Source organism: Oncorhynchus clarkii, chromosome 21 (genome assembly GCF_045791955.1).
Source record: "Oncorhynchus clarkii lewisi isolate Uvic-CL-2024 chromosome 21, UVic_Ocla_1.0, whole genome shotgun sequence".
NCBI lineage: Eukaryota > Metazoa > Chordata > Actinopteri > Salmoniformes > Salmonidae > Oncorhynchus > Oncorhynchus clarkii.
Window position 1 is genome coordinate 27,355,905 of NC_092167.1, and position 72,089 is coordinate 27,427,993.

The window sequence follows — 72,089 nt, forward strand, 5'->3', positions numbered from 1 at the left end:
TCTGCTGTGTGGATTTCAGTGAGACAACTGAACAAGGCGAAATCTATTAAAGCCAAGATAATGGAATTCATTGCCCTTGACAATCAACCGTTCTCTGTCGTGGGTGATGTTGGCTTCGTACACACTACCACATGCACTATTTTTCAGATGTTGCCCTACCGGAGTTACACAGTAATAGCGTCACTGCTATTAGCTTCACGACATACATACTGTGGAACGCCATTTGGGTCCTTGCGCGTCAAAAAAGATAAAGTAGCACCTTCAAAGCTGTACAAAAAATTCTGCACACAAGCAAACACCGGACACAAACGATGTGTTTACAATACCGCGTTGGTAATAAAGCATAATTTGTTCGACCGCAACTTCTAGGGTAGCTAGCTTTAGCTTGGTACCAAGCTAACACCAATACAACCAGCCTGAAAACAATGACCAGTAGAAACTGCAGTCATTTTCATTATACTTAGCAATGATATAGGAATCCTTGTGAGTAAGTATTAGCTTGGTAGCCACTTATTGTTCGCCTATTGAAATTGAACTTCAGTTCATGAAAATAAATAGCTAGCCAGCTACTTAACCCTGTTGCCCGAAGCTAACGTTATAAGCAGCCAGCTAGCTTCATCTGACTAGTGAGGTTCGATCAGACCGGGTTGTGAAGCTAGCAACAATAAGGATTAGGCCCAATAGTGTAATTTGTGGTTTGCCTTCAAAATAAAAGTATGTCATTGAGTGATGCAAATGAATACAAATAGTAGAATCATGCCATACTTTTATTTTGAAGGCTAACCGTAAAGTCCTCTATTGTGGATAATCCTTATTGTGGCTAGCTTCACATAGATGGGTCTGACCACCATTAATCAAATCACCATTAATCAAATAAGAACTGTCTTATAAATTAGGGTTATTTTAGATGATGACACCTAGCTATATTTTTAGCTAGCTAACTATGGCTACTGAAACAGAATGTCATTTTGCTATGTTTTTGGGGAAGAGCATTGTTTGCATCCATGAGCTAGCTAGCTTTTTTTTATGACCAGCACTGTAGGTGCACGAGACAACGTTACCAGCATCATAGCATACGTATCGATGAATCGTAGTGACATATGAAACACGAGTGATAGTGTAATCAATGTGTAAAAAAAAAAGTACAATTATTATATGACGTGCTGTCCTATTCAGGCCCTGATTGGTCAACAAACTTATTTGAAACGTCAGTGTTATTTGACACGCAAAGACCCAAACGGTGTTCCATAAAAATCCTGGTTCAGAATAAAACGACTTAACAAATGAACAACGAAACAGCACAGCAATAAGTGAAAGATAGGTTTTGATGATGTTTTACTGGTAATGGGGACACGAGTAAATGCCAACAATATAACTTTTCGGTCAGTGTGGTGTGTGTGTGTGTGCAACCTTTTATTTAACTAGGCAAGTCAGCCCTCTGCCATTTATATTAATTTGTTGGTCACTGATGACTCGGTTCTTCTACTTTACAAGTTTGAGGCCGTAATTCGGTCAAAGGTACGTTGTTGACAATGCGCCTTTGATTGAATCTCAGCCTAACCGAAACTGTATGTGTAGATTTGATTCAAAGTTAGTATGAAATGTATGGAAGCACTATTGCAAATTTGATAGAGCAAACCAGAAGAAAATAAAACTTACAAGATGTCCAGACACATACTGATGTTAACCTTTCTGGTTATAACCTTTTTCGGCAAGACAGATCTTCCAAAGGTAGGAGTGGCAATCTTTACCAAGGATCACCTTCAGTGCTCTGTTGTCTCCACCAAGTTTGTCCCCAAACAATTTGATGGTTTTAAGTTTTAAACTTTCAAATAGCTCTTTGTTGACTGTTGCTGGGTGCTTTCGACTTCCATCAGCACCAGCCTGTAATCTACCTGCCCTAACCTCTCTCCTGGCCCCGTACACTAAGTCTGAATTTGTTCTGCTAGGTGACCTAAACTGGGACATGCTTACACCACCTGACCAAGTTCTAACGCAATGGGACTCCATAAATCTTTCTCAGATTATTATTGGACATCAGTATGGGTATCGTTTTTGGGGGGGCAAGTACTTGGGAGTATGGCTAGATGGTACGCTGTCCTTCTCTCAGTACATATCAAAGCTGCAGGCTAAAGTGAAATCTAGACTTGGTTTCCTCTATTGTAATCGCTCCTCTTTCACCCCAGCTGCCAAACTAACCCTGATTCAGATGACCATCCTACCCATGCTAGATTACGGAGCGGCTAGATTATCTTTACCATTTTGCCATCAGATTTGCCACCGATGCTCCTTATAGGACACATCACTGCACTCGATACTCTTCTGTAAACTGGTCATCTCTGTATACCCGTCGCAAGACCCACTGGTTGATGCTTATTTATAAAACCCTGTTACCTCAGATAGGGGGGAGTGAGGCTATCTACTGCAGCCCTCATCCGCCACATACAACACCTGTTCTGCCTGTCACATTTTGTTAAAGGTCCCCAAACGCACACATCCCTTGGTCGCTCGTCTTTTCAGTTCGCTGCAGCTAGCGACTGGAATGAGCTGCAACAAACACTCAAACTGGAGTTTTATCTCAGCTGTATCTCTTCATTCAAAGTCTCAATCATGGATGCTCTTACTGACAGTTGTGGCTGCTTTGCGTCTCTATCTTCTTGCCTTTTGTGCTGTTGTCCTATATTTATATATTTTTTTTTATGATCCCAGCCCCTGTCCCTGCAGGAGGCCTTTTGGTAGGCTGTCATTGTAAATAAGAATTTGTTCTTAACTGACTTGCCTAGTTAAATAAAAATATGAAGTAGGGCAGGGACAACACCAGTATTGCGGTACTCGTTAGTATCATGGAAAGGAAACAAAACAAAAAGCGCATTTTATTCTTTAGTAAAACAGCCCCAATGTTGGAAACAAACATCATTGTGTTGTCATCCCGAGTCACATTTGATTTATTTTCCAAGCTATGGCAAACAATATAGAACAGGTTTTCAAAGGACAAAATAGTTAGATCTGCTTCGTGTTCATTTTTGCCATAGCACAAAATATTGCGATACTGGTATCGTCCAGGCCCTAATATGAAGCACGTACTATAGTTTCTTATAGCATTTTATATCAGCTGCCAATAATGCTCCCTACTGTATGTGTGGAATCCTACATATGTTGTTGGTACTGTACAGTCTTGGCCAAAAGTTCTGAGAATGACGCAATTTTTATTTTCACAAAGTCTGCTGCCTCTTTAGATATTGTCTTTAGATATTTTTCTCAGATGTTACTATGGAAAACTGAAGTATAATTACAAGCACTTCATAAGTGTCAAAGGCTTTTATTGACAATTACATGAAGTTGATGCAAAGAGTCAATATTTGCAGTGTTGACCCTTTTTCAAGACCTCCGCCCTGGCATGCTGTCAATTAACTTCTGGGCCACATCCTGACTGATGGCAGCCCATTCTTGCATAATCAATGTTTGGAGTTTGTCAGAATTTGTGGGGTTTTGTTTGTCCACCCGCCTCTTGAGGATTGACCACAAGTTCTCATTGGGATTAAGGTCTGGGGAGTTTCCTGGCCATGGACCCAAAAATTGGTGTTTTGTTCCCCGAGCCACTTAGTTATCACTTTGGGCTTTTGGCAAGGTGCTCCAGCAGGCTGGAAAAGGCATTGTTCGTCACCAAACTGTTCCTGGTAGGTTGGGAGTAGTTGCTCTCGGAGGATGTGTTGGAACCATTCTTTATTCATGGCTGTGTTCTTAGGCAAAATTGTGAGTGAGCCCACTCCCTTGGCTGAGAAGCAACCCCACACATGAATGGTCTCAGGATGCTTTACTGTTGGCATGACACAGGACTGATGGTAGCGCTCACCTTATGCCCCAAACAATCTGAAAGGGGATTCATCAGAGAAAATGACTTTACCCCAGTCCTCAGCAGTCCAATCCCTGTACCTTTTGCAAAATATCAGTCTGTCCCTGATGTTTTTCCTGGAGAGAAGTGGCTTCTTTGCTGCCCTTCTTGACACCGGGCCATCCTCAAAGTCTTTGCCTCACTGTGCGTGCAGATGCACTCACACCTGCCTGCTGCCATTGCTGAGTAAGCTCTGTACTACTTTAGGAGACGGTCGTGGCGCTTGCTGGACTTTCTTGGGCACCCTGAAGCCTTCTTCACAACAATTGAACCGCTCTCCTTGAAGTTCTTGATGATCCGATAAATGGTTGATTTAGGTGCAATCTTACTGGCAGCAATATCCTTGCCTGTGAAGCACTTTTTGTGAAATGCAGTGATGACGGCACGTGTTTCCTTGCAGGTAACCATGGTTGACAGAGGAAGAACAATGATTCAGCAATTGTCCAGGGGCGATTTTTATGAATTGTTCAGCAGTCTAATGGCTTGGGGGTATAAACTGTTGAGGAGCCTTTTGGTCCTAGACTTGGCGTTCTGGTACCGCTTGCCATGCGGTAGCAGAGAAAAGTCTATAACCTGGGTGACTGGAGTCTCTGACAATTTTATGGGCTTTCCTTTGACACCGCCTATTATATAGGTCCTGGATGGTAGGAAGCTTGGCCTCAGTGATGTACTGGGCCGTTCGCACTACCCTCTGTAGCGCCTTATGGTCAGATGCCGAGCAGTTGCCATAACAGGTGGTGATGCAACCGGTCAGGATGCTCTCGATGGTGCAGCTGTAGAACCTTTTGAGAATATGGGGGCCCATGACAAATATTTTCAGTCTCCTGAGGGGGAAAAGGTTTTGTCGTGCCCTCTTCATGACTGTCTTGGTATGTTTGGACCATGATAGTTTGTTGGTGATGTGGACACCAAGGAAAGTGAAACTCTCGAACTGCTCCACTACAGCCCGGTCGATGTTAATGGGGGCCTATTCGACCCGCCTTTTCCTGTAGTCCACGATCAGCTCCTTTTTCTTGCTGCCAATACCATGTCTCTTCAGCAGAGTTGATTCTCCCTGGTAGTTCGTTGATTAATTGTCATAGATTGACCATTGTGTCCACTCCCCTGGTTGGGGAAAGATGAAGACAGGGATGGAAATGAACCTACCCCACTAGCCCGAGGCTAGTAGAAAATTGTCTTTTTAAATATCGCAGGGCACAAATTTAGGACCCGGACTTGTAAAACTTGTGGTCTATTAGACCGACTGAGCAGTGCCCAAAATCCTTAACTTCTTATGGGCAGGTGGAACGGTAGCGTCCCACCTGGCCAACATCTGGTGAAATGGCAGGGGGCGAATTTCAAATTACAAAAATATAAATATTTCACATTCATGAAAATACAAGTATTATACATCAAAATAAAGGTTAACTTCTTGTTAATCCAGCCTCTGTGTCGGATTTCAAAAAGGCTTTAGCACACCATGCAATTATCTGAGGATAGCGCCACGCATGCAAAAACATGAAAAACATTTTTCAACCAGGCAGGTGCGACACGAATGTCAGAAATAGCGATATAATAAATACCTTTGAAGATCTTCTTCTTTGGGCATTCCAAAAGGTCCCAGTTACATCAACAATTGTCATTTTGTTCGATAAATTCCTTTATATCCATCAAAACTCATTTTAGCTGGTACGCTTCATTCAATAATCCACCGGTTTCCCTCCTTCAAAATTAATCCCAAACGTTACCAATAAACTAATCCAAACAAGTCAAACAATGTTTATAATCAAACCTCAGGTACCCTAATATGTAAATAAACAATACAATTTAAGACGGAGAATAGTGTGTTCATTACCGGAGATAAATAACAAAGAACACGCTTTCACCCACGCGCATAGAAACACTACAGCCAAAATGGGAGCCACTTAGAAAAACTACAACTTCTAGCTTATTTTTCAAAAAACCAGCCTGAAACTTGTTATAAAGACTGTTGACATCTAGTGGAAACCCTAGGAACTGCAATCTGGGAGGACTTCGCCTCATAATAAACATGAAAGCCATCGGAAACAGTGGAAGGCTGAAAATTATTTTTATTTTTTGGGATGGTTTGTCCTCAGGGTTTCCCCTGCCATATCAGTTCTGTTATACTCAGACATCATTTGAAAAGTTTTTAGAAACTTTAGAGTATTTTCTATCCAAATCTACCAATCTACATATCCAACTTCTGGGCCTGAGTAACAGGCAGTTTACTTTGGGCACGCTTTTCATCCGGACGTGAAAATAATACTGCCCCCTACCCAAGAGAGGTTAAGTTCCATCCCTGAATGAAAACCAGCAGCAGTGTTGCTGCCAGTCAGACCTCCAGGCTTAGATTTGAATACCCTTTAGTAGAGTCATGTATTTCTAGAGTTATTTAGAAGTTGTAGAATGTTGAATCTTGTTCTAATTCTAGACATTCAGTTGCATAGCATTATTGATTATTTCAGGTCCTTCTACAAAACGTTCCAAGATGATGGGGCAGCAAAGCTAAAAGCACTCTTATTAGACTCCATTCTTGTGGTGGGAACATTTATATAAAACTCTCTCATGTCTTTCAGGTCTGCCCAGGAGATCAACAAGGACTTCAAGCGGCTCCTCCAGAAGGCCGTGAAGAAGATCTCCACCATCACAACAGTGGCTCAGATCACTATGCTGGACGATGACAACGTCATGATGCACCACGACTGACCTTTGACCCTAGCCAGAAAGACGGGCATTGTGCAAGGGCTTATTTTGACTCCATTTTGAACCAATGGAACTTGGGTTTGACCAATGAGGGTCACCAATTGACTACTTAAAAAAACTGATTCTGTGTCAGTGAGGATCTGTGGCTCAAAACAATCTCTCCATGGTCAACTTTGAAAGAGAACAGCAGAGTCTGGTGACCAGCTTGTGTATGCAAGTTTTTGGTGACTCTTCAAAAAGGGCAAGTGTTTAGTCATGCATTGCACAAGCCCTGGAACTGTCTCGGGGGTGGGGCAAAGTTGTGTGCTGTGCAGAGGTTACTGCCGCTTGTTTTAAATAAGAAGCACCTTGCAGGATGATGAGTCACATTAGCCAGGGACTATTAATATGACTCAGTAGGACTGTATTACTCAGAAAACCACAGATTGGATCTTTCAGGAGATGAACACTTTATTCAAAGCCTCACCCTCCTGCTTTTTAAAAAAAGTCTTATCGTGTGTTAATAATGATGTTCTTTTATGTACACCTCAGTCTTCTGGGAAAACGCTCCTGGGTTTTGAACAGCAGAGGTTCCACTGTTGGGTAGCTACAGGTGTAAAGACCAAGTCCCCAAATAAGGGAAAAGCTACTGTAACATGTACAGTACATCGGTTGATTCAAAGTTTTTGTTCTCCTTTCTATTTATGGGAACTAAGAGGTTGCTGCTATGAACACGGAGGCACATTTATGTAATTTAACAGAAGGTCTTATTGTCAGAATCGTGTGTATAGGTGGCAGGGAAGTCAGGCGCAGGAGAGTCAAACGGAGTGTAAATGGAGTTTTTTAATATAAGTCCACTTAACATGCTCCAAATACATACGTACGTACGTACGTACGTACGTACGTACGTACGTACGTACATACATACATACATACATACATACATACATACATACATACATACATACATACATACATACATACATACATACATACATACATACATACATACATACATACATACATACATAGACCCGCCGCGCACCTATAAAACAACACTTGACATAAAACAATCTCTGACAAAGACATGAGGGGAAACAGAGGGTTAAATACACAACAGGTAATGAATGGGATTGAAAACAGGTGTGTGGGAAGACAAGACAAAACCAATGGAAAATGAAAAATGGATCAGTGATGGCTAGAAGGCCGGTGACGTCGACCGCCGAGCACCGCCCGAACAAGGAGAGGCAACAACTTCTTCGGCAGAAGTCGTGACACTTATCCAGAGCGACTAACAATTATTCATCATAGACATTTTTTTTTTTATGTGAGAGACAATCCATCAAAGCTCACTTTGTAAGAGTTATCTGATGCACAATCATACACTCTGAAGCACAAACATTCCCTGTACTCATTTTTTATCTGAGTTTTTTTTGTATTGATTGTATTCATCTATAATTGTGTACTGTAACTGTGTTAGCATGGCTTGCATTAGATACCATTTTCATGGCTTCATAATAGACTAGTCACTACTGGTCAATTTACTCACAATAATGCACTTTCATGATCCATATGTGGTGACTCAGACAAACAGTACATATGCCTACAGTATGGCCATATAGTTAAATGACTGTAACAGTGTGCCCGTCTTTCAATAAACATATTTCCCAATATCACAAATACTGTAGCTTTGGTATTCTGAATGACATTCAAATTAGATACACAGAGGAGCAAGTAAAACCTAATTGCTTACATCAATTATGAAAACTTGTATCTGTACTTAAGAGTGCACATTCGACCTACTCCCATGATCGAATGATATCTGACTGTTATAATAAACAAATATGTATCTTCGGTGTTCTGAATGGATCTCAAATTAGATAAAAGATGGGGCAAATAAAACCTAAATCTCAATGAAAGGGTTATGAAAGGCCTACTGTCTGTCCCTATGTACCAGTACATGTCTCAGGGTTTAATCAAACTACAGCACTCCCCCTGGTGGCAGAGGGAGCAAAAGCAGCAGATGGTAACCCAGAATGCAACTGGGACTGTGATTATCTCATAGAGATATGTATAGGACTCAAGTGCCCAAAAGCCTGTTTTAGCATGGACAGTAACATTGAGGACTTTCACCATTTTGAACTAGCCAACTGGGTGGGACTTCCCATGGGTTAAGGAAGGATCACATGAGTCCATCTTGATCATCATTAGGGATCAGCCAATGAATTACACTCGTGAGCAAACATTCCATAACTAGGTGGCAGTAAATCTCCAACCTTGGCTTTATACCTGTTCAAACAACACACTCTAGGTGGAAATTTGCACCCTTTCAGTGTGCTTGCCAACTCATAGAAGTAGTAGAAGAAGAAAATGTACTATTTCAAAATGAAGATGGCCTCAATGGCGCTGCCCATGCTCTCACGTGTGCCATAATGGGACAGATACAATGATGCTATGTCTATCTAAACTGAACAAAAATATAAACGCAACATGTAAAGTGTTAGGTCCATTTTTGATGAGCAGAAATGAAAGATCCCAGAAATGTTCCATATGCATAAAAATAGTATTTCTCTGTTAGTGAGCATTTCTCATTTGCCAAAATTGTCCATGGACCTGACAGGTGTGGCATATCAACAAGCTGATTAAACAACATGAACAGGTGCAACTTGTGCTAGGGACAATAAAAGCTCACTCTAAAATGTGCGGTTTTGTCACACAACACAATGCCACAGATGTCTGAAGTTTTGAGGGAGCATGGAATTGGCATGGTGACTGCAAGGATATCCACCAGAGCTGTTGCCAGAGAATTGAATGTTAATTTCTCTACCATAATCTTCTTCCAACGTAGTTATAAAAAAAACATTTGCAGTACGTCCACCCGCAGACCACATGTACAATGAACACAATTGCATTTTATTGATGGCAATTTGAATGCACACAGATACCGCGACGAGATCCTGAAGCCCATTGTGAGGCCCATATTTTTAAAGGTATCTGTGACCAACAGATTATTATCTGTATTCCCAGTCATGTGAAATCCATAGATTAGGTCCTAATGAATTTATTTCAATTGACTGATTTCCTTATATGAACTGTAACTCGGTAAAATCTTTGAAATTGTTGCATGTTGCGTTTATATTTTTATTCAGTATAAATCTATGAATTATCTACTGCTCTACTCCCTGCGGCAGGGGCTGTCTGCCTGCTCCTAGAAGGACATCATGTTTAGGAGGGCTGGGTCATCCTTTACCATATTATAATCACACTACAGCCCCAGTTATACACCTGCTCGTAGATAGAGCCACACATAGATTATATGCTGCCTGGGAATATGTATCAGACTACAATACATTAACATTTCAGTGTTATCAGATTCTACTACTGGACAGGAACAAAAAACAGCAAACCCAGATTATACCCAGTCCCTCTGCACCATTTATAAACCTAATCATAGAGCCACAGACAGATTGAGGTTATATTAGAACACACTGCTGCCTGAGAATATGTATCAGACTAAAGTATAATTTAGTTTACAGTATAATCTGGGTTAGCAGATATTTTTTCAACCCCACTACACAGAGTATATGATAACACTGCTAGTCTGCTGGGAATAAGTATCTGTCTAGTCACCATTTACTGTACATGGGGGCTACTGTCTGAGTTTGCAGAGATTTTTTCCAGACCAGCACTACAGACATATTATATTACAACACTTCACTGGTCTTCTGTGTTGGGAATATGTATCAACAGACTAAAATACCATTTACAGCACATCAGGATGAGCATAAATACTATGGTTTGCAGGGTTTCGTTCTTGTCCAGCACTAACCAGATCAGTTAAAAAATATTTATGGTGGACTTTAATCAACAGATCACTTCAGTCTGGACCCTAGTTAGTCATATTGAGTGTATTAGTGTCAGGCTAGAACAAAAGCCTGCACATAGCTCTCCAGAAATTATTATTATTAATGATAAAGTTCTGTAATACATACTGGTTAAACACAGTAATGCATGTATTGCACAGTATGTCTGTATATGGATATACAGTGCATTCGAAAAGTATTCAGTCCCTTTGACTTTTTCAGCATTTTGTTACGTTACAGCCTTATTCTAAAATTGATTAAATTGTTTTTTCCCCCCTCATCAAACTGCATACAATACCACATAATGACAAAGCAAAAACAGGTTTTTATAAATATTTGCAGATTTAAAAAACGGAGATATTACATTTACATAAGTATTCAGACACTTTATTCAGTACTTTGTTGAAGCACCTATGGCAGCGTTTACAGCCTTGAGTCTTCGTGGGTATGACTCTACAAGCTTGGCACACCTGTATTTGGGAAGTTCCTCCCATTCTTCTCTGCAGATCCTCTCAAGCTCTGTCAGGTTGGATGGGGAGAGTCGCTGCACAGCTATTTTCAGGTCTCTCCAGAGATGTTCAATCGGGTTCAAGTCTGGGCTCTGGCTGGGCCACTCAAGGACATTCAGAGACTTGTCCCGAAGCCACTCCTGCGTTGTCCTGGCTGTGTTCCGAGGGTTGTAAGTTCTATTGGAAGGTGAACCTTCGCCCCAGACTGAGGTCCTGAGCACTCTGGAGCAGGTTTTCATCAAGGATCTCTGTGTACTTTGCTCCACTCATCTTTCCCTCGATCCTGACTAGTCTCCCAGTCCCTGCAGCTGAAATACATCCCCACAGCATGATGCTGCCACCACCTTGCTTCACCGCAGGGATGGTGCCAGGTTTCCTCCAGACATGACGCTTGGCATTCAGGCCAAAGAGTTCAATCTTGGTTTCATCAGACCAGACAATCTTGTTTCTCATGGTCTGAGAGTCTTTTAGGTGCCTTTTGGCAAACTCCAAGCGGGCTGTCATGCGTCTTTTACTGAGGAGTGGCTTCCGTCTGGCAACTCTACCATAAAGACCTGATTGGTGGAGTGCTGCAAATATGGTTGTCCTTCTGTAATATTCTCCCATCTCCACAGAGGAACTCTGGAGCTCTGTCAGAGTGACCATCGTGTTCTTGGTCACCTCCCTGACCAAGGCCCTTCTCCCCCAATTGCTCAGTTTGTCCAGGTGGCCAGCTCAAGGAAGGCTCTTGGTGGTTCCAAACTTCTTTCATTTAAGACTAATGGAGGCCACTGTGTTTCTTGGGGACCTACAATGCTGCAGACATCTGTTACCCAGAATTCTGCCTAGACACAATCTTGTCTCAAAGCTCTACGGACAATACCTTCGACCTCATGGCTTGCTCTGACATGCACTTTCAACTGTGGGACCTTTTATAGACAGGTGTATGCCTTTCCGATTCATGTTCAATCAATTGAAATGACCACAGGTTGACTCCAATCAAGTTGTAGAAACCTTTCAAGGATGATGAAGATGCAAGATGCACCTGAGCTAAATTTCGAGTCTCATAGCAAACGTGTCTGAATACTTATGTAAATAAGGTATTTTTGTTTTTTATTTATAATACATTTGCAAAAAAAATCTAAATAAACTGTTTTCGCCTTGTCAAAATAAACTGTTTTCGCCTTGTCAATTTGGGGTATTGCGTGTAGATTATTTAGGGGAAAACATAATTTAATCCATTTTAGAATAAGGTTGTAATTGTGAATGTGAAAAAAGTCAAGGGGTCTGAATACTTTCCGAATGCACTGTATGGCATGCAGAATAGGAAGGAGACGAGAGAACAGTCATTTTGGGATTAATTATGTAATCTGGAGTTGAATGGTGGTTGAGTGGGAGGGGTAGAGGGGAAGGATGGAGGGAATTGAAGGGGGATTGGTGGGGGGGGGGGGGGGAGGCAATAGCCTATAATAGTGTGTATGTGTAAACATGCAAAGTAGGTAAGCACTTTTACTATTCACTATTCCATTTTAGTTCTATGTCCATGCATCTTTACTAAAATAACCAAACAACTACAATACATCACTATAGATGTAACTACAGCACACCCAACTGCGTTTTTCTCTGGCACATTGCTTAATCAGGCCTATTACAACATATTATGGTGGTCCCATTATTATCAGATGGCATAACATTTACAGCACAATGGGCAGACCTTCTGTAATGTACTAAGGAAACCAGTAGAGGATGCTCAAACTGTCTGTTATAATGCCAATGCAATACTGTTGAACATTCGTCTAACAAAAGTACTGACAAACACATAACAATGACTATTAAAAGTTGTGGTATAATATCTTACAGATATGCTAGCAAAGGAGTTTCCACTCCTTCAATGGCCAGTATTGTTTGATAAATTCACGTTGGGTAGGCCGTCATTGTAAATAAGAATGTGTTCTTATCTGACTTGCCTAGTTAAATAAAAAATAATAATAATAAAGATGGGGGGGGGGGGGGGGGGGGGGGGGCTAGTCCAATCCAGGGATGTCCCATGTTAAATAATGAATGTGAAAAGTGATTAAAATAATGTTTGGAAAGAATGAATAACTCATTATTATACTTTACACCCATCTCTGTCTCTCTGGAGCTTGACCAGACAGCAGGTCACAGGTAAATTATTGCACAAGCGCCAAGCGGCAACAACAAAACAAAAACATAGGCATGCTGAGTCATGATTCAAACCACTAATCATTGTACAGCAAGCTAACTAATAAGATGATTGCAAAAAGAAAACACAAATTGTCAACTGATTCTACAAACAACACCCTAAATAATTACTGTGGCCCCTGACTGTGACACCTGGCCCTTCCAATTTTGCAGATCTGAAATAATCAGATAGGTGCTATCAGTTTGGTAATATCTGCAACCATTCCAATGGTTTTACTAGAGCCCACTTCTTTGGAATCTGTAAAGTACACCAAATGGGAAGGAGGCAAGGGGTTGTTTTGGGGCACATTTTGCCCAAGGCTTTGCAAAATTTTGGGGAGGCAAGTAGCCTAGTGGTTAGAGTGTTGAGCCAGTAACCAAAAGGTTGCTGGATTGAATCCCAGCGCTGACAAGGTAAAAGTCACTCGTTCTGCCCCTGATCAAGGCAGTTAACCCAGTGTTCCTAGGCAGACATTGTAAATAAAAAAAATGTTCTTAGCTGACTTGCCAAGTTAAATAAAAATTACACCTTCGTGCCAAATCAAAACAGTGGTCAATCAACAATATTGTCCAATGAAAGGGGTAGCATCATCGAACGCCTATCACTGTACCTGTAAGCATGGGCCAGTCAGCTGTCAATCATCTCGAACACCTCTCTTTAACTAAAGAAAATATGTGCGATGCCTCATTGGTCCACCGTATTGACGTAAAACACAAATGACACAAAACAATTGTCTTGTTTGCCTGTCAGTTCCTGTCAATCTCGCTGAACTTCCAATGAGAAGCCCCGTCTGGCTCATTATTCCTCCTACTTATGGATGACCCACCAGTCACGTGTTGTTTGTGCTCCGCTCTGTAGAGATATGTAGAGAGGGAGAAGGGGACAGATTGCTAGTCTGCTAGCTTGGATTCTAACGATTATAGAAACGTGGATATGTTGCACAGGGGCGGCTTTATTTCATAAAACCCCATATTGGATACCTGTTTTTCGCGAAGAGGCCTGGACCGGTCGTTTTTAACTTAACAATCTGACATTTTTGTTTTGATTGTAGCTAACCATCGCGCGGTGTAGCCACCACATTACAGCAGCGCCAGCCGGAGTCCGTCTCCTAAACAAGAATGGGGTCTAGGTCCACAGCACTGCTTAGGTAAAGTGACCTTTGGTTGTGTTCTATAAATGGCCAATTTGATGAATTACCAAGAAAACAAAGCCGCTATGTTGTTGGTGGAGACGCAACAGAGGGGCATCGGGACGACACCAGCGGCTACGGCAGCCAACGGCTACACCTCAATTGGGGAACCCCCTTCCCCGTTATTGAATATCTGCGGTGGCAGTGGAGCTCGTTTTCATCAGCACATGCCGCCCTCCAACCACCACAGCCACCATCACTACCCCCAGAACTCGCTGCCCAAAGAACAACGCCCGCTGTTGCACCACTATCCGGCGGCGACACAGCAACAGCAGCATACTCTCTCTGGTGAAAACATCCCAGGGTCCCCGGTAAGGAAAGCCTCGTTGTCGTCATTGAACCTGGTACATGAGGACCCCTCTGCTAGCCACCACGCACTCGCTGCATCGGTGAACGCGGCGTCGGCTGCAATTCAATTGGCTGCGAATGCTAACGTTAGCGTCGCTACCTCAGGGGTCATGGACGACATTCGGAAGTGTGGCTACCTACGGAAACAGAAGCATGGACACAAGAGGTTTTTCGTTCTGAGGGTGGCGAGCCACCTAGGCCTCAGCCGGCTGGAGTACTATGACAGCGATAAAAAATTCCGCAGTAGCCTCCGGTCTTCAGCAGCAGCCCCGAAACGGGTGATCTATCTGTATCAGTGCTTCACCGTCAACAAAAGAGCGGATTCCAAGAACAAACACCTCATAGCCCTCTACACTAAGGATGAGTACTTTGCCATTGTGGCTGAAAACGAGCAGGAGCAAGAGGACTGGTATGTAGCCCTGAGTGAACTAATGAGTGAGGGGAAAAAGGGGCATCTAGACTCTGACGAGTTGGATGATGGCTATGGTACAGTCACACCAGGTACGGTTTTCAAAGAGGTGTGGCAGGTGAATGTGAAACCCAAAGGTCTGGGTCAGACCAAGAACCTCACAGGTGTGTATCGATTATGCCTCTCTTCTAAAACTATCCATCTGGTCAAACTAAACTCTGAGACACCGTATGTCAACCTCCAGCTAATGAACATCAGACGATGTGGACACTCAGAAAGCTTCTTCTTCATCGAGGTGGGTCGGTCATCCTCCATAGGACCAGGGGAGATATGGATGCAGGTAGATGACTCTGTTGTGGCTCAGAACATGCACGAGACCATCTTAGAGACCATGAAGGCTCTGAAGGCCTTCGCAGAGATCCGCCCTAGGAGTAAAAGCCAATCATCGGGCTCCAACCCCATGGCGTTCATCACCACCCGCCGTCACCTAGGCAACCTGCCGCCGAGCCAGACGGGTCTCCAGCGCCGCTCCCGGACCGAGTCGGCGGTCGGTACGCCACCATCGAGTAAGAGCTCCGGTGCCAGTGGCTACCGCTTCAGGACGTCAAGTGAAGGTGAAGGGACGATGAACCGGCCATTCCGGTCTGTTACCGGCAGCCTGATCCACCTGAACACCGCCCGGATACACCTAGGGCGCCAGGAGGGTGGGGGAGGGGCAGGGAACACCGGGGGAGGAGGGCGCTACGCCAGGGCGCTACCGGGCTCCAACAGCCACACCCGCTCCGCCTCGCTCCCCGTCTCCCACTTCTCCTCCACCACCTCCCCTGTTAGTGTGTCCAGCAGCAGCGGTCACGGCTCAGTTTCTGACACCCTCACCCGGCCCTCCAGCTCGTCCATATGCGGCTCCCCCTCTGACGGAGGCTTCAACTCCTCAGACGAGTACGGCTCAAGCCCCGGAGACTTTCGCTACTTCCGAGTCCGTAGCAACACACCCGATTCGCTGGGCAACACCCCACCAATCAGAGAAGAGAACTGCCTGAGTGACTACATGGCCATGGGCTGGCACCGCGAGGTGTTTGGAGCGGGCGGCGTGAGTAGCTCTGGCGGTGCCGAGGCCCCCCACCGGGACGAGAGCACGTCGACGGACGAAGACCGGTCTCTGAGGCGGCGGACACACTCATTCACGCGGCCCGGGAGTCAGGGTGGTGTTGCCGGCGGTAGCAGCTGCGTGGCTGTGTACCAGAAGATGACCCAGACCACCTTCTCACAGGACGAGTTGGTGTCTGTGGAAGAGGCTCTCTCTCTGGGACGCACCGGCAGCAGCAACCAACCTTCCTCCACCTCGTCCTCCCTCCGCTCCGACTACAGCTCCTGCTCCGAGCACAGCCAGGGCAGACCCCCTCTTTCCTCCTACCCCTCCTCCTCGGCCAAGGAGGACAGTGGCTATATGCCCATGTTGTGTGGGGTGGCAGCCTCACCCCGTGACACCCCGGATTACATGCCTATGCAACCTAGCTCCCACTCTCATCCCCATCACCACTCTCTCTCACACCCTCCCCATCCCCAGCCCTCCCACTCCCCCCAGGCCTCTAGCCCAGCCTTGGCCCCACGCTCGGCCCACCAGCTCCAACAACACCAGCCTACGGACCCCCAGGGCTACATGATGATGCTACCAGGGGGACCGAGCTCCTCTTCTCCAGTCCAGGCCTCCCCAAGTCCCCACAGCAGTAGCAGTAACATGGGTCTGGGTGTCGGTAGTTCTGGTAGTATAGTGGAGCGGCCTGAGACTGGAGAGTACATGGACATGTCGTACAGCAGTGGAAGAGGAGGGAACGCGACAGGAGGACGGAAGCTCTCCAATGAAGGAGGATACTACACACTGAGCAACCCTGAAGGTACCCCTAAATCATACAGTCCCTACTTCTCCTTGCCTCGCTCCTACAAGGCCCCCGTCGCCAGAGATGGTGAACAGAGAAAATGGGAGCATGAGGAATACGTGCCTATGAGCTCCCCGGCTAAACCCATCTACTCCCAGGTCACTGGCGTTACGACAAAGGGTTTCAGTAGTGGGGGGTCAGACACCCCTCACGCCCACCACCCCCCGCCCTACGGTGCCCACCACCAAGCAGCTCGAGGTGACCGACGAACGACTGCGGTTCGGCCCAACCGCCTCCCCTTGGGCCGCCACAGCGTCCATGGGTCGCTGAGGGTTAGTGAGCCAGCTGCTGCCGAGGGACCCTCCAGCCCCGGCGAGTACATCAACATCGAGTTTGGGGATCCCTACGGACCCCTCACATCCTGCCCTCTCTCTGACCATTACGTCTCACCCTCGATGGGCTCTGCCGAGCAGCGTCACTCCCCTCCCCAGAACCAGGACTATATGAGTGTAGTGGTTGGAGGTGGGCGTGATGATGGTTGCCGCCTGACTAAGAACCAGTCTCCCAGACCCTCTCTGGTGGCCCCATGGAATCCACCCAGCTACATTCGACCGCTGACTGCCAATTCCTCCCTGAGCGGATCTCCTGGCTCTTCTGGCGCTCACTGGCGGACGGGAACAGATGACTACACAGATATGACCTTTAACCTTAGCAAAGATGAGGGGTCGCGGGGGTCACAGAGTAGCCCCACAGCTATGCTGCAGCACCTGTGTGTGATGGAGGGCCGGTACCCCCCTACCTTACTCCCCCACACCATCAGCCCGCCCTCATCCTTCATTCCCCAGCCTGAGCCCCCCAAAGTGGTACGTGCTGACCCCCAGGGGCGACGCAGACACAGCTCTGAAACCTTCTCCTCCACCCCCGGAGGAGGCAGACCCACAAGCTCCAGCACCGGCACCAATCCCCCATCGGGCTCAGCCAACCCCTCGGCCATCAACGGAGCTCTCCCGGCCGAGTGCTCCAAGTGGGCCAGCTCTGGCTCCTTTGATAGCGTGTGGATGTGTGTGGAGGGGATAGGGGTAGATTTGGCTGGTTTTCCTGCCCAGCCAGGGCCCTCTGATCTGGGCATGGAGTCAGCCTCCTCTGGGGGCCCTCCTGGAGAACATATGTGCAGAAATGGGTCTGTGGGATATCAGAACGGCCTCAACTACATTGCCCTGGAGCTGAGAGAGGACCAGGAATCTAACACACTCCCCATACCGCAGCAGCAGGGGGGAACCGGGCCGACACCCAATGCCCCCTCAGCTGGTAATGTGACTGTGCCGGTAGCGGAGAACAACGGCGCCTATGCCAGTATAGACTTCACCAAGTCAGACGGGATGACTGCCACGTTCACGGGTGAGTGACGGAGAGAGTGTTTTTGTGGGGGATGAGGTGGGGTTTGTGTATATTAGCCTAATGCTCATAAGTGTGTGTGGATCTGCATTTCTATGTTCAGTGTGCTTACATCTGCTCTGTGTTCAGTGTGCTTGTAGGAGTTCTGTGTTTCTGTGTGTGTGTGTGTGGCCCTCCAGTTGTGTATGTTAGCATGCAGGGAGGCATGCTTGCCCTGCAGTGTAAAAGGTGACAATGAGGAGAGGGATTCTCCCCTACTGTACTCTACTAGTGATTGGGGAGTAATCGATAGTTTCATATTGGGAAATCATTTGACGATATATCGTCTCGTTTTGACTATCGCAATATTTTTTCAGTAGTTGGCTGTATCTGCACCAACACTCCAGTATTTTTGCTTAATAGCTTGTTCTCCATCTTCCTTTTGAAATAGAGAGCCTATTTTGTTTTCAGCACTCTTGTTTATTTCCATGGCTGATCAAAACACATTTTCTCATGCTCTCTTTTCTAGCTGCAGCAGACATATATAATGAGCAATATGTTTGCAACATAGAATCACAGTATTGAACCGCAGTAGATATAGAATCGTGAGAATGGCAATACATATCGTGTCGGCACCAAAGCGTCGTGATGATATCGTATTGCGAGGTCCCTGGCAATTCCCAGCCCTATACTCTGCCCACACTTAAAAAAAAAAAACAAGTTTTTAATGAATCCGCAGCATTCCTGTATAATGATGTAGGTGCATCAGTCATGAGTTCAAATGTAACGCCTTGGATGATTTTAAGGTTTCTTCGCAAATTCACTCTAGAGTGTCAGAGGGTGCTCGGAGCATTTTATAAATTCAAAGGTTGTCAATTGTCCCTTCCTAAATTCAGTGTTTCACTCTGAGCGTTCAGAATGCACACTAGACGCTCTGCAGACCTGCAAACTTGCACACGTTTTCAAAGTACGCTGGTATGAAAAACGAATGTAAAATATGCAAAAATAGACTTCTAGTTGGCACATTGATTTTTGACTCAACCGTCTGAAGTTGGAGCTAGGAGAAAAAATGAAACACAATCAATTTTACAACTGGTATTAGCTTAACTGGCATACATAGGCGGTGTGTGAATTTGGAGAAGATAATTTTCACCATAAAAATGCACATAACGCATTACATGCATAATTGCATTTACGGTCACTTTTGAGAATGTTTTCCTGCTAATTGATTGCATTTTTAAAAAATATTTGTGCTTATAGCCTACTGCCATGTGTGAATTGCTGCACTTATGTGAATAAATACCCTAATAGTTTATCAAATGTTTTTATTTATTTTTGTGGTTGTATTAATTTGGGATCTATCGCATCCCACAACTGTCCCAGAATTCTATCCCCCATTGTACTTCTGTGTGAGAATTACAAGTTGACCAATAGAATAGGTTAATTTTTGTACTATGAAGGATAGTAGATTAACATGTTAATTTGTTAACCGCTCAACCAGAATAGTTATACGTGCGCACTCCCTGAAATTGTTTGGAGAAAATATTTTATTCAGCTATGTCCACTTGTATTCTTCATACTGTTCATGTTAAAACCTTGTTAAAAGTACATTGGTGGATTTTTTTTATTTATTATTTATTTTATTTAATGCCTTTGAGCCAATCAGTTGTGTTGTGACATGGTATGGGTGGTAATACAGAAGGTAGCCCTATTTGGTAAAACACCAAGTCTATATTATGGCAAGAACAGCTCAAACAAGCAAAGGGAAACAACAGTCCGTTATTTTAAGACATGACGGTCAGTCAATCTGGAAAATTTCAAGAACTTTAAAAGTTTCTTCAAGTGCAGTCGCAAAAACCACCAAGCATTATGATGAAACTGGCTATCATGAGGACTGCTACAGGAAAGGAAGACCCAGATTTACTTGTGCTGGAGAGAATAAGTTCATTAGAGTTACCAGCCTCAGAAGTTGCAGCCCTAATAAATGCTTCACATAGTTCAAGTGACAGACACATCTCAACATCACCTGTTCAGAGGAGATTGTGTGAATAATGGTTGAATTGCTGCAAAGATAACCCACTGTTCCTAGGCTGTAAATAAGAATTTGTTCTTAACTGACTTGCCTAGTTAAATAAAAGACTTGGAAAAGCATTCCAGGTGAAGCTTGTTGTAAGAATGCCAAGAGTATACAAGGCTGTTAAAAGAAGCATGAGGTGTCACTCTAGTAAAAATGTTCACACACACTGTGTGTGTGTGTGTGTGTGTGTTAAGTGAGACAAGCATCTCTCTTTTCAGCCTTTAACCTAATTGTTTCTACAACATATCCTATGAGCAATCTAATGAAACAAACAAATCCTAGACAATGAGCAATTTCATCCGGGGTGATTGGTGCTTGATAGTTTGACTCAATAGGTTCATGCAACCACAGGCTGACTCGTATGTTAACTGTTGAGCTGCTGCTGAAATGGACAAAGATATAAGTTCATTGACCCTGAGCCTGGCCAGTGTGCCAAAGTGGGTCAAACAGTACCAAGGTAATCTGGAGAAACCTTGACCTGCAGGTGTGTGTGTGTGTTCACGTGTGGTGTGTGTGTTGTATTGACCCCTTTCTGCACCCCTTAGCGATGTCATGCTCCCATAGGAGAATCAATACTGTTTGTGGGTAAGCGTGTTTCTGGTTTTCCATAGGGGAAAAAACACCTTTCTGACAAAGGGTGTGTTCACTGAAGTGTTTCCGCTGTTGTGTGTCTGAGTCATGCGGATGGTCTTTGATGTGCTCTAATTGGACCAGCGTGTCTCAGCAGAGGCAAGGGGCACAGGAAACGCATCATCACACAGGAATGCACTTCCTGTGGCCTGCCCTGAGCAGCCAGGCACACCTGAGTCTTTCAGTACCCTTTCCATTTCTTCCTCCATGAGAAAATGTTTGGAAATGGAGTGAGACAAGGAAGTTAGTGGGCTACTAGGTCCTGTTCATTAGGGCACGCCGAAGTGAAACCTTTTGAAATGGGAACATGGGCAGAATGTAGGCTACTATTCAAAGTTGTCTGATAACAGCGCAGACTTTCCTTCTCGTTTTGCTATGTGTGGCATACTGAACACGACCCTGGCTTCAGAGTGAGAGTATATGGAGGGTTGTGTGTGTGTGTGTGTGTGTGGAGCATGGTTGAAAGAGCGTACAGTGTTGTGCTTGCTGCTGCCCTTTCCTATCCCTGTGACATCCATAGGTAGGCTCCAGAGTGTGAAAGTGTGAGTGTAGCCTACTGGTTGTCTGGAGCATGGAGTTATTTGGATCTTGGTTATGGTCCTGTTGAGTACAGAGTAGCGAGAGTTTTAGCTAGCTAGCTACTGTTTTAGCTTAGAGTAGAGAGGTTAGAGGGCGTTAGCTAGCTGCTGCCCATTCCTATCCCACATCGATAGGTCCCCTTCAGAGTGTGACTGAGTATACTGGTTACTGGTAGTATGGGGCTGAGTTCAGTTTCGTACAGCGGTGTATCAGCTAGCTGCTGTTGAGTGTTCGCTTGCTGCCCTTTCCAATACCACCTCCATCTATATTTACTGCTTTATTTTCAGACTGACACTAGCAGTAAGCATGTGTAGTCTGCATCCCCAAATGGCACCCTATTCCCTATGTAGTGCACTACAGAATGTACACTGGCCCTAAAGCAGGACACTACCCAGGCACTGGCAACTGGATCCCTATGTATGTGTGTGTCGAAGAACCTAAACTTGCTCTCAAACACTCTAACGTAAATACATACAGATGTTAATGTAATCACAAGATGTTAGGTCAAATCAATGTTTTAGTAGGCTATATACCGGTCTCATTAATTGCAGGTTGATGTGTATTGGGATGAGCACATTAATTGCCTTATCGCTGTATAATAAGTTGCTCTGCAGTAAGTTGCTATGAATGACGATATACGTCTGGGTCGTTCCATCTCAAAAAGCACAAGATTTGATTTCAACACATTTTGTGTAATCACAGCATTCAAATGAGGCTGCAATGAAAACGAAAGGGAATGGTAGTGACTGTGTAGCATTAAAATGCGGGGTGTTAGCTATGTTTCTATTCAAGCGTTGAGTGACATGGTAATGGACTAATAGTGTTTGAGAAAAGATGAAAAACCGGACCCCTCTGACACTGTACGTTACATCGTGTGTGTGTACTTACGTTCAAACGTTTGGTCACTTAAATGTCCTTGTTTTTGAAAGAAAAGCACGATTTTTATTTTTTTAAATTAAAATAACATCAAATTTATCAGAAATACAGTGTAGACATTGTTAAAACTGCTGATTTATCTTATGGAATATCTACGTACGCGTACAGAGGCCCACTCAGTAACCATCGCTCCTGTGTTCCAATGGCACGTTGTGTTAGCTAATCCAAGCTTATAATTTTAAAAGGCAAAATAATCATTAGAAAACCCTTTTGCAATTATGTTAGCACCAGCTGAAAACTGTTTGAGAAACGGACACCTCACGTCCTCAACTGGCAGCTTTATTAAATAGTACCGCAAAACACCAGTCTCAACGTCAACAGTGAAGAGGCGACTCTGGGATGCTGGCCTTCTAGGCAGAGTTTCAAAGAAAAATACATATCTGACTGGCCAATAAAAATAAAAGATTAAGATGGGCAAAAGAGCAGAGACACTGGACAGAGGAACTCTGCCTAGAAGGCCAGCATCCCGTAGTCGCCTCTTCACTGTTGACGTTGTGACTGGTGTTTTGCGGGGACTATTTAATAAAGCTGCCAGTTGAGGACTTGTGAGGCGTCTGTTTCTCAAACTAGACACTAATGTACTTGTCCTCTTGCTCAGTGTGCACCGGGGCCTCCCACTCCTTTTTCAAGTCTGGTTAGAGCCAGTTTGCGCTGTTCTGTGAAGGGAGGCCCCGGTGCAATTTCTCACATGTAATAGCCTTCATTTCTCAGAACAAGAATAGACTGAGTTTCAGAAGAAAGGTCTTTGTTTCTGGCCATTTTGAGCCTCTAATCAAACTCACAAATGCTGATGCTCCAGATACTCAACTAGTCTAAAGAAGGCCAGTTGTATTGCTTCTTTAATCAGAATAACAGTTTTCAGCTGTGCTAACATAATTGCAAAAGGGTTTTCTAATGATCAATTAGCTTTTTTAAATGATAGCTAATCCAAGTTTAACACAACGTGCCATTGGAACACAGGAGTGATGGTTGCTGATAATGGGCCTCTGTACACCTATGTAGATATTCCATTAAAAATCAGCTGTTTCCAGGTACAATAGTCATTTACAACATTAACAATGTCTACACTGTATTTCGGATCAATTTTTATGTTATTTTAATGGACAACGTGTTTTTCTTTCAAAAACAAGGACATTTCTAAGTGACCCCAAACTATTGAAAGCTAGTGTATGTCCAGTGGAAACCTCACAAAATAAATGTATTTCCCTTGTGCAAAAACAGCTGCCTGTCCTGCACTCAGGGCCTGGGCAACTCTGGGCCCAGAATAGGCTAGTTGATACAATGTTGCAAGTTTGTTAGAGACAGGTACTGGATGGCTCTAGTTGATTGTATCAAATTAATGTTAAACTTCACTAGTGAACTCAAGACCTATAGAAAGGGAGGCGAACAGGCTCAGTAGAGAGAGATTAATTTGTTTCCAAGAACCAGAATTCATAAGTATATTTTCTGTGTGACGGTTTTATGTAGGCCATTTTTACTTAGTTGACAATGGAAGTTCTAGGCCAACGGCTGCATTGGCCATCTGAGTTCTGTGTGCTAACTGAGTTTTTTTTTAGCCGCCAATAATCACAGTAGGCTTGTCACGATACCAGAATGTTACAAATGATACCAGGCCAAGTATCACGTTACTGAGTAGTATCACGATACTATGGTGAAACCCCCCCCCCCAAAAAAGTGGCCTAGAATCCTGTTCGCCCCGTCCCCCAGACGCTTGGTCATGTTTGCTAAACGTTCTCCAAAAACCTTTCACTGAAATTCGCACTTCTACTTAATACAACACGTTTGATTTTAACTTCACACTGTTTAGTGTATATAATACCGCATGAAATGGCTCATATTGGCAAAGGCCTACCTGTGATTTGGCTGGAGGAATGGGAGGAAAGAATATAGTGCTTTCGGAAAGTATTCAGACCCCTTCCATTTTTCGTGACGTTACAGCCTTATTCTAAAATGGATTAAATAAAAAAATATCCTCAGCAATCTACACGCAATATCCCATAATGACAAAACATTTTTGCGAGTGTATTAAAAATAAAAAACTGAAATACCTTATTTACGTAAGTATTCAGACCCTTTGCTATGAGACTCGAAATTGAGCTCAGGTGTGCCGAGCTTGTGGCATAATACCCACGAAGTCTCAAGGCTATAATCGCTGCCAAAGGTGCTTCAACAAAGTACTGAGTAAAGGGTCTGAATAAATTAAACTCAAGACCAGGGTTTCCGTTAACTGCAAATTGCCAGCTTTTGCCCCCCCCCCCCCAAAAAAAGAAACTACGGTAGGCATGCAATCAGCACATCACCTACCACTTTACATTGTGAGCTGGAGGCCGTGTGCATTTTGAGAACATAATTAATTGTTTGAAACCTGAATATTTTACTGCATATGAGTCTTGCCTTGCTTGAAAATCCGACAATAGGAAGGTGGAGGCAATTATTTTATTAAGACTTCATCGGCAGCTTTTGAGTTTCAAGTTTGGGGAAGTATACAAATTATCATACAATTTCTACCGATCTGCGTGTCAATTGTAATGTTCATATGTGCATTTTCCTGGTAGTTTCATTTCAATAATAGTTTTTTGTTTCCAGCTCAATGCCAGAGTGAAAACTTGACATGCTTGCAGTTTAACAGCGAAGAAAACAACTGTTAAACGAAATATGGCCCATATTACCGGAAATGCCTTTTTTCTTTATCGGGTTTCGCACACATTTTATATATTTTCACGGGCCATTTTAAACTAATCCCGGGTCACTAGTTATTGGTTTCATAACAAATAATGTTGTTCAGTCATGTTACCTCGCTAGCTAACAACCTGGTAGCTTGACAGTAGGTTTAGGCAAATGTGATTGGCATAGGAAGAAGGGAATAGGGTCTGCTATTCATGAGATATGCTTCTGGAGGTAGGATTCAATGTAATCCTAAACTACACAATGACATGCAGCTCCTTATGTAGGTATATCACAAGAGGTTGGTGGCACCTTAATTGGGGAGGATGGGCTTGTGGTAATGGCTGGAGCAGAATGAGTGGATTGGTATGAAACACATGGCTTCTATGTGTTTGATGCCATTCACGCCGTTCCAGCCATTATTATGAGCCGTCCTACCTGCAGCAGCCTCTGCTGATGTACAGTGCATCCAGAAAGTATTCAGACCCCTTGATTTTGTCTACATTTTGTTAATTTACAGCTTTAATCTTAAATGGATTAAATGTTTTTTTTTTTTTTACCATCCTCAATCTACACACAAATACCATAATGACAAAGCAAAAGCAGTTTATTTTTGCAAACTGAAATATCACATTTACATTTAAGTATTCAGACCCTTAACTCAGTACTTTTTTGTTGAAGAACCTTTTGGCAGCGATTACAGCCTCGAGTCTTGGGTAGGACGCTACAAGTTTGGCACAGCTGTATTTGGGGAGTTTCTCCCCTTTGCAGATCCTCTAAAGCTCTGTTAGGTTAAATGAGGAGTGTCGCTGCACAGCTATTTTTCAGGTCACTCCAGAGATGTTTGATCGGGTTAAAGTCTGGGCACTGGCTGGGCCAATCAAGGACATTCAGAGACTTGTCCCGAAGCCACTCCTGCGTTGTCTTGGCTGTGTGGTAAGTGTTGTTGTCCTGTTGGAAGGTGAAAATAGCTGTGCAACCCACGCTGACCTCGAGGAAGGCATGCGGCCTGCTAATTATCTGTAGGCTATGTTTCAACTTGTCAATTTCAAATTACACTGACAAAAATATAAACGGAACATGTAAAGTTTTGGTCCCAAGTTTGTTGAGCTGAAATAAAAGATCCCAGAAATGTTATGCACAAAACGCTAATTTCTCTAAGATTTTGTACACAAATTTGTGTACATCCCTGTTAGTGAGCATTTTTGCTTTAAGATAATCCATCCACTTGACAGGTGTGGCATATCAAGACAACGATTAAACAGCATGCTAATTACACAGGTGCACCTTGTGCTGGGGACAATAAAAGGCCACTTTAAAATGTGCAGTTGTCGCACAACAATGCCACAGATGACTCAAGTTGAGGGAGTGTTCAATTGGCATGCTGACTGCAGGAATGTCCACGAGAGCTGTGGCCAGATAATTTGTCAATTTCTCTACCATAAGCTGCCTCCAACGTCGTTTTAGATCATTTGGAAGTGCATCCAACCGGGATCACGACCGCATACCACGTGTATGGAGTTGTGTGGGCAAGTGATTTGCTGATGTCAACGTTGTGAACAGAATGCCACGTGGTGGGGTTATGGTATGGGCAGGCATAAGCTATGGACAACGAACACAATTGCATTTTATCAATGGTAATTTTGAATGCCCAGAGATAGTGAGATCCTGAGGCCCATTGTCGTGCAGTTCATCCCCCCCGGCTCCATGTCGCAAGGATCTGTACACAATTCCAGGAAGCTAAAATTGTCCCAGTTCTTCCATGGCCTGCATACTCACCAGACATGCCATCCATTGAGCATGTTTGGGGTGTTCTGAATCGACGTGTACGACAGTACGTTCTAATTCCCGCCAATATCCAGCAACTTTGCGCAGCCGTTGACGAGTGGAACATCATTCTACAGGCCACAATCAACAGCCTGATTAACTCTGTGAAGATGTTTGAAGTTCTATTTTTGAACATCAGTTTTGAATTGGTGTGCCTAGTTAATTAATAGAAGTATCCCATTTTACTGTTGCTGACATTTGTTACGTTTGCGGCATTACTGAGCAGCCCAAGTTCAAACTTTTTTCTCCCTGGCACATTTCCCCAGGTGGCCCCCGCATTGCCTTCACTACTACTAATAATTTTAATTCCTATCACAGTGCCTTATTACGTTATCATTACAGTTTCTGCATAACATGTTTTTAATGTTTTTTTTTACTGATTTTATGATGAGTTAATGCTAAGCTAATTGCCAGTTTTGTGGTGCCATGTTTGACATCATACAATGCATTCTGGTTGTCACGTAAACGTCTGTCAGACCAAAGATATTATAACAAAACGAGGTGAAGGGATGGTTCACTCGTCTTTCGGGTAAACTTCCGGGAAGTGAATGATGGTAGATGACCCCCCCCCCACCCCCCCCACCCCCCCCCCTCCCCTTCAATAGACATACTACAAACAGACTCAACTCCTCTTGTAACTGTTAATCTTTGGTTAATGCGAAAAAACAAAACATGGCTGCTCGCACAAACTACCTATCGTCGGATTACTTTTGATTTTTAGAAAGTGTTTTACTCAATTCTGTCACTGGTGAAGTCACTCGTGTTGTGATGAATTGTAAATAGTAATTTCTAATTCATACTATGGTTTGTCAGCTGAGAGTTCGTTACGACCAATGTAGCCTACATCTTCCGGTGTGGATGAGAATTGGTATGCTGTCGCTACTTCTATGGATGTCTTAGCATTGCATCCCAAAAATAAACTGCACATTTGAGGACAGCTTTGTAAAGAATGTGTTTGTGCAAAAATGTGTCCAGGTCTAACGCGGACTGTTGCGTCAATCGTAACTGGACGTTCTAATCACACCGGTTTGCGCACATGTCGCAGGGATCACTGTAGAATGATCCCACCCGTGTGTTCGTACGTGTCAAAGGGTTAATCACCGTTACATTATTTCACTGCACGTATTATTTACGGTTCACAACCTGCTACACTTGTGCGGAAACAAAAATGTAGCGTTTTAAAAAATATTTTGTTTTGAGCAAGTGTCTGGTTTCTCTGTTCTGTTGATGTTAACGGAGCGTGCGCACATGCCTGAGCATGCATAGAAGTACCTGGCCTTCTGTGGGCAAATATAGGAAAGTGCTCATTTGGGGATTTCTGATTGTTGTCTTAACTCAACACATCCACAACTAATAAGCTGAGCTTCTCAGTCATTTTCTTTCTTCACCTCACATAGTCAGACAACAAAGTCTGTTTTATTTTTTTTATACATCCATTGCGAATTATAATAGTTCCTGGCAGTAGGCCTATTTTGAAAAATCTTTACAACAATCTCTCTCCTGATAATCACCAGGCCTCTGTGTGTAATAACTACTATTTTCCTTTGGGCACAAACAGTTGTCTGATAACCCAGAATAGTCTAGTTGATACAATATTGCAAGTTCGCTAGTGGAAAGCTTCAGGCCAGACCCAGTTTTTTGATTTGAAACATTGTTGCAATAGCTCAACCTCCCGTTCTATCTGTCTTGACAGGCTCAGTATAGAGATGAATGCGATTTGAAAGAACTGGATCTTAGAATGTTTGACTTTGTCGGCTTTATGTATTTTTACTCAGGCTATAACTTTTATTGTCAACTAGGGGCCAATGCAGCAGTAGGCCCATCTCTAGTTCCATGCACTCATTTCTTTAGCCGCCAATAGATCACGTGTATCATCAATGTGTTCATATGGCAGAGGCTGGTACTCTCGCATTAGTTAAATTTAAACTTTTAGATTTTTATCATTTGAATTCAGAATTTTGTAATAACCATGTGACTGATTTTGAAAATAAACTTTATTATTGAGATGAAACTGTTCCACGAAAATGAGCATATGGCAGTTGTAACTGGCACACAGATCGGTAGAAATTGCAGGAGAAATTGAATTGCCTCCGTTTCTATGGTCAGATTTTTGCCTGTAGGCTACTTTGAAGCAAGGTAAGACATGCCTCATAATATGAAGTAAAACGTTCAGGTTTCAAACGATGAAGTAGGTTTTAAAATAGCAAACTGGCTCACATTGTAAAGAGGCTGCGCTGGTAGCATACTGTTGCCTGCACTTGACTGGTGAATGGGAGGCGTGCTTCAATTATCAGTTTAAATATAAAAAATAGTTTTTAAACATGCACCAAAACTGTTAACATTTTATAATTGTTGCGCGCAATGAATGGGCTTATAAAAACACATATTTTACTCAAGCAGAACCAGCAAAGGATGCTGTGCGATAGTCGTTATTTATCCAATAAATAACATAAATACAGATGCCAATTTAATTCCACTAAATTATGCAAATGAACCAAATATACTGATAAACGTGACTGTCAAATGTATTTATAATGACTGCTATTTCAATCAATTCATAAAAAGTGTTATTTTACAAAAATGTTATGCTGGTCAATTTATCAGGTTTAAAAAAATGTAAAAAAATTAATCAGCTGTAATTGCCGGCTTTTGGCCAACGGAAACTCGTGTGTGTGCTGTGCTAAGTGTTTTCTCTGGGACGTTAGATGACTGACTAATAGGCCTTGCTGGAAAGTAAACGTTCCCTCCTATCCACTTAGGAGGAGGATGTGAGGTGACTAATATGAATTTGGTTGAGTAATCATGTGCCTTGAGTGTAAAAATCCCCCTCAACGCCAAAGCTTAGTGCTGTTTGTATGACCATATAAGGACAGTAGAAGTTGGCTAATGCTGTCCGTAAGATCGTAGTGTGCTCACTGCGCACATATTTGTTCACTATAATTTAATTGTTCAGTGTCCCTAGTATTGCTGCACTGTATACTGAAACTTCAGTACTTTTTTGATACTAGAACATGGAACAGTTCTGTACTGGAATTTGTTACTTTTGGTACTTCTGTCAAATTTGTCTCACGTCATACAGATTGAGAGGATCCAGTCTGTCTAGTAATTTGTCTGAATCTCCTCAAGGGGACACTAGAAAGCGAGCCAGGCTACTTGCGCATGCAGTTCACACAAAGCAAGCCACTTTTGAGAGGAAAGCGGGAGGGGAGAGAATGCTTCTAACGAAAACAGCATACCACCACAAAAGTAGCTCCAGAAGCAAACTATGGGAATGCTTTGCTTACAGAGCAGATGAGGGCCAAGCCCACCAAAACAACTAAGAAGAATGTGTTCCAAAACCATGCAGTGCAAGGGTATAGTTGCAAAATTACATTTAAAAACTATTTTACACACATTTGAATTGTAACGTTATTCTACTAGCAACTAAATTCAAATGATTTGAGTGACAATGACATTACAACCTGAAAGTAATGTGAAATGTACTCGTAACTTAGCAATGACAGCAATATATTTAGACTAAAGTTACTTTGTGTTTGGCTGGGCTTGTTTGCAGTAGCCAGCTGGTAACCCTGAGTGAAGCATTGCACCCTGGGAATCATAGTAGGCTGTGTAAAATTCATTGTATATTTATGGTGTGTAGACTATTACAAAGTATAAGCTTCAGAAATTAGTTTTTTTTGTTGTTTTGGAACTTAACTATTAATTTAATACAGTAATTGATTAAGCTATAATGAATCATAAGTCTAATGGATGTAATTTGACCCAATATTATGGCCATAGATGAGGAAAATATACTTTTCTACTATGGTGGATAGTAGATTGACGTAGGCTAGTGAATTTGCGGTCTGTTACTTTTCTTGTAACAGAGTACGCCTTGGCATTCCACACTGCCCTTTCCCACGTGGACAAAAGGAACACCTATGTGAGAATGCTGTTCATTGACTACAGCTCAGCGTTCAACACCATAGTGCCCACAAAGCTCATCACTAAGCTAAGGACCCTGGAACTAAACACCTTCCTCTGCAACTGGATCCTGGACTTCCTGACGGGCCACACCCAGGTGGCAAGGGTAGGCAACAACACATGTGCCACGCTGATCCTCAACACGGGGGCCCCTCAGGTGCGTGCTTAGTCCCCTCCTGTACTCCCTGTTCACCCACGACTGCTTGGCCAAGCATGACTCCAACACCATCAAGTTTGCTGACGACACAACAGTGGTTGGCCTGATCAGCGACGAGACAGCCTATAGGGGGAGGAGGTTAGAGACCTGGCCGTGTGGTGCCAGGACAACAACCTCTCCCTCAATGTGAGCAAAACAAAAGAGATGATTGTGGACTACAGGAAAAGGAGGGCCGAACAGACCCCTATTAACATCGATGGGGCTGTAGTGGAATGTGTTTAGAGTTTTTCAAGTTCCTTGGTATCCACATCACCAACAAGTTGTCATGGTCCAAATACACCAAGACAGTCGTGAAGAGGGCACGACAACATCTTTTCCCCCTCAGGAGACTGAAAAGATTTGGCATGTGTCACCAGAGCCTCAAAGTTCTACAGCTACACTATCAAGAGCATCCTGACTGTTGCATCACCGCCTGGTATGGCAACTGCTCGGCATCTGACTAAGGCGCTACAGTGGGTAGTGCGTACGGGCTAATACTTCTCTGGTGCCAAGCTTCCTCCCATCCAGGACCTAAACTCAGCAAAAAAAGAAACGTCCTCTCACTGTCAACTGTTTCTTTCAGCAAACTTAACATGTAAATATTTGTATGAACATAAGGTTCAACAACTGAGACATAAACTGAACAAGTTCCACAGACGTGTGACTAACAGTAATTGAATGTGTCCCGAACAAAGGGGGGGGGGGGTCAACATCAAAAGTAACAGTCTGTAGCTGGTGTGGCCACCAGCTGCATTAAGTACTGCAGTGGTTCTCCTCCTCATGGACTGCACCCGATTTGCCAGTTCTTGCTGGGAGATGTTACCCCACTCTTCCACCAAGGCACCTGCAAGTTCCCAGACATTTCTGGGGGGAATGGCCCTAGCCCTCACCCTCCGATCCAACAGGTCCCAGACTTCCTCAATGGGATCGAGATCCGGGCTCTTTGCTGGCCATGGCAGAACACTGACGTTCCTGTCTTGCAGGAAATCACACACAGAACAAGCAGTATGGCTGATGGCATTGTCATGCTGGAGGGTCATGTCAGGATGAGCCTGCAGGAAGGGTATCACATGAGGGAGGAGGATGTCTTCCCTGTATTGCACAGCGTTGAGATGGCCTGCAATGACAACAAGCTCAGTCCGATGATGCTGAGACACCCCAGACCATGACAGACCCCCCCCCCCCCCCCCCCCCCCCCCCCCCCCATGTTTTTACACTGCTGCTACTCGCTGTTTATTATCTATGCATAGTCACTTTTCCCCAACCCAATGTACAAACTACCATGACTAACTGGTACCCAAGCACATTGACTCTGTACAGGTACCATATATAGCCTTGTTACTGTTATGTAATTTGATTAGATTTTTTTTAAATTACTTTATTTAGTAAATATTTTCTTAACCAACAAGGCAGTTCAAGAAATGAAGTTAAGGGCTTGTGAGTAAGCATTTCACTGTAAGGTCTACCTACACCTATTGTATTCTTCGAATGTGACATAAAATTTGATGTGAAATGTCACTTGCATGTTCTGTTCCTTTGAATTACCATAATCGAAATGTGATTTCTGTCATTCTGAGCACCGTTGCCGGACACCCTAATCAGGTTACGCACCCACTGAATATGGGTCCGGTAAATTTCTCAAATGTACAGGTAAATGAAAGTGCTGCTGGTCAGATGTCCGGCGCCACATTTTCCTGGGTGTGCTTTCTAGGATAGTGTTGTCACGATACCAGTATCACAATACTAGGAAGCAAATCATAAAGTGGACTGAATTTCTTGAGGAAAACGGTCCTAATGTTGGGGACAATACTGCCTTATGTTGTCGCCCAGAGTCACATTTAGTTTATTTTGCAAGATATAATAGCACACAATATTTTCCAAAAGTAGGCTTTAAAGGACCATAGTTTTTTTGTGCTTTGTTTTCTTTTTTACCTAGGGAAATCTGGTATCGTAGTATCCTGATTAGTACCCTAGAAGCACACTCTGGTTTATTATTTTATCTTTTTTGTATTTTTATAAATGTAACCTTTTGTGTGTGCCACCCCTCACCCATTATCTGTCACCTGGCATTTGGCCATGACCACCTTGTCATGGGTGTTTCTGAGATGGACTGACAGACCTTTAAGGACACACACACACACACACACCGAGATCCTTAGGTCAAGTGGAAGGATTACGCTCCCCATTTCAGAGGAGATGAGGGGGAGGCAAGTTACTGAGTGTTGGGAAGCCACATGGGCAACCTGGTCGCTCCGACTAGACATAACAGTACACGTTTTCTTTTTACCTGTACTATGTAACTCAAAAACGTATAATACAAATGTGTGAGAGACCGTGTTGACATGGGTGAATGGCATTACCACTAAGCCTGTTTCGACTCCCATCGTTTTAATTATGGCATTTATCTATTGGACTTGACCCGTTGGATGGAACTGACCTAATGGTCGGAAGAAGAGGGGGAGAAAGAAAAGCAAACGGAGTGGGAGGAAGAGAAGGAAGGGTGGTGAAGCCGAGTAATCTAATTGGTTTTCAAGTGGGATTAATTAGTCTCCAATGTAGCTAGGTTAATTCCTTCTCTTCCTCCTCCTTCCGGCATCAGCAGTCTTCTCAGGTCAATCTCGCTCCCTCTTTCACACTCTTTCTCCTTCCTTTTCAGTCCAGCAGTCTGTCTTCTCTGCTTATCCTGGGACAGTAGCGTTGGTGGCCATTTGACCTTTTAAAAACCTTTAGTGACGGGGCTAACATTAGGAGGTGTGTGTGCACGTACACACAGCACAAGTCAAACGTTTGGACACAGCTACTCATTCAAGGGTTTTTCTTTTTACTATTTTCTACATTGTAGCGAAGACATCAAAACTATGAAATGACACATATGGAGTCATGTAGTAACCAAAAAAGTGTTAAACAAATGAAAATATATTTTATATTTGAGGTTCTTCAAAGTAGCCACCCTTTGCCTTGACAGCCTTGCACTCTCTTGGCATTCTCTCAACCAGCTTCATGAGGTGGAATGCATTTCAGTGAACAGAATTTCTTTCCTTCTTAATGCGTTTTAGCCATTCAGTTGTTGTGGCAAGGTAAGGGTGGTATACAGGAGATCCTTGGCTATTGGCTAATCAGGGACACTTAACCTGTAAGCTGATTGACAGTTTACCTTTTACTGCAGATCCAAACCCAGACCTGACCAGAAAGAAAACGGGGATAGACCTTCCTGAATTTGTCCACTGATTTCGCATACATTAGTCTCAAATGATGGTGATGTTCACGTTGGGCCCAATTCTAGCAAACAAGTAGCAGAGACCTGAGGACACCATCCAACCTGGAACTGAGTGAGTGAGTAGTGTTTGGTCTGATGCTATTTAGAAAGCCAAGAAGAAAAATAAAGTACATTACAATGATTTATTTTATGGGGACTGAATGCTGAGTTAAGGTTCCCAGGCTTGCAAGGACAGACCAGATACAAATTAAATTGGCACTAAGATGTGAAGTAAAAGGTGTCGAGGCCTTTGCACCCAGCAAGTGGCAGGAGTCTTCGAAGCATCCTCAGAATCGCTCTCTTGCTGTCCAGAAATAAAAGCTTCTCCCAAGTGGGTGAGACACCTACTTCTGCTGCACTTCTACTTGGATTCCACCCGGTGATCTGTTCACCGTCTGCCCTGGCTTGTCTCCCCGTTTGGTACAGGTACCACCACACTCGCCCCTCTCGCCTGAGCAACCGCTCGCCTCCAGCAGTCGCGCACTGTTGGGGCGAGTGACTCGGAACTTACAATGCCTTAAAGATGAAATGCATTTCTTGTGCATTTTGCTATTTGCCTCATGACTCCTGCATACTTTGCAGTCAGCAAACTTTCTTTACCCAACCGTGGGACAGACTGTTCCCACACTCGGGACTCTGACTCTCTATTTTGGTTACACAGACTTTTGGCCTCCCATCCTATTCTAACCACCTCTTGCTGGCTTTGTATTCATGTTACCTGATGGAAATGCTGTACAATATGATCTTGTTGCCATCTGATGCACATTCAGATGTCATAAATCAGCACTGCAGAGCTCTCCCTGTCCTATGCAGTGCCTTGATTGTATTACTGTTGATGATATCTGGAAATGTGCATGTATTGTTGCTAGCCCCAATTCTGACTTGTGCTCTGATATCTGCTTCACTGATTTCTGCTCTCGTAAAAGCCTGGTTTATCTGCACGTTAACACTAGAAGCTTATGACCTAAAATGGATCAATTGAAAGTGTGGGTTCACAGCTCCAATCCAGATGTGTTTGTCATTACTGAGATGTGGTTAAGGAAGAGTGTTTTGAATACTTATGTTAACCTTCCTGGTTATAACATTTTTCGGCAAGACAGATCTTCCAAAGGTGGGGGAGTGGCATTTATTTTCTTTACCAAGGATCACTTTCAGTGCTCTGTTGTCTCCACCAAGTCTCCCCCAAACAATTTGATTTGCTGGTTTTAAGCATTAAACTTTCAAATAGCTCTTTGTTGACTGTTGCTGGGTGGTTGTGTCCTCCATCAGCACCAGCCTGTACCCTACCTGCCCTAAGCTCTCTCCTGGCCCCGTACACTAAGTCTGAATTTCAAGTTCATAACAACCGGTAATCAGCCTTTTTGGACGCCGATTACATTGCAATCTACGAGGAAACTGTGTGGGGGGCTGACCACCTGTTACGCAAGTCTATGTCAAAAGGACCTTGTGGCTGTAAGGAGCCGAGGTAAGTTGCTAGCTAGCATTAAACGGATCTTCTCAATCACTAGTTAACTACACATGGTTGATATTACTAGGTTAACTAGCTTGTCCTGCGTTGCATATAATCAATGTGGTGTCTGTTAATTTATCGAATCACAGCCTACTTCAACTTCGCCAAACGGGTGATGATTTAACAAAAGCGCATTGTTGAAAAAGTACAATCTTTGCACAAATGTACCTAACCATAAACATCAATGCCTTAATCAATACACAGAATATGTTTTTAATCTGCATATTTAGTTAATATTGCCTGCTAACATTAATTTATTTTAACTTGGGAAATTGTCTCTTCTCTTGCGTTCAGTGCAAGCAGAGTCGGGGGGAATATGCAACAGTTTGGGCCGCTTGGCTCATTGAACTAATTTGCCAGAATTTTACATAATTATGACATAACATTGAATGTTGTGCAATGCAACAGCAAGATTTAGATTTAGGGTTGCCACCCATTCAATAAAATACGTAACGGTTCCGTATTTCACTGAAAGAATAAATGTTTTGCTGACCATATTAATGACCATAAGTTTTGTATTTCTGTGTTTATTAAAATGAAGTCTGATTTGATAGAGCAGTCTGACTGAGCGGTGGTAGGCAGCAGCAGGCTCGTAAGCATTCATTTCAACAGCACTTCACTGCGTTTGCCAGCAGCTCTTAGCAATGGTGCTGGCAATACATAACCTAAAACCTCTTAACTGGGAATATTGAGGAACTGGGAATATTGAACCACCAGCTTTCATATGTTCTCATGTTCTGAGCAAGGAACTTATATGTTAGCTTTTTTACATGGCACATATTGCACTTTTACTTTCTTCTCCAACACTGTTTTTGCATTATTTCAATGTTTCATTATTTATTTGAGACTAAATAGATTTTATTTACATTAAGTTAAAAGAAGTTCATTCAGTATTGTTGTAATTGTCATTAGACTAAATCTTTAAAAAAAAAATATATATATATATATATATATCGGCTTTTTTTGGTCCTCCAATAATCTGTATCGGTGTTGAAAAATCATAATCGGTCGACCTCTAATCCTGACTGTTATAGGCCCATTTCTATTTTGACCTGTTTATCGAAAGTGTTGGAAAAACTTGTCAATAATCAACTGACTGTCATTCTTGATTGCATACCCGAGAGAATACTAGAAATCTGGTTTCTGCACAGGTTATGGATGTGTCACTGCAACCTTAAAGGTCCTCAATGATATCACCATTGCCCTTGATTCTAAGCAATATTATGCTGCTATTTTTATTGACTTGGCCAAAGCTTTTGATACAGTAGACCATTCCATTCTTGTGAGTATTGGTGTCTCCTGAGGGCTGGTTTGCTAACTGCCTCAGAGTGCAGTGTATAAAGTCAGAAAATATGCTGTCTCAGCCACTGTCTGTCACCAAGGGAGTACCCCAAGGCTTGATCCTAGGCCCCACGTCTTCTCAATTTACATCAACAACAGCTAAGGCAGTAGAAAGCTTTCATCCATTTATATGCAGATGATATTCTTATACTCAGCTGGCCCCTCCCTGGATTTTGTGTTAAATTCTCTACAACAAAGCTTTCTTAGTGTCCAACAAGCTTTCTCTACCCTTGAACTTATTTGGAGGTGTTCAGAACAAGGTTGTGGTCTGGTAAGAAGAATGCCCCTCTCCCCACCGGTGTGATTACTACCTCCTGAGGGTTTGAGCTTGAAGTAGTCACCTCATACAAGTACTTGGGAGTATGACTAGACGGCGGTACACTGTCCTTCTCACAGCACATATCAAAGCTGCAGGCTTAAGTTAAATCTAGACTTGGTTTCCTCTATCGTAATCGCTACTCTTTAACCCCAGCTACCAAATTAACCCGGATTCAGATGACCATCCTACCCATGCTAGATTAGGGACTTAATTTATACATCGGCAGGCAATGGTGCTCTGGAGCGGCTAGATGTTATTTGCAACCAATGCACCTTATAGGACACATCACTGCACTCAATACTCTTCTGTAAACTGATCATTGCTGTATACCCGTCGCAAAACCCACTGGTTGATGCATATTTATAAAACCCTCTTAGCCTCACTCCCCCCTATCTGCGATATCTACTGCAGCCCTCATCCTCCACATACAACACCTGTTCTGCCGGTCACATTCTGTTAGAGGTCCCCAAACACACATCCCTGGGTCGTTCGTCTTTTCAGTTCGCTGCAGCTCGCGACTGGAACGAGCTGCAACAAACACTCAAACTGGAGTTTTATCTCAGCTGTATCTCTTCATTCAAAGTCTCAATCATGGACGTTCTTACTGACAGTTGTGGCTGCTTTGTGTGATGTATTGTTGTCTCTACCTTCTTGCCCTTTGTGCTGTTGTCTGTGCCCAATAATGTTTGAACCATGTTTTGTGCTGCTACCATGTTGTTGCTGCCTTGCTATGTAGTAGTGTTTTCTCTCGTTGTGATGTGTGTTTTGTCCTATATATTGTCTTTATTTTTAATCCCAGGCCCCCATTTTCCTTTTTGGTAGGCTGTCATTGTAAATCACAATTTGTTCTTAACTGGCTTTCCTAGTTAAAGGTTAAATTAATTCAAAGTTGAGGTATGTAGATTTAACATGGACTTAGCATAATAAAACAGACTTAAGTATTTTTTGTTTGTTAAAGGAATAGTTTGGGATTTTGGCAATGAAGCTCTTTATCTACTTCCCCAGAGTCAGATGAACTCGTGGATATCATTTGTATGTCTGCTTGCAACTTAAAAAGGAAGTATGCTCTCTAGCGTTTACACTAACACTAGTTAGCAACTGTGCAATGACTGGAAGTCTATGGGAACAGCTAGCATGTCGACTTCGTCATTACTCTAATCCTAATTAGCACTGAGTTGCGAAATGACATCTTGTTTCCTTCATACTGTACGCAGCGACTTACAAATGGGTGTCGACAAGTTCATCGGACTCGGCGGAAGTAGATAAGGGGCTTCATTGCCAAAGGGGGTCAGTTGAGGCTGTTGTACAGTAGTGTCCAGCAGTGGTTGGAGCCTGAGCATATTGTTATGGTCTAAGTAGGATCCTTAAGACCTCTCTCCATCTCTCTCTCTCTCTCTCATCTCTCTCCATCTGTTTCCCTCATCTCTCCTTCCCTTCCTCACTCGCTCTTTCTGTGTCCCCATCTCCTCCCACTCCTTTCTCCATCCCCCCCTAACAGACAGATAGAAAGCGTTAGCCAGCATTCCTGTCGCTCCAGCCCGTCCACAGCTGAAGCCCTCTCTCAAAGCAACTGTATTGTGACCCAGCAGCCATTGTTATAACAGGACAAAGCCCCTATCAAAGCCCTGCTCAGGGTCAACTGGGGCCAGCCTTAAAACACGCACGCACGCACGCACACAGGCACGCACGCACACAGGGGGAAATATACGCACACGCTTTAGATACAGGGGATATGCGCAGCCAGAGCCCAGCCTAATCCACTGCCAGAATGTGTGTGGACCACGAAGGGACATGCTTTTTTACCAACTTTTTTGCTGAAGTTAACTGATGCTCTCTCTCTCTCTACAGAATGAAGCTGGATGGAGGGATCTGATCTGAGATGGGGTTTCTGTGGTGTACCCCTCTAACTAAATCCCTCCACCGCCACCCTTTGACCTCGACCCCAAGGCTGGCCCTCTGCCACCACCCTTCAACCTCGACCCCAAGGCTGGCTCACAAGGTCACGCCCCCTTTGAACCACAACACCACGAAGACGGCAGAAGATGAAGATATATATATATATATATATATTATTTTTTTGTGTTTTTTTTCTGTTTCGTCAGTGGCTGGTTTTGAGGCTGCTCTCTCTCGTCGTTAAAGGACTTTAGATATAAAAACATGATTTCTGATCTACAGCACAAAAAGGGAGCTTCGCTCAAACATGGTATCGCTGTAAGTTAATAATAATAATAATAATAGCCAAATAATAATACAACTCTTAGACTGGGTTGAGACTGGTCAGTAGAGTTTACTCTAAAGTATTACTCTTATCTTAGAGTTTACTCATCTTCTCACTGAGAAACTGCTACATGTATTTAAAGCCACATAGTGCATTTGTTATCCTGACATGGTTTATTTAGTATTTTTCTATTAGCAGAAAAGGGTACTGGACTCGACGATAGTCCCAATATTTTCCATAAAAGACGCAAGTACTTTATTTCCACTCAAGGGCCTTATTAGCACAGGTCTGGCTCACAGATGTATGGAGATATATACACATACACACTTTCACTTGTCTGTGCTCTTTAGGCTACAGTCAGGGCCGTAACCAAGGTTTTTGTGAGGTCTGGATTTTTTTGAGGGGGTGGGCGTTGAAGCTCATTTACTGCATTTCTGTACAATTCAAAAAAAGCTATTTGTAGAACAGCAAAACAAGCAAAAATGACCACCGCCATTATCACCTTGGCTGCTGTAGGTTCATTCATTCACCTCAGTCGATCTACAAACGTATATTAGCTATACAATTGTAATGTTATATCCCTGAAAGGGGGGTGAAATAGGAGGAATGACTCAAACTGACACAGCATCGGCGACTGAGTCAGTTGTAATGATGAATTGCAGAAAATCACATTTTTACTTCTCTTTTCTCAAATTACATAGCATTAACGTTTGTATCCCTAGGCATTACTAATCAAGCTCTGCACAAACGCATCAAAGGAGCACACAGATCGTATTATCACATGCACATGAATTATTAGTATATTATGATTCTGTTATGATTCTGATATCAGTGATGTAGTGGTAAAAAAAAAGTTCTCATTTACCAATATAAATGAGAACGTATGTCATTTTTAGTGTACTGTATTTTCATTTCGATTCGAATGTAATGTCGGCCTAGGCCTGTAGGGAAGATGGGCCATGTGGAGATGTTCATATTGAAACATATATATTTTAAGTTCCTAACCTGTTTAAAAGATTAGTACAGATTTTTCTCAGGGGGGCCCAGACCCAAGTTTGGGAACCACTCCTCTGCTTCCATTGCAGCCTGCCTCAACCTTAACACTTGAGTGCCACATCACTGTCTGTTTCAGTAGCCTACTCTCTGTAAAGCAAAGTTATTGTGAGATCTTAACCTCTTTTTGTTTTTTGCTCCTGTTGAGGTCGGCTTCGTTTAACATTAGCTTAATCCTTCTAGCTGGTCCTCGGCCTGTGCCACAAGAGGGCAAAGTTAGCCGTTTGAGAGCGTGGTGAATGTGCTGCTAAAAAGGAAAATCCGGGGAGGCAAATCCAGGGGACGCAGGCGAACATAACGAACAAACCACTGTTCCTGATTCCACTCGTTCGCAAAGAAGCCGGCGTGATTTAAAAACAGCCAGATCAAGAATGTAAGCGTTCTGAGCTTTGATCAATGCTGAAAGCAAGATTCAGATGTTGACCCATAATAGATTATTATTTTTATTAGAAAGAAAATGAGAGGTCCGGACCGCTGTGTCCTCATGCAGTTACGGCCCTGGTTACAGTGACTGACCACACACACGATGCCCCCTGTTGCAGTGACTGACCACACACACGATTCCCCTGTTGCAGTGACTCCACTAATCCACCAGTAAGTGTGCTGGGTGACACACGGGGCTGGGGTGACGTTAGGGGTTCCAGTAACCTGACTCTACACCCCCCCCCCCCCCCCCCCCCCCCCCCCCTCCCCCAAGGTGCAACATACACACACACCGCTGCCAGCCCCTAACTTCCCTGGTTACGCACCGCTGGACCCCTCCCATTGCCAAGCATGTAGGCTGGCTGTAGTGAGGGAGAGATCGCAGGGGAGTGAGGGTCTATTCTCGGCCTAAACTGGGAGCCACAAGAACCAGTTCAGAGAGGTTTTCAGGATATGACAGTAAGGCACAACTAAGGTCAAATACGTTGTCTAATATGTTGCTTGGAATTCGTGTGCCATTTAACAGAGGAGTGATCAATTTACCATCCTAACTGAAAGACCGCTGTAGGTTTTCCTCTTAATTTTCTTTAATTTCAGTATTTTGACTCGTGTGCCATGCCTTTAAAAATATTTATATATATCCCTAAAAAAAAATGTACCCTCCTGTCTCCCTTCTGAAAGGCTGGAAGCAGTGAGTTCTGCTAGAGTACTGTTGTGTATTTTTCTGTGCATTCTCTGTCAGCCTTTTATATAGTTAACCCACTCTATGGGTGTAGGTGGGAGGAATGGGGGGGACAGAGGGAGATGATGTTAGTGGCACTATCGATTGCGTGACTGGAGTGTTCATTTTATTCGCTCGCCTGATTATTCCCTCGCTTCCTTCCCCCTCTTTTTCTAGATCCCTTAGTCATTTGATATGATGACTGAACCAAAATGTCAGTGAGAAGAAAATAAAAAAGAGCTTGATGCTTGTTAGGAAAGGGGGGGGGGATTAGAAGGGCTCAAAAGTATCATGGTACGTCTTGTCGGCGTGTTAACTAATGTATGAAGATGATTGATGATGATATATTTGTTGGTGCAGAATAATGGACTGTGGAATAGGTTGACACCCACCTGAGCAAAAAAACAACCCGTCAGATCCCATTTGGTACAACCAATGTCTTATATGGTACTGTTGCGGTGCACAGAACCTACTGTTACTGTATGTTATGGAAAATGAACCGTTACTATACCTACCCAAGGCTGAAACCATAGAACTAGAATCCTCATCATTCTAATTCTGTGGTTGGAACACGTTTTAAAGGCTGTACTATGATTTTATTTATTTTTTTGGTTACGCTGCAGCGCTTTTCAGCTATTAGATTTGAACAATACAAAAGCTTTATTTGGCAAGACTTTCTGTGATTTAAGAAGTCTTACTTAATCAATTAAATAAAAAATAGGCTTGATTATCGATACTCACATCAGCCTGGTTCAGTTCTGTACTATTTGGTGGATGATGATTCTACTTTGTTCTGTTGATATATTATAGGCCAATATGGTCGGGTCCCACACTTCTTACTATCGATGTATTGGACATGCATTCTCAGTAGTGTGCATACTAAGTAGTGTGCTAGTGTGGATGTTGGAACAGAGCCGTAGAGTTTTGAGTAAACAATAACAACAAACCCTTTTTAGGAAATAATGGGGGAAATTCTAATAACTACATAATATATTACAGAGGAACTACACGGTACTGCATAAATAAATGTGCAACAGTATTTTTATTTTGGTTTATCTACTTCATAGAAAGAGCAGAAGTTAAATCTCCATAGTTTTTTGGGTGTTGTGTTGATACTTTTGATTGAACACTTAAAGACGGGGTTTAAAATTATTTTTAAGCTAAACGGAGACAGTGGGATAAACTTGTTTTCAAGAGTATGACGATGTAGACACTTAGCAGTTTTGTAAAAAAAAAAAACAGAAAAATAAAAAATAACCTCTGCCTGATGTTTTTGTAACTTACTATTTTATTTGCTGCTGTGTAGTATTCCAAAATAACCAGTTTGAATGCTGTTGATCTGATGGCAACCATGACGGTGTCGTTTTCATTGCTACCTGTGTTTTCTTTCAGAACTTAATGGCATTGTCATTTAGCTTTATGGAACAGACAGTTCTTCATACGGTGGAGGTGTTAATCCTCATATGTGCATTATATTTCTCTGCAACGTATGTCCTTAAGGGGGGAAAAAAGGTGTTAAAACAACAAAAAAGAAGAGAAATTATTTAAATATGACAGTATTTTTTTCATGTTAATTGCGCCTCTTTTTTTTCTTTTTTTTCTGTCTCACTTCAGGGGAGATGGGGTGAAGTCCTAATGGAGGAATTTGGAGCATAGTGTTTATTTATCCAACTTTTTTGCTTTCAATAGAGCTATTGCAATAAAAGTGTTAATGTACATCTTACCACCTCAACTGTCCCTTATTATTTGTGTGTGTGTACGTATTAGTAAGCCTTGTCTGAGCCAGAATGGCCCGTGGGGCTAGAGTTTATCTACTGTTTCTGGAGTGTAAGCGGAGTTGATGTACAAGTACAGCAGTGAAGGCTGCTGAGGAGGATGGCTCATAATGGCTGGAATGGTATCAAACACGGTTTCCATGTGGTTGATACCATTCAATTGACTCCATTCCAACCATTTACTAGGTGTCATCCTCCCCTCAGCAGCCTCCACTGAAGCACAGTATACACACGGCCCCCTGTCCAGGGGGTATGGTGTGTACTACATGTCATAAGTTGACTCTTTGGCCAATGCACAGTGCCTATGCTTCAAAAGGTCTATACCCAGAATGCAACTGGCCAACAACAGCCACTGACTGATAGTTGGACCACCTCTCTAAAATAAAATGTTGACCTTCTAACAGTTGAGGGCTCGAGTTACCTTTTGGCTCAAACAACTTATACCAGTGTTTACCAACTGTTCTGTTTAGTTGTCTACTATGATCATGTTTGTTTTGGCAATCCCATGATATCCTATCAAGTCTAGATCTACTGAACTTGTAACCGTTGTGCACATTTCACACTAAATATCTATGTGCCATTTCTGAAAAGACTGCATGTACAAATATATTGAGATTTTTTTTGCCCAAACCTTCCCGCACAAAGCCATAACCTGCAAGGAGAGTAACCTAAAGAGCCCCTGCAGCCAGCTGGTTCTGGCAACACAATTGCACCTAACCAAATTAAGAGGAAACAAAAAGAGAACTACTTGACACATTGAAGAAAATAAAAATTGCATACAGCAAAATACTTGAAATAATTGATTGATTGACCACTAACGTGGGTCTAATTAAATGAGAGCTGGGCCATTGTAGGCCTGTAGGGTACTTCGCAAGTAGGACACCATCACAGTCAGAAAAGGTGATAAGCTTATTTCCTATTTCTAACCATTTTAGAATGCAAACATGTTTATGTTCGCTCTTCTGACTAGCGGCAAATGATTGCATCTTATATTTACTTTTTTTATTTTTATGTGTGCACAAAATACTCTGCATGGTCTCATAAAAAGCTTAAATTCTTGTTAATCTAACTGCACTGTCCAATTTACAGTAGCTATTACAGTGAAATAATTCCATGCTATTGTTTGAGGAGAGTGCATAATTTAGAACATGAAAGTTATTAATTAACATATTAGGCACATTTGGGCAGTCTTGATACATGTTTAAAATAAATGCAATGGTTCATTGGATCAGTCTGAAACTTTGCATATACACTGCTGCCATCTAGTGGACAACATCTAAATTGCACCTGGGCTGGAATAATACATTATGGCCTTTCTCTTGCATTTCAAAGATGATAGTACAAAAATAATACAAAAGAATGGTTGTTTTTGTCTTTGTATTATCTTTTACTATATTTATTGTGTTATATTCTACTACATTCCTTTCACATTTCCATGAACATCAAAGTGTTTCCTTTCAAATGGTACCAAGAATATGCATATCCTTGCGTCAGGGCCTGAGCTACAGGCAGTTAGATTTGGGTATGTCATTTTAGGTGAAAATTGAAAAAAAGGGGTGGATCCTTAATAGGTTGGCAACAACAAAAGGAGGGTGGGTGTATAATGTGAACATCTAGTAACCAAAAGGTTGTGTGTTTCGAATCTCATGATGGACAACTTCAGCATTTTATCAAATACTTTTTAGCTACTTTGCAACTACTTAGCATGTTAAGTTAAATGGTTAAGGTTACCTAACTCAACCTTCATCCCTCACTGCTAGCCTAGCTAACATTAGCCACAACAAATTGGAATTCGTAACGTATATGTACTGCAAATTCATAATATATTGTACGAATTGCAATTCGGAACATATACGGATGGCTATTTGTAACATAAATTAATGCATACCATACGAAACGTAACATAACATACTAAATGGAGTGTACAGATTCATAGGAAATGCCCTGAGACCAGGTTGAAATACTAGGCTATTTGCCTGCTTGCAATGCAATACTTCAACCACTAGAAACTGCGTATGCATGGTCTAAAGTTTGCGGGAAGTTAAGCACATTCTCACTTCATGTTCATTTTTAAAAATAAGTCGCACCCATGTTCTGGGGTATATTTTGTACATATGCAATGTTTATAAATGAGGCCCCAGCGCCTGTGTCCACAAAGCAGCTGAGTAGGAGTGTGAATCTACGATCTGTCTACACAATCTTATTCATAATGATCTAAAATTCAAAACTGATGCTAGACAGCTAAACACATTCTAATTGGTACTAACACTGTTTTCAGATGGAGCACAGTAGTAGTGGGATACTGTCTTTGTTTCTCTCTGTCTCTCTCTGTCTGTGAATAATTCCCTTTAGTTGTTGTTGTTCTCAAACTAACCCAGTGTTAGTCCCAAATTCCACCTCCGAGACAGAGAGAGCATCCTGACTGTCAAAACAAGGTACATTTCACATAACGTACAGTTATGAATGGAACTATGGTTCCCTGGAGAAGGGAACGAGGTATAACATACTATGGGGTCTCAACGTCCAATCCTATTCGCCTGAAGCAAACTGAAATCAAGCCCAACGGGCCAATGGAGGCCGAGCCCACCCTCGGAAGCCCCGCCTTCCTAGCTATAATACCAGGGCTGTCATCTATTTCCTCAATTCAGTACCGCTCTTCAGCGAACCCATGCACCCTGGCGGTGCATAGCCAAAATATGTCATGCCTCATTCCCTCCTTCAGGGAACAGCAGTTATATTCATAACTGTACATACCCTTTCAGTCGGTCACTCGGTATAACATACTATGGGGACATACAATCACGCCCCAAGTCGGCTCAGAGGGTACCAAACTAGCAGGATCACGGCAGCTCAAGCACACACAGGTTCCACCGTGTTGTGTTGTGTTCATCATTGATTGTCTAGTATAGCATCCATGATTCGTATCATCAGTTAGACAGTATTTAGTTAGTTTTTTCATTGGAAATGACTAGGTGATTTGGTGGTTCTATTTCCATTGTATTTGAGATGCTACTCGTTGAGATAAACGTCCGCTTCAACTGAGAGCAAGTGTTTTTGAAAGTATTTCTGCAATATCCCTAACTCCACCGGAGCAGTTCTTGCCTCATGCGGGCAAATCAACAATCCCATGGGACAGATAGAAGTTGTCGTTTGAGAAGTAAATGCTAGCTACCAGACTGGATGTGGTTAGCCCTGAGAGAAAAAGGGCCATTCTTCACTGTCTTGGCGCCGAGAGCCTGCACATCTTCCAAACGCTTGGGGAATCACACGATGCAGCTGTTGAACTTTTGGATGGACATTTCACAAAGAGATATTTTCGGCATCGCTCACGGCGAGTGGGTGAGTCAGTGACCGAGTACGTCAGCGATCGTAAAGGGCTAGCACAGTCATGTCAGTTTGGTTATCTTCGAGATGAAAAGATCAGGGACCAGTTAATTGAAAGAACCTCAAGCTCATTCGTGCGGGAGAGGCTTCACCTTGAAGATGATGATCTGACTTTAGCAAAAGCTGTAGCCATAGCTTCCCAAGTGGAATCAGCAGCTCACTGTGCAACTAAGATCTCTGAGGCACATGCTTCCAGTGCTGTTCAAGCTTTGCGGCAGTCTCAGTGCTCAGACTGTAACTGTCACTCAGACAGTGACATGAGTGCCTCAGTGCAGTTGTTGAGAACCCATGCGCGTCAACGGTGTGCCAACCGTGTTTCCAATAGATACAATTCACGTGCCCCTGACTGCCCCGCTCGTGGACAGACATGTCGACGATGTCAGAAACCAAACCATTTTGCAAAGTGGTGTAGGTCAGCTCCAGCCCATTTTCCCGTGCACCAACTCTCATGCCCTTTGGACACACACCCTGCTGTTGGCTCAAACCTGGCTGGGTTTTCCACTTGTGCTGTATACCTGGATGACTCCTGCATTCCTCTCGTGCTAGCAAAGGTGTCGCTCCCCAACATTGCCTACCTACGAGCAGTTCTTGTCCCACCTGCCACTCCAGCCACCCAGTCTTAGCCTGTACAGTTATGGGCGCTCAGTGATTGATGTTGATTGATATGCCAAGTTCGAACATGAGTTGTCATGCTAGAATGACCCACCAGCTCCAAAAAGAGGTTACAGAAGCCACCTTTTCTCCTAATACTTACCCTCATGCGACTGGGCTATGCACCACAGAAGGCTGCTGTAGAGAGAACGGCTCATAATAATAGCCAGAACAGAGCAAATGAAATGGCATCAAATATCTGGAAACCATGTCTTTGATGAATTTGATACCATTCCACTGATTCCGGTCCAGTCATTCTCACAAGCCCGTTCTCCCCAGTTAAGGTGCTATGCACACTGACACATTGCATCCCAAATCCCTACACTGCACAAGTTAGTTACCTTGCGAGCCTGAAATGTCAGAACTCATACAAGGAAGCGCAAGTCCAAAGCAACAGAACACCTGTTGTGACTTGGTGAAGCGCACACGTACAAGGAAGCGCACACGTCTCCTTATCCAAGATGGTGTAGCAGTCCGTGGGGTGTCTTTGTCTTGTCTCGTCCCATGTGTATATATCTTTTTCTTCGCGTTCTTTTTAATATTTTTCCTTAACCTCAACTTCAAAAATAATCTCCTGCAACCCGCCTCACCCAATGTGGTGTGGATCTGTTTTTTTTCCCCTAAAGTACTTCTATTTACCTTCGAACTGGAAAACCTCCACTGAGGCTAGCTAGCTACCAGCTATCAGTCAGCTAACCACTGCTAGCGGTCATAAGCTAACCTTTAGCTCGGAAAGCTCTCGCCAGTTCGTACAACGCATTTCAAACCAGAGCATACCGGACCAATTTTTCTCTCCATATCCCCAAATTCCTACCACAAACTCTGAACCTTTTCATCTGGATCATCACAGCTAGCTAACCACAACCCGGGTTGACTACTCCTGGCTAACGTTTCCGTCCCGGAGCTAGCACCAACTAGCCTGGGGCTAGCCCATGCTAGACCTATCTACCAGCCCACTCCTGGACCCCTTCTACTGCCGGTACGGGGCACGGAATTCCGCCGACCCTCTACGACTGGAATTCCGACATAATCTGCCCGAGGATTCCAACAGGCCCCTCAGGCGCGATGTCCGCTGAAGGCCCATTCTGCTAACCTGCTAGGCCTGCTAGCTAACTAGAGCTACTTGGATCCCTACTAATTCCACGACTGGTCTATCGACGTCACCGCACGAAGAGGCAAAAACAGACTTACACCCATCGTGACGTCCCCCATAGGCTAACTTGCTAGCCCCGGTCTGCTAACTGCTAGCTTGCCTGCCCCGGTCTGCTAACTGCTAGCTTGCCTGCCCCGTTCTGCTAACTGCTAGCTTGCCTGCCCCGGTCTACTAACTGCTAGCCCCAACTAACTGCTTGCTTGTTAACCCGGTCTGATAACTGCTTAGCAGTTAGCCCCGGCCTACTAACTGTTAGTGTGTTAGCATCGGCCTGCCATCTGTCTGAATCGCCGTGTCCCCAGTCAGCCCAACCACTCACTGGACCCATATATATGTTCACTTGGCTACGCATGCCTCTCTCTAATATCAATGTGCCTCGTCCATTACAGTCCTGGTTAGTGATTACTGCCTTATTTCACTGTAGAGCCTCTAGCCCTGCTCAATACGCCTTAACCAACCATGTTGTTCCACCTCCAACACATGCGATGACATCCCCTGGTTTAAAGAGAGACTATATCTAGTCTAGAGACTATATCTCTCTCTCATCATTACTCAATGCCTAGGTTTACCTCCAATGTACTCACATCCTACCTTACCTTTGTCTGTACACTATGCCTTGAAACTATGCTATCGTGCCCAGAAACATGCTCTTTTTACTCTCTGTTTCGAACGTGCTAGACAGCCAGTTCGTATAGTCTTTAGCCGTACCCTTATCCTACTTCTCCTCTGTTCCTCTGGTGATGTAGAGGTTAATCCAGGTCCTGCAGTGCCTAGCTCCACTCCCACTCCCCAGGTGCACTCACAAACTTCTACAGATGCACAATCGAGAGCATCCTGGCGGGCTGTATCACCGCCTGGTACGGCAACTGCTCCGCCCTCAACCGTAAGGCTCTCCAGAGGGTAGTGAGGTCTGCACAACGCATCACCGGGGGCAAACTACCTGCCCTCCAGGACACCTACACCACCCGATGTCACAGGAAGGCCATAAAGATCATCAAGGACATCAACCACCCGAGCCACTGCCTGTTCACCCCGCTATCATCCAGAAGGCGAGGTCAGTACAGGTGCATCAAAGCTGGGACCGAGAGACTGAAAAACAGCTTCTATCTCAAGGCTATCAGACTGTTAAACAGCCACCACTAACATTGAGTGGCTGCTGCCAACACACTGACACTGACTCAACTCCAGCCACTTTAATAATGGGAATTGATGGGAAATGATGTAAATATATCACTAGCCACTTTAAACAATGCTACCTTATATAATGTTACTTACCCTACATTATTCATCTCATAGGCATACGTATATACTGTACTCTATATCATCGACTGTATCCTTATGTAATACATGTATCACTAGCCACTTTAACTATGCCACTTTGTTTACATACTCATCTCATATGTATATACTGTACTCGATACAATCTACTGTATCTGCCTATGCTGCTCTGTACCATCACTCATTCATATATCCTTATGTACATATTCTTTATCCCCTCACACTGTGTACAAGACAGTAGTTTTGGAATTGTTAGTTAGATTACTTGTTGGTTATTACTGCATTGTCGGAACTAGAAGCACAAGCATTTCGCTACACTCGCATTAACATCTGCTAACCATGTGTATGTGACAAATAAAATTTGATTTGATTTGATTTGATTGTTGACTTCTGTAACCGTAAAAGCCTTGGTTTCATACATGTTAACATTAGAAGCCTTCTCCCTAAGTTTGTTTTATTCACTGCTTTAGCACACTCTGCCAACCCGGGTATTTTAGCCGTATCTGAATCCTGGCTTAGGAAACCCACCAAAAACCCTGAAATCTACATTGCTAACTACAACATTTTCTGCCAAGATAGAACTGCCAAGGGGGCGGTGTTGCAATCTACTGCAAAGGTAGCCTGCAGAGTTCTGTATTACTATCCAAGTCTGTGCCCAAACAATTCAAGCTTCTACTTATAAAAATTCACCTTTCCAGAAACAAGTCTCTCACTGTTGCCACTTGCTATAGACCTCCCTCTGCCCTCAGCTGTGCCCTCAATACCATATGTGAATTGATTGCCCCCCATCTATCTTCTGACTCGTGCTACTAGGTGACCTAAACTGGGACATGCTTAACACCCCGGCAATCCTATAATCCAAGCTTGATGTCCTCAATCTCACACAAATGATCAATGAACCTACCAGGTACAACTCCAAATCCGTAAACACGGGCACCCTCATAGATGTCATCCTAACTAACTCACCCTCCAGACTCACTTCTGCTGTTTTCAATCAAGATCTCAGCGATCACTGCCTCATTGCCTGCATCCGTAATGGGTCTGCGACCAAACGACCACCCCTCATCACTGTCAAACGCTCCCTAAAACACTTCTACTAGCAGTTATTTCTAATCGACCTGGCCGGGATATCCTGGAATGACATTGACCTCATCCGGTCAGTAGATGATGCCTGGCTATTCTTTAAAAGTGCCTTCCTCACCATCTTAAATAAGCATGCCCCATTCAAAAAAAATTAGAACCAGGAATAGATATAGTCCTTGGTTCACTCCAGACCTGTCTGCCCTTGACCAGCACAAAAACATCCTATGGCGTTCTGCATTAGCATCGATCAGCCCCGTGATATGCAACTTTTCAGGGAAGTTAGGAACAAATATACACAGGCAGTTAGGAAAGCTAAGGCTAGCTTTTTCAAACAGAAATTTGCATCCTGTAATACTAACTCAAAAAAATTCTGGGACACTGTAACATTACTATTCAGCCGTATTCATCGACCTGGCCAAGGCTTTCGACTTTGTCAATCACCACATTCTTATTGGCAGACTCGACAGCCTTGGTTTCTCAAATGATTGCCTCTCCTGGTTTACCAACTACTTCTCAGACAGAGTTCGGTGTGTCAAATCGGAGGGCCTGTTGTCCGGACTTTTGGCAGTCTCCATGGGGGTGCCACAGGGTTCAATCCTCGGGCCGACTCTCTTCTCTGTATACATCAATGATGTTGCTCTTGCTGCTGGTGATTCTCTGATACACCTCTACGCAGACGACACCATTCTGCATACTTCTGGCCCCTCTTTGGACACTCTGTTAACTAACCTCCAGACGAGCTTCAATGCCACACAACTCTCCTTCCATGGCCTCCAACTGCTCTTAAATGCAAGTAAAACTAAATGCATGCTATTCAACCGATCACTGCCCGCACCTGCTCGCCCGTCCAGCATCACTACTCTGGACGGCTCTGACTTGGAATACGTGGACAACTACAAATACCTAGGTGTCAGGTTAGACTGTAAACTCTCCTTCCAGACTCACATTAAGCATCTCCAATCCAAAATTAAATCTAGAATCGGCTTCCTATATCGCAACAAAGCATCCTTCACTCATGCTGCCAAACATACCCTCGTAAAACTGACCATCCTACCGATCCTCGACTTCGGTGATGTCTTCTATAAAATAGCCTCCAACACTCTACTCAACAAACTGGATGCAGTCTATCACAGTGCCATCCGTTTTGTCACCAAAGTCCCATACACTACCCACCATTGCGACCTGTACGCTCTTGTTGGTTGGCCCTCGCTTCATACCTGTCGCCAAACCCACTGGCTACAGGTTATCTTCAAGTCTCTGCTAGATAAAGCCCCGCCTTATCTCAGCTCACTGGTCACCATAGCAGCACCCACTCGTAGCATGCGGAGCAGGTATATCTGACTGGTCACCCCCAAAGCCAATTCCTCATTTGGTTGTCTTTCCTTCCAGTTCTCTGCTGCCAATGACTGGAACGAACTGCAAAAATCTCTGAAGCTGGAGCCTCATATCTCCCTCACTAGCTTTAAGAGCCCGCTGTCAGAGCAGCTCACAGATGACTGCACCTGTACATAGCCCATCTGTAAACAGCCCATCTATCTACCTACCTCATCCCCATACTGGTATTTATTTATTTATTTATCTTGCTGCTTTGCACCCCAGTATCACTACTTGCACATTCATCTTCTGCATCTACCATTCCCGTGTTTAATTGCTATATTGTAATTACTTCGCCACCATGGCCTATTTATTGCCTTAACTCCCTTATCTTACCTCATTTGCACACACTGTATAGAGACTTTTTGTTTTATTTTGTTCTCCTGTATTATTGACTTTGTTTTGTTTATTCCATGTGTATCTCTGTGTTGTTGGTATGTGTCGAATTGCTATGTTATATCCTGGCCAGGTTGCAGTTGCAAATGAGAACTTGTTCTCAACTAGCCTACCTGGTTAAATAAAGGTGAAATATATATTTTTTTAAATAGCATCGACCAGAGTCTATGAACTACGACAGCCCAAAGCTCAAACCTACAGGAAATCTGTGATAACATGGAAACGGTGTACTCCTGTGCAGCCACGGCAGTCCAAGGCTCAAACCCACAGGGAACTGTGGTAACCCTTTGGTCCACTCATTGCTGCTTTAGCAGCCTCCACTCTTCTGGGAAGGCTTTCCACTAGATGTTGGAACATTGCTGCAGGGACTTGACACAAGAACATTAGTGAGGTTGGGCAGTGATGTTGGGCGATTAGGTCTGGCTCGCAGTCGGCATTCCAATTCATCCCAAATGTGTTTGATGTGGTTGAGGTCAGGGCTCTGTGCAGGCCAGTCAAGTTATTCCACACCAATCTCGACAAACAATTTCTGTAAGGACCTCGCTTTGTGCACGCGGGCATTGTCATGCTGAAACAGGAAATGGCCCCCTTTTTTTTAAAGGGGTAATCAGATTTTTTTGTGCGGATAGATTGTAGATTCCATCTAAGTTGTCTGCATCATTTCTAATCCCCCTTATATTTGTTGGTGTGTGTGTGTGTGTGTACACACACAGTTGAAGTCGGAAGTTTACATACACCTTAGCCAAATACATTTCAACTCAGTTTTTCACAATTTCTGACATTTAAAAATTCCCCGTTTTAGGTCAGTTAGGATCACCACTTTATTTTAAGAATGTGGGTCAAAAGTTTCGAGTAGCCTTCCACAAGCTTCCCACAATAAGATGGATAAATTTTGGCCTGTTCCTCCGGACAGAGCTGGTGTAACTGAGTCAGATTTGTAGGCCTCCTTGCTCGCACACGCTTTTTCAGTTCTGCCCACAAATGTTCTATAGGATTGAGGTCAGGGCTTTGTGATGGCCCCTCCAATAGGACTTTGTCCTTAAGCCATTTGACCACAATTGTGGAAGTATGCTTGGGGTCATTGTCCATTTGGATGACCCATTTGCTACCAAGCTTTAACTTCCTGACGTCTTGAGATGTTGCTTTAATATATCCACATAATCCCCCCCCCCCCATGATGCCATCTATTTTGTGAGCTTGTAAGCCTACCCCTTTTTCCTCCAAACATAACAATGGTCATTATGGACAAACAGTTCTGTTTTTGTTTCATCAAATCAAATTTATTTATATAGCTCTTCTTACATCAGCTGATATCTCAAAGTGCGGTACAGAAACCCAGCCTAAAACCCCAAACAGCAAGCAATGCAGGTGTAGAAAAACAGTGTCTAGGAAAACCTCCCTAGAAAGGCCAAAACCTAGGAAGAAACCTAGAGAGGAACAAGGCTATGAGGGGTGGTCAGTCCTCTTCTGACTGTGCCGGGTGGAGATTATAACAGAACATGGCCAAGATGTTCAAATGTTCATAAATGACCAGCATGGTCAAATAATAATAATAATCAAAGTAGTTGTTGAGGGTGCAGCAAGTCAGCACCTCAGGAGTAAATGTCAGTAAATGTCAGTAAATGTCAGTTAGCTATTCATAGCCGATCATTAAAAGTATCTCTACCGCTTCTCTCTATAGAGAGTTGAAACAGCAGGTCTGGGATAGTTAGCACGTCCGGTGAACAGGTCAGGGTTCCATAGCCGCAGGAAGAACAGTTGAAACTGGAGCAGCAGCACGGCCAGGAGGACTGGGGACAGCAAGGAGTCATCATGCCAGGTAGTCCTGAGGCATGGTCCTAGGGCTCAGGTCCTCCGAGAGAGAGAAAGAAAGAGAATTAGAGAGAGCATATTTAAATTCACACAGGACACCGGATAAGACAAGAGAAGTACTCCAGATATAACAAACTGACTCTAGCCCCCTGACACATCAGACCAGAGGATAGATATTTCTCCAAAAAGTACAATCTTTGTCCCCTTGTGCAGTTGCAAACCGTAGTCTGGCTTTTATGGCGGTTTTGGAGCAGTGCCTTCTTCCTTGCTGAGCTGCCTTTCAGGTTATGTCAATATAGGACTTGTTTTACTGTGGATACAGATACTTTTGTAACTGTTTTCTCCAGCATCTTCACAAGGTCCTTTGCTGTTGTTCTGGGATTGATTTGCACTTTTCGCACCAAAGTAAGTTAATCTCTTGGAGACAGAACGTGTCTCCTTCCTGAGCGGTATGACAGCTGCATGGTCCCATGGTGTTTATACTTGCGTACTATTGTTTGTACAGATGAACGTGGTACCTTCAGGCGTTTGGAAATTGCTCCCAAGGATGAACCAGACTTGTGGAGGTCTACAATTATTTTTCTGAGGTCTTGGCTGATTTCTTTAGATTTTCCCATGATGTCAAGCAAATAGGCACTGAGATTGAAGGTAGGCCTTGAAATACATCCAATTGACTCAAATTATGTCAATTAGTCTATCAGAAGCTTCTAAAGCCATGACATCATTTTCTGGAATTTTCCGAGCTGTTTAAAGGCACAGTCAACTTAGTGTATGTAAACTTCTGACCCACTGGAATTGTAATACAGTAAATTATAAGTGAAATAATCTGTCTGTAAACAATTGTTGGAAAAATTACTTGTGTCATGCACCCAGTAGATGTCCTAACCGACTTGCCAAAACTATAATTTGTTAACAAGAAATTTGTGGAGTGTTTGAAAAACAAAAGATAACTTTATCCCATTACTCAACAGTATGAAAGCAGATCTAATTAAATGGAACAATATTCCTATGAATCCTACAGGTAGAATAAACCTCTTCAGAATGGCATGGCTCCCAAAGTTTTAATATTTGTTCTCGGTAGTATCAATTACCCCACCGAAGAGTATACTTGGTCATAAAGGACTTTATATTTGCAAATAAAACTCATAGAATCAAATATTTAGTTTACTCCTCTTAAATGCATTTAAGAGGAACATTGGGTACATGTTGAAGATGAGGATACTCATCCCGAGAATCTTTTAACTTGTCTAGTTTCTAAGGATAAAGCTAAGAACATGAACAACTTCATAGTTAAGAACACTATAGCAATATAGAAGAAAAAGAAACCCACTATACAATAACCAATACCCCTCACTAAAGCATAACCCTATGGAACAATCCTTGGATAGCAAAAAGAAAGGAGGACCAAGGCATTCTTCATATAATTAATTAAATTCCTTCATTAGTATGGCATGGTCAATAGAAACAACAAAGTTTTTTTTAAACCGTCGCGTTTTGGCTGCATGGCCTTCGTCAGGACGTACCCCGTGACGAAGGCCATGCAGCCGAAACGCGTCGGTTTAAAAAAAACTTTGTTGTTTCTATTGAACATGCCATACTAATGAAGGCATTTTAATTAATTATATGAAGTGTCTTGGTCCTCCTTTCTTTTTGCTGACCAATTTACCCCTTTTACCAAAGAGCACCTTCTATCTACCAAAATGTACTATTGTGTACCTTAGTAGCGCTTCCCTTCCTCCTCTTTCTATCCTTGGATAGCTTTTGAGAATTCAATTATACATTTGTCCATGTGGAATACTGAAGGCATAGAAACCATAAATGACTTGGTAATAGGAAATAAATATATTTCACAGAATTAAGAAGGAATTTTGGTCTGACCAATGTAGATATTTTAAAATACAAGCAACTTAAAAGTTTAATATCAAGAAATTCCTATTTGAAATCTTGTGGACTTCAGAGTAATCTTGAGGGAAACCTATTTGAGTCAGAGAATAATAGTCATATAATAGGTAAGCTATAAAACCTTGCAGAGAGCCTATTCAACTGGCAATCTCTTAGAATCTTTTTTAACTCCTGGAAACAATACATCAAAATAACTGATGGTGGCACAAGGTGAGGGAATGTTGGAACATAACTCATGGAATTACAGTTAACTCAAATGTAATGCTTAATCCAGTTTAAACTAATGTATGGAATTGATTACGCAGGCAAAAATCCTGTCCTGTCTTGAGTGTTGTCCTGTCTTGAGGGTTGCCCCCCCCCCCCCCCCCTGTGCCGTGGCGGAGATCTTTGTGGGCTATACTCGGCCTTGTCTCAGGATGGTAAGTTGGTGGTTGAAGATATCCCTCTAGTGATGTGGGGGCTCTGCTTTGGCAAAGTGGGTGGGGTTGTATCCTTCCTGTTTGGCCCTATCCGGGGTTATCGCCGGATGGGGCCACAGTGTCTCCAGACCCCTCCTGTCTCAGCCTCCAGTATTTATGCTGCAGTAGTTTATGTGTATGGGGGCTAGGGTCAGTTTGTTATATCTGGAGTACTTCTCCTGTCTTATCCGGTGTCCTGTGTGAATTTAAGTATGCTCTCTCTAATTCTCTCTTTCTCTCTTTTTCTCTCTCAGAGGACCTGAGCCCTAGGACCATGCCTCAGGACTACCTGGCATGAGGACTCCTTGATGTCCCCAGTCCACCTGGCTGTGCTGCTGCTCCAGTTTCAACTGTTCAGCACCTGAGGTGCTGACTTGCTGCACGCTCGACAACTACTGTGATTATTATTATTTGAACATGCTGGTTATTTATGAACATTTGAACATCACAAAGGAAAGAATGGGCGATGGAGAGAAACAAAATGGTGCAGTTTGAGGTCATGGAGCGGAGAGTGATACAGGCACTGGAGATGGGGGTGTGAGCAGGTGGGTATAGACAGGGTTGATGTTGTGGATGTTTGTGTGCGTCTATACGCTGTCGTTTGTATGTGTATGTATTGTAAAAAAAAAAACACACAAAAAAACATGAATAACAAATACTAGCTAGCACCAGACCCAGGCCATTTCAACTCTATTGTTCACTGGAAGCAAACGGAGGAGGTGAGACAGGTCAATGCTCGAAAGTCAGGGACCTGTATGATATGGGTATAACATTGGGAGAAAAAACTGCATTAGGATGTTACCTCACTTTGGAGTTGCCAGGTTGCAAACTTCAAACAGGAAGGGTGTACTAATAGCGAGTGGTAATCCCCCACGCTTGGCCAAGGCCATGAGCAGGGCAGTCTTGTACGAAGGCCCTTCGGGTCCGAAGACTCCTATGGTTAAAAATGGAGGCTCACTCAATGTGGAACCGCACCACCAGAGGATGAGACCTGAGGTAGAGCCGTCAATCCCTACATGACACGACGAGATGTCTGCCATATCAACCTTCAATGTGGAAAAAGAAAGGCCCTGCTCAAAAAGCTCTACAAGAACATCAACATGTCCACCAAAGAACTCTGAAAAAAGAGAAACTCCTTTAACCTGACACCAACCCTCAAACGCGTTACTTTTGGTCACGTAGTATATAAGTGGCGACACTTATATACTACGTGACCAAAAGTAACGCGTTTCCACTGCTCAACGGTCCAATTGCGGCGAGCTTTACACCACTCCAGCCGAAGCTTGACATTGCACATGGTGATCTTAGGCTTGTATGCGGCTGCTCAGGCATGTAAAACCAATTTCATGAAGATCTCGTCGAACAGTTCTTGAGCTGACTTTGCTTCCAGAGACAGTTTGGAACTCGGTAGTGTTGCAACCGAGGACAGCTGATTTTTTTCGCGCCACGCGCTTCAGCACTCTGTGGTCCCGTTCTATGAGCTTATGTGGCCTACCACTTTGCGGCTGAGCCGTTGTTGCTCTTAGAGGTTTCCACTTTTATAAACCTGTCAGGTCTAGACTTGTTCAATTTTATACACCTGTCAGCAACAGGTGTAGGTGAAATAGCCAAATCCACTAATTTGAAGGGTTGTCCACTTCATGATTGTGTCCCACTTGTTGTTGATTCTTCACAAAAAAATACAGTTTTATATCTTTATGTTTGAAGCCTGAAATGTGGCAAAAGGTCGCAAAGTTCAAGGGGGCCGAATACTTTCGCAAGGCACTGTACATTAGCGCACATTAGCTCAAAAGTCCCGAGGGTGGGACTCCGATCTGTAGAGATCCTTAAGAGGATTTATTAAAACAAATCCAGGATGAGATGCAACTTTCCATTGCTCTTGGTAAAGTAAGAAGTACCGGCTGTACCAATCGCTCTGTACTTCCGACACAGGGGCCACCCAAACAGCCTGCTTTTGAACGAGAGGAAATCTCCTCTCTCAAGACAGGTGCTAGGACCTCGGGGACCAGTGGCGCAATGATGCCACGAAAAGGAAGAGGATGGACAGCGAACTCTGCACACCCGCCACTGGACAGCATGCTGTCGGCCTCCCGACATTATGTCCTGTCATGCTTGTTTTCATATTCATTACTCTTGTTTATTTGGAAGAACCTTTGTTAGCCTCTGGAACTAAGTCAATTGCCACTCATCGAAAACATCTTTAAACAGGCCTAAGCGACGCTTCACCAATGTAGGGGAAGGAGGTAAATACCTTCCCTAAAACCTGGAGGAACTCCACAGCGGGGGATAAAAATGCAATCAAATTCAAATCAAATCAAATGAAATTGTATTTGTCAAATGCGTCAAATTCAACCTTACAGTGAAATGCTTACTTACAAGCCCTTAACCAACAATGCCGTTTTAAGAAAAATACCGTAAAAATAATAATTATAAGTAACAAATAAATATAGAGCAGCTGTACAATAACAATATACAGGGGGCACCGGATAGTCAAGGCGTTTGAGGTAATACGTACATGTAGGTAGAGTTATAAAAGTGACTATACATAGATAATAACAGAGAGTAGCAGCAGCATAAAAGAGGGGGGGAATGCAAATAGTCTGGGTAGCCATTTGATTAAATGTTTAGGAGTCTCATGGCTTGGGGGTAGAAGCTGTTTAGAATCCTCTTGGACCTAGACTTGGCGCTCCAGTACCACTTGCCGTGCGGTTGCAGAGAGAACAGTCTATAACTGGGGTGGCTGGGGTCTTTGACAATTTTTAGGGCCTTCCTCTGACACCGCCTGGTATAGAGGTCCTGGATGGCACTGGAACTGGGACTTGAACTACACATTACTCTCTGTAGTGCCTTGCGGTCGGAGGCCAAGCAGTTGCCATACCAGGCAGTGATGCAACCCGCCAGGATGCTCTCGATGGTGCAGCTGTAGAACCTTTTGAGGATCGGAAGAACCATGCCAATTATTTTGTCTCACATGATTTGTCACATGAGGGGGAATAGGTTTTGTCGTGCCCTCTTCATGACTGTCTTGGTGTGCTTGGACCATGTTAGTATGTTGGTGATGTGGACGTCAAGGAACTCTCAACTACAGCCTCGCCATTTAGAATGGGGGCGTGCTCGGTCCTCATTTTCCTGTAGTCTACAATCATCTCCTTTGTCTTGATCACGTTGAGGGAGAGGTTGTTGTCCTTGCACCACACAGTCAGGTCTCTGACCTCCTCCCCATAGGCTGTCTCATCGTTGTCGGTGATCAGACCTACAGATGACACTTTTGTGTCATCGGCAAACTTAATGATGGTGTTGGAGTCGTGCCTGGCCGTGCAGTCATGAGTGAACAGGGAGTACAAGAGGGGACTAAGCACACACCCCTGAGGGGCCCCCATGTTGAGGATCAGCGTGGCGGATGTATCCCCCGTAGTCAGGAAGTCCAGGATCCAGTTACAGAGGGAGGTGTTTAGTCCCTGGGTCCTTAGCTTATTGATGAGCATTGACGGCACTATGGTGTTAAACGCTGAGCTGTATTCAATGAATAGCATTCTCACATAGGTGTTCCTTTGTGTGAAAGGGCAGTGTGGAGTGCATTAGAGATTGCATCATCTGTGGATCTGTTGGGGCGGGATGAAAATTGGAGTGACCAGCCTTTCAAAGCACTTCATGGCTACAGACGTGAGTGCTACGGGTCATTAGTCATTTAGGCAGGTTAACTTAGTGTTATTGGGCACAGGGACTATGGTGGTCTGCTTGAAACATGTTGGTATTACAGACTCAGACAGGGAGAGGTTGAAAATGTCAGTGAAGACACTTGCCAGTTGGTCAGCGCATGCTCGGAGTACACGTCCTGGTAATCCGTCTGGCCCTGCGGCCTTGTGAATGTTGACCTGTTGAAAGGTCTTACCCACATGGGCTGTGGAGAGCGTGATCACACAGCCGTCCTGAACAGCTGAGCCTCTCGTGCATGTTTCAGTGTTACTTGTCTCTAAGTAATTTAGCTCGTCTGGTAGGCTTGTGTCACTGGGCAGCTCTCGGCTGTGCTTCCCTTTGTAGTCTGTAATAGTTTGCAAGCCCTGCCACACCCGTCGAGAGTCGGAGCCTGTGTAGTACGATTCGATCTTAGTCCTGTATTGAAGCTTTGCCCGTTTGATGGTTCGTCGGAGGGCATAGCTGGATTTCTTATAGGCTTCCCGCTCCTTGAAAGCGGCAACTCTACCCTTTAGCTCAGTGCGGATGTTGCCTGTAATCCATGGCTTCTGGTTGAGGTATTTACATACAGTCACTGTGGGGATTACGTCATTGATGCACTTATTGATGAAGCCAGTGACTGATATGGTGTACTACTCAATTGCCATCAGAAGAAACCTGGAACATATTCCAACCTGTACTAGCAAAACAGTCCTGTAGCTTAGCATCTGTTTCATCTGACCACTTAATTCAATCTCCCCGGCCGAATCCGAAGCCGGGGCTTCAGGCTGCCCCGGACTAATGTCATCCAAATTATACTCTTAAAAACCCTCCAGAGCCAATCAGGGATAATATATCATCCCCGGAATCTGGACTCTGAATTTTCCTCACAAAGTCAGCCCGACTCCCAATGGAAGTTGAACCCAGCCGGAGACAATAGTCACACAAACTGGTCTGACCCAAGGCCTTCTGGGCATGTTTCCCCCCCAGGCAACAGGACAGCACTCGTGAGTATCTTTAATTTTCATTGTAAAAACCACATGCCGTATCGCACTGTCGGAGGTTTAAACTCTTTCTCTTGGACCTCTTACTCATGCAAGGAAGCACTGGCTACACAAGCAGAGCAAAAAGTAGTGTATTTTTAGCCATCACAAAAAACGATACCAAGAGCCAAACCTCGCAACATCTATGGGGACTATTACTCTCTCCCCACTAACAGACACCTAAGTCAGAGACTTTTAAGCCTTCATGCTTAAAAGTTTGGCGAGCTCAAGAGCGAAGAATTGAGGAAATGGATGCAAGCCCCGGTATTTTAGCCAGGAAGGCGGGGCTGCTGAGGGCGGACTCGGCATCCATTGGCCCGTGGGGCGTGATTTCGGTTTGCTTCAGTTGAATAGGATTGGTCGTTGACTCCCCATAGTATGTTATACTGAGTGACCAACTGAAAGGGAACAGTCACAGGGACGGGACAGTAAATCAGCTGAGGTTTAGCTTTGATCAGCTACCACAATGGAGGAGTATATAGCCCTTCTCGCTATAGAATCAGCTATTCTTCTGGCCACTAAAAAGAGTGTAAAGAGTGTAAAAGCCCTCTTCGGTCAGGGTACAACCTGACCACAACGTCACAAAAGACATGGGTCTTCTGAAGACACAGATGCGAACAGCATAAGAGAGCCCTAGGTTTTTGACCATCCATCACTCTTAAGTTATTTACCAGGTCATATCCTCTGTTATAGCTTGTTATCTGGGCCCATAATACTAACAACCTGCCACTGGACGGACACACACACACACACACACACACACACACACACACACACACACACACACACACACACACACACACACACACACACACACACACCCCCCCCCCCCCCCTCTGCCACGGTCCTGCCACCGTAGGAGGTCAGGACAAGATGATACAGCATTTACAATTTAGGTCTTTGTTTGAGATAAAGCCACTAACTAACTTGATGGTGCCTGAGATGACCCAAGAGAACCATTGGTGTTCAATGCATAGACACTTAGCTGAACCACGTGAACGTAGTTCAACTGTTGCTTGTTCAATGCGTAGACATTATAAACACTGCTGCAGCGTGTGTTTGAGTGAGCATATACATGCACATGCGGGTGTGCAAGTATAATCCAAATTGATTCAAACATTCATACCCCAATATGGCCACCAACCTACATACGTCATTGGAACACTTGTAATCAGAACATCGATTCCACGAATTCCCCAGAAAACGAGTAATCAGATTCTAAAATAAGGGGGTCACACGTGAGGCGATGGGATCTCCCTTCCTTACTATGTCATTAGGGAACCAGTGACCTCTTTCTCACTTCCTCCACACTGCTAGAGCAAGCTGAACATGATAGTCCCAGTGTGTGTCTCAGGAGTATGTGTGTGTGTACGTATGCATGTGTGTGTGCGTGAGTGTGCTGTATGTGCATGTGTGTGCGCGCCTGCATGTATGCTGGATGAATGTCTGTATGTGTACTGTGTGAATCTGTGTGTGTGGGTGTCCAGGGAGGGGAGATACAAAGCTTCATCATTAAAGCTTTAACCTGGTTAAATGAAAGGTTAAATAAATCTTGATGACATGTAGATTTACCATATCTCTCTGAAGGAGGAGGACAACAAACTTAGGGCAGGAGGTGAGAGGGGGGTGTGTCTCTTCCAGGGAAATGTCTTCCGTCACGGGGAGACGAGGCTCCCGCTGCCCTGCTGACAGACTGACCTCCACAGGGGCTCTGGAGGTATGGAGGTTTGTATGTGTGTGCGTTTGTACACATGTGTAAAGTAGGTTAGTTCTGCTGTGTGTGTTGGGGGGGGGGGGGGGTATGAAGGGTGATAAACGCCCAAAATTAACCATTGAATAAACATGTGAATGTGTGAACTTGTTTTTTTTTCTTGAAGGTGTGACTGAAACACGCAACTTCAATTTTATTTTTGTTAAAATAAATATTGCACCATTCAACCAAGTTTATTCACAACAATAAGACGTGTGATTAATTCAGTTTCAAACAGTTGAGTTAATATAATTCACTCCACAATATAATAGCCACTGTACTAACATGACCCCTGCACTGTTTACTATCGGTCAAGGTTTTAATGCCTGTATATAAACACTATATTATAACATTGTTCTTTGGTCTACATGTAAAAAAGGTAATTTACGTGTCAATTCTTTCATGTTAGAATATTACTTAAGCTATATAGCAACACTGTCACCACTCAAGAGAAGACCCAGATGCAGACAGTTTTGAAGTAACAAAAGTTTATTACAAAAACAGGGGGGCAGGCAAACGACAGGTCAAGGGCAGGCAGAGGTCTGTAGTCCAGAGCAGAGTCCGAAAGGTACAGAACGACAGGCAGGCTCAGGGTCAGGCTAGGCAGAGGTCAGTAACCCAGGGTGGTGTGACAAGGTACAGAACAACAGGCAGGGTCAGGGCAGGCAGAATGATAAAAAAAAATGATCAAGAAAACAAACTGGCAACAGACAAACCGAGAACATAGGTATAAATACACTGGGGAAAATGAGGAAGATGGGCGACACCTGGAGGGGGGTGGAGACAAGCACGACGACAGGTGAAACAGATCAGGGTGTGACAAACAACCATAATGAGACTCTCAAATCTCACAAATCTGATTGAATGTTGCTATATGTTCCCGTTTTATAGCTTATGTAGCCTAACATTAAAGACATGACAGGTCAATTACTTTTTTTTTTAAACATTTAACCTAATTAATGTAGATCCAGTGAACAATGTTATAATGTGGTTAATTTGTTGTTGATACACAGGAATTATAACCCCTACCTTGAATGATGGTATACAGTGTCGGGGTCCTGTTAGTACAGTGGCTATTATATTGTGAAGTGAATTCCATTAACGCAACTGCTTGAAACTGAATTAATCACACGTTCATGCATCGTTTTGTTATGAATAAACTTGATTGAATGGTAATAAAACAAAAAAGTCACGTTCATGCGTTCACATATTTCACATAAGTCACACCATCAATAAAAAACAAAGAAATAAATAAATCACACGGTCAACGGTTCATTCATGGCATTTATTACCCCTCATAAATTGGTATGCAGGGTGGCAGGGGGTACGGAGGTATGACGTGTTTGTTTGTATGTGTGTGTACAGTTGAAGTCGGAAGAGTACATACACTTAGGTTGGAGTCATTAAAACTTGTTCTTCAAGCGTCTGCGAGCAAGGAGGCCTACAAACCTGACTCAGTTACACCAGCTCTGTCAAGAGGAATGGGACAAAATTCACCCAACTTATTGTGGGAAGCTTGTGGAAGGCTACCCGTAACGTTTGACCGAAGTTGACAATTTAAAGGCAATGCTACCAAATACTAATTGAGTGTATGTAATCTTCTTTATTTTTACTCTGATTAAATATCAGGAATTGTGAAAAACTGAGTTTAAATGTAGTTGACTAAGGTGTATGTTAACTTTTGACTTCAACTGTGTGTGTGAGAGAGAGAGAGTGTGTGTGAAATAGGTTAGTCCTGCTGTGTGGAGTTGGTATGGGGGGGTGGCAGGTGGCACACTATCATGTGATTGGTAAAGTTTAATTACTACTGCTGTTAGCAGCGAGTTGCACAGAAGTTCACACACACACACACACACACATAGAGGTAGCGGGTAGCCTCTGGGTCTCAGGAGATAAAGTATTTGTGGCTGACATGAGTTTCAAAACAGTAATGCCTGATGTCTCAGAGTGTGTGTGTTTCGAATTTAGAAGTTCATCAAGAGGAAAGGTTAAGGGTTTTATGGACAACGTAGTAAGGCTTCTTTGGTGCGGAGTGACACCACACACACATCATCAATCGTCCCTTTAATCATTGTAGGTTCATAATGTTTGTCCCCTGTGTATGGTTTAGTAAGGTCAGTTCATGGACCTGACATTTGCCAAACCTCCTCTCATCCCTCTCTCCTCTACTCTTCCATCACTCACTCTCTCTGGGGTCATTTCCCGTCCATGGCTCTGTCTTGGGACCGTCCATCGGAGCCTTCTAAGTACTTGACTCCCCACCTATGTGACTGGCTTCTTCTGTGTGTGCATACTGAAGTATCTGGTTCTCTCACCCCAGAGGAGCTGACCCTCTCTTCTTCTTCGTGTGCGTGCGTGCGTGCGTGTGTGTGACCAAAGGGTGGGTGTGTATGTGTGTGTGACCAAAAGGTTCTTTGTGTGTGTGTGTGAAGACTTAAGTGTGTGTAAATGTCCTTGATGTGTCCATCACAGCCTTGAATCCACCTGTATGTGATTAATTCTCTCTGTAACCCCCACAGGAGCTGAATCTAATGAGAAAGACCTATATGGCATTCATTCACAATGGAACCATAGACATTTCATCACTAAACTATACCAGTGATCTCTCCTAGAACCTCTGGGTACAACTGTGGATACAAAACCAGCTGTCCTTCTTAGAACTGACTTCAGGGAGTGCTTTTTACTGCATGCAGTGTGTGTGTGTGTTTGTGTGTGTGTGTTTGGAATCCTCAAGCCTCTTACCTAAAGGTCCTAGACACCTTCACTCTTAGAAGAAAAGGTGCTATCTAGACCCTTAAAGGGTTCTTTGGCTGTCCCCATAGCGGCACCCTTTAAAGAACCCTTTTTGGTTTCCACAGAAAGTTCTACCTGGAACCAAAAAGTGTTCTCCTATAGGGGCAAACGAAGAACCCTTTTGGAACCCTTTTTTTCTAAGAGTGTATAGGTCCACACCACACTAGATTGACTGACCATTGACTCCTCAGATCCACATGACACAGAAGTGGGGAGACACTTATAGGTTAGATGTGGGCCAGCCCCCGGAGGATTGTGGGTGTATGTAGTAGAGCCTTGGTTACACAATGTACAGTAGCTTGTGCTTTTCGTAATCGGATTAAGGACCAACCACAATCAGTTATTTTAATTGTTGACACACCCGTCTAAAAATGTGGGCACAATAAAGTAAACATTATCACAGCTTGTTTTGCTCATATTTACCAACGGTGCCAATATTAGTGTAGGGCACTGTATGTTGAATTGACGTTAGCTAATATGGTGACAACGATGTAGGCTGTGTGTAGTGGTTAAGGGTTATGATATGAAGGTTTGGCTTGGATTTGTTTTTTTTTGCCTGGTCACACACAGCTGATGTGTTATGCATTGAAGTCCCAAGTGAAGGGAAAAGGTAAGAGGAGGAGAGCGACAAGGAATTATTCAACGATCAAAGGGATCATGCTGTTTGTATGTGGCTGCTATGAAAGTGAACTGTGCTTTCGTGTGATCAGGGGTGTTCTCATTCCGCAAATTCTGTTGAAAAAGTTTCTTAAATGGAAGCAAACGGAACGAAACCGGGATAAACATACGTGAATTTGTCCAACATAAACTCTCGTTTGCAACTGTTGGACTATGATTACACCATGGATCTGCTAGATGCAGGCAAGAGTGTCCAAGGCGGAATTGAATGTGTCAATGTCTGTTACCTTGATTACTCAAATTTCTCTTGACCTGTGCATCTATGTTGTACACTTTCATTCATAGGCTAGGTTGTAGCTACCTCGTGATGGGTATATGGAAAATTAGTATCATGTAATAGCCTAAATCTATCGATATCGATGTTACATTGAGCTGGGTGAATGGAATATGAATGACAGTCATCCAATATGCTGTAATAGAAATAAGGCCATGCTCATAAAAAATTGTCTTCCCTCATCATCGAACACCACTGGATTTGATAAAGACTGCGAGCTGAAGCCAGAGTCTGGAAAGCACTTAATCTGAAGTAGATCTGAGGACATCAACCGTATAGTTGTTTGAAGTTTTAATGTCACATGCACAAGTATAGTGAAATGCCTTTCTTGCAAGCTCTAACCCAACAATCCAGCAATCAATAACAATTTAATACTAAAAATATGGTTCCCACTGTGAAGCATGGAGGAGGAGGTGTGATGGTGTGGGTGTGCTTTGCTGGTGACACTGTCGTGATTTATTTAGAATTCAAGGCACACTTAACCAGCATGGCTACTACAGCATTCTGCAGCGATACGCCTATCATTTGTTTTTCAACAGGACAATGACCCAACACACCTCCAGGCTGTGTAAGGTCTATTTGACCAAGAAGGATAGAGATGGAGTGGTGCATCAGATGACCTGGCCTCCACAATCACCTGACCTCAACCCAATTGAGATACTTTGGGATGAGTTTGACCGCAGAGTGATGGAAAAACAGACACAAGTGGGATGTCCTTCAAGACTGTTGGAAAAGCATTCCAGATTAAGCTGGTTGAGATAATGCTAAAAGTGTACAAAGCTGTCATCAAGGCAAAATCAAGGCAAAATCAAGGCAAATCTAAACTATATTTTGATTTGTTTAACACTTTTTTGGCTACGTGATTCCATATGTATTATTCCATAGCATTGATGTACAATGTAGAAAAGAAAAACCCTTGAATGAGTAGGTGTGTCCAAACTTTTGACTGGTACTGTAAACATATTTTCCTTTATTATTTTCCACTAACTCTACCAACCCTCCCCTAATTGGAGTAAACTAATGAACAACAACACTTTGGCTTTAACTTGATTTTTTTTTAAACTTATTTTGTACATAACGTTGCCTCTACCGTCTATTATGACTCGAAAATAACTTCTAGACATCAGGACTGCGATTACTCACCAAGGACTAGCAGAATCCTTTTTTTCCTTTCATGACTCTGACAAGCCCGCCGCGAAGGATATACTGCTTCCTCGGGAACAGGCCCCGATCCCTGTGATCTGCGGGAAGAAGAGGGCGGGCTGCCTTCTGAGAATTTGTAGGTGATCGAATAAACCCCCACTTCCCTCCATTCTGCTAGTAAATGTGCAATCTTTGGAGAATAAAATCGGCAAGTTACGCGGAAGATTAAACTACCAACGGGACATAAAAACGGTAACATCTTATGCTTCACAGAGTCGTGGCTGAACGACGACACTGTCAACATACAGCTGTCTGGTTATACGATATACCGGCAGGATGGAACAGCGGCGTCTGGTAAGACAAGGTGAGGCGGACTATGTATTTTTGTAAACAGCAGCTGGTGCACGATATCTAAGGAAGTCTCGAGCTATTGCTCGCCTGATGTGTAGAGTATCTCATGATAAGCTGTAGACCACACTACCTACCGAGAGAGTTTTCATCTGTATTCTTCGTAGCTATTTTACCAAGACAGGCACCAAGACAGCATTGAATGAGCTGTAATCCGCCATAAGCAAACAAGAAAATGCTCACCCAGAGGCGCCACTCCTAGTAGCCGGGGACTTTAATACAGGGAAACTTAAATCCGTTTTACCAAATTTCTATCAGCATGTTAAATGTGCAACCAGAGGAAAAAGAGTTCTGGACCACCTATACTCTAAACACAAAGACGCATAAAATGCTCTCACTCACCCAACATTTGGCAAATCTGACCATAATTATACCCTCCTGATTCCTGCTTTCAAGTAAAAATTAAAGCAAGAAGCACCAGTGACTAGATCAATAAAAAAGTGGTCAGATGAAGCAGATGCTAAGCTACAGGACTGTTTTGCAAGCACAGACTGGAATATGTTCTGGGATTCCTCTGATGGCATTGAGGAGTACACCACATCAGTCATTGGCTTCATCAATAAGTGCATCGATGATATCATCCCCACAGTGACTGTACGTACATATCCCAAACAGAAGCCATGGATTACAGGCAGCATCCGCACTGAGCTAAAGACTAGAGCTGCCGCTTTCAATGAGCAGGATTCTAACCCGGACGTTTATAAGAATTCCCGCTATGCCCTCCGACAAACCATCAAACAGGCAAAGCTTCAATACAGGACTAAGATCGAATCGTACTACACTGGCTCTGACGCTCGTCGGATGTGGCAGGGCTTGCAAACCATTATAGACTACAAAGGGAAGCACAGCCGAGAGCTGCCGAGTGACATTAGCCTACCAGATGAGCTAAATTACTTCTATGCTCGCTTCGAGGCAAATAACACTGAAACATGCCTGAGAGCACCAGCTGTTCCGGACGACTGTGTGATCACGCTCTCCGCAGCCGATGTGAATGTTGACCTGTTTAAAGGTTTTACTCACAAGGCAACAGGGCCAGATAGATTTTCAGGACGTGTACTGCGAGCATGCGCTGACCAACTGGCAAGTGTCTTCACTGACATTTTCAACCTCCCCCTGTCCGTCTGTAATACCAACATGTTTTAAGCAGACCACCATAGTGCCTGTGCCCAATAACACTAAGGTAACCTGCCTAAATGACTAACGACCTGTAACATTGAAGTCAGTAGCCATGAAGTGCTTGAAAGGCTGGTCATGGCTCACATCAACACCATCATCTCAGAAACCCTAGACCCACTCCAATTTGCATACCGCCCAACAGATCCACAGATGATGCGATCTCTATTGCACTCCACACTGTCCTTTCCCACCTGCACAAAAGGAACACCTATGTGAGAATGCTTTTCATTGACTACAGCTTAGCGTTCAACACCATAGTGCCCTCAAAGCTCATCAATAAGCTAAGGACCCTGGGACTAAACACCTCACTCTGCAACTGGATCTTGGACTTCCTGATGGTAAGGGTAGGTAAAAACACATCTGCCACGCTGATCCTCAACACGTGCTCAGTCCCCTCCTGTACTCCCTGTTCACTCATGACTGCACGGCCAGGCACGACTCCAACACCATCATTAAATTTGCCAATGCCCCAACAGTGGAAGGCCTGATCACCGACAACAACGAGACAGCCTATAGGGAGGAGGTCAGAGACCTGGCCGTGTGGTGCCAGGACAACAACCTCTCCCTCAACATGATCAAGGCAAAGGAGATGATTGTGGACTATGGGAAAAAGAGGACCAAGCACGCTCCCATTCTCATCGACGGGGCTGCAGTGGAGCAGGTTGAGAGCTTCAAGTTCCCTGGTGTCCGCATCACCAACCAACTAACATGGTCCAAGCACACCAAGACAGTCGTGAAGAGGCCACGACAAAAACCTATTCCTCCTCGTGTTGAAAAGGTTTGGCATGGGTCCTCAGATCCTCAAAAGGTTCTACAGCTGCACCAATTAGAGCATCCTGACTGGTTGCATCACTGCCTGGTATGGCAACTGTTCGGCCTCCGACCGCAAGGCACTACAGAGGGTAGTGCGTATGGCCCAGTACGTCACTGGTGCCAAGCTTCCTGCCATCCAGGACCTCTATACCAGGCGCTGTCAGAGGAAGGCCCTGAAAATTGTCAGACTCCAGTCACCCTAGTCATAGACTGTTCTCTTTGCTGTAGCACGCACGGCAAGAGGTACCGAAGCGCCAAGTCTAGGACCAAGAGGCCTCTAAACATCTTCTAACCCCAAGCCATAAGACTTCTGAACATCTAGTCAACTGGCTACCCAGACTATTTGCATTGCCCCCCCACAGTATATTTTACATTAGTTATCTTGTTGTTATTAGTCCCACCCTTCAGCTCCATTCAACCCCTCCCATCAATCTCTTAACACCTTCCATATTGGATTTCTATTTGTCCCATATTGTTCAACTGTGCTGTGATGTTTCACACAATTCTGAAGATTGTAATTTTAAAGATGAACATTTTTGCTAAAAGTATTATTGATCGATTGACTATGACTTTTCAAATCACCCAGTTGTGCTACCTGCAGAGTTAGCTCAAGGTAAATGTTGTAATTCTTCAGCCATTCCTGAACCTGTGAACAAAAATAACATATGGACAGTACCAAAATAAACGGTCTAATGACTCTGTCTCTTCGCAGCAAAATCTGCAGAGCTGGGAAGGTTGTATCCCCCATATATATATAACATTTTATTGGTTGCAAGAATTATGTATAATAATTTAAATAGAAAACTTCTATGTTTTGAATCCGCCATCGTTTTGCGTATCAGTTCATAAACCATGTGCCATGGAATCAGTACATCGAAAATCTCTTCCCAACTATTTTGCAATCTATATGGCACTGCTTTCAATTTTTTGGTCCTTGAATGAAACTGGTATAATTTTTTATTCATCGCAATTGTCTTTAGCCAATTTTGGTCTTTAATGCAGGGCTGACAGACAAGTTCCTTAATTTTCCCC

The 72,089-nt window shown here is 43.5% G+C and overlaps 1 protein-coding gene across 1 annotated transcript; it reads left to right on the forward strand.

The window, feature by feature from the left end:
• Positions 1-14,013: 14,013 nt before the first annotated feature.
• Positions 14,014-39,672, forward strand: LOC139378817 (insulin receptor substrate 2-B-like). The gene is made up of 2 exons (XM_071121338.1): positions 14,014-18,349; positions 39,472-39,672. The coding sequence occupies exons 1-2, from the start codon at positions 14,305-14,307 to the stop codon at positions 39,474-39,476; spliced, it is 4,050 nt and encodes a 1,349-aa protein (XP_070977439.1). The 5' UTR covers positions 14,014-14,304; the 3' UTR covers positions 39,477-39,672.
• Positions 39,673-72,089: the final 32,417 nt, after the last annotated feature.

What these genes read in the sequence shown, in the direction of transcription:
- LOC139378817 (XM_071121338.1), top strand. Translation starts at nt 14,305, where the DNA reads ATGGCCAATTTGATGAATTACCAAGAAAACAAAGCCGCTATGTTGTTG.